The 68460-nt window shown below is 57.5% G+C and overlaps 3 protein-coding genes across 4 annotated transcripts in view; 1 reads left to right on the top strand and 2 right to left on the bottom strand.

Moving 5' to 3' along the window:
• The window catches only part of MIS12 (MIS12 kinetochore complex component), a 4512-nt gene extending 1800 nt beyond the window's left edge, over positions 1 to 2712 (top strand). For both annotated transcript variants that reach the window (XM_080826389.1, XM_080826390.1), the window contains exon 2: positions 921 to 2712. In XM_080826389.1, the coding sequence (XP_080682515.1) occupies positions 959 to 1579 (621 nt within the window). In that variant the 5' untranslated portion in view covers positions 921 to 958 and the 3' untranslated portion in view covers positions 1580 to 2712. The remainder of the gene's footprint in view (positions 1 to 920) is intronic.
• A 7302-nt stretch (positions 2713 to 10014) lies between these two features.
• Positions 10015 to 10524, bottom strand: LOC308356543 (uncharacterized protein; the record flags this gene model as incomplete). Its single annotated transcript, XM_080825601.1, has 1 exon — positions 10015 to 10524. The coding sequence occupies one exon, from the start codon at positions 10522 to 10524 to the stop codon at positions 10015 to 10017; it is 510 nt and encodes a 169-aa protein (XP_080681727.1).
• A 6517-nt stretch (positions 10525 to 17041) lies between these two features.
• Positions 17042 to 53879, bottom strand: NLRP1 (NLR family pyrin domain containing 1). The gene is made up of 19 exons (XM_080825600.1): positions 53774 to 53879; positions 53145 to 53464; positions 52425 to 52568; positions 49383 to 49586; positions 38565 to 40182; positions 38379 to 38430; positions 37289 to 37414; positions 35610 to 35830; positions 32928 to 33098; positions 32379 to 32549; positions 31091 to 31180; positions 29789 to 30039; positions 27269 to 27431; positions 25783 to 26006; positions 22184 to 22446; positions 21647 to 21772; positions 20453 to 20591; positions 19507 to 19551; positions 17042 to 19070 (listed from the first exon to the last, which is right to left on the bottom strand). The coding sequence occupies exons 2-19, from the start codon at positions 53419 to 53421 to the stop codon at positions 18742 to 18744; spliced, it is 4614 nt and encodes a 1537-aa protein (XP_080681726.1). The 5' UTR covers positions 53422 to 53464; positions 53774 to 53879; the 3' UTR covers positions 17042 to 18741.
• Positions 53880 to 68460: the final 14581 nt, after the last annotated feature.

Below are 68460 nucleotides of genomic sequence, written 5' to 3'. Positions count from 1 at the left end.
GCAGTTACTTGCCGATGTGAATTACCCGCAGGTCCCCCAGGAGGCGTTGCGGGAGGGTGTTCCGTACAGCATGGCGTTTGGTAGCAGGGTGCTGACAGCAAACCAGGTGTCGGTCACAGGGATGGGCATGCCTTCAGCTCAGTCGTGATCCCAGGGTCCTGGGACCAAGCCCCGCTTTGGGCTCTCCCTTTCTCTGCCGCTCTGCCTGCTTGTGTGCACATGCAGTCTCTCTCTCTCTGTGTCAAATAAATAAAATTTAAAAAAAAAAAAGCTACCTAAAACTTATCCAAGATGAATTAAGGTGGATTGAAAAGGCTCCTGTTGAAACACTGGAGAGGGTTCCTATGGGTGATGAAAGATGGGAGAGGAAGATAGGATGAATGAACTCTGCGCTGTATGTCCGTGGTCCTTGAGGAGCCTTGAGGAGGGAGACAGCGGCTGGTGACAGAGGCCCGTGGAAGCCATGTTCAAGGAGTTCGAACTCGATCCTGAAGGAGGGCACAGGGGAGTGGGAGGAAGTGAAGTCGGGAGCACGCGGAGAGGGGCTGGCGGAATAGCATGGAAGGCTGTGCTCAGGGGCACGTGGGGAGAGGGGCCGGGTGGCTGGAGGAGTGGAGGCGGAGGCCACTGTGTCTCGGGCATTGCCTAGGCCGTCCGTCTGAGTGTGAAAGTGGTCCAGGACGATAGCGGAGTTCAGGAGACGGAGCCCTGGGCCAGAGCCTGCGTTAATGAGAAGTGCAGGAAAGAGCCTCAGAGAGCTCGCGTCGTGTTGTGGACGAGGAGGGCGGGCAGCGGCGGGCTTCAGGACATGCTCGCTCCTTGGGTTGTATTTCCTGGCTTCCTGGCTCTCTGGTGGGATATGTCACTCTCATCAAATGATCTCTCACCGAAAAGGGTTTTTTTTCTTTTTACGTTGGCAGATTATTCATAGTCAAACAGGCCCGTGGAGGGAGCGAAGATGTCCGTGGACCCGATGGCCTACGAGGCCCAGTTCTTCGGCTTCACGCCGCAGACCTGCATGCTCAGAATCTACATCGCGTTTCAGGACTACCTGTTCGAAGTGATGCAGGCCGTCGAGCAGGTTATCCTGAAGAAGGTGGCCGACACGCCGGGCTGTGAGATCAGCCCCGTCCAGATTCGTAAATGCACGGAGAAGTTTCTTGGCTTCATGAAAGGCCGTTTCGATAACCTTTTTGGCAGAATGGAGCAGCTGTGTTTGCAGCTGGTCCTGCGCATCCCCCCGCACGTCCTGCTTCCGGAAGATAAGCCTCAGGAGATGCATCCTTGTACCGAGGAAGAATTCCAGCTTCTCCAGGAAGAAATCGAGCAGCTGCAAGAGAGGTATAAGACTGAAGTCGGCGCTAAGCAGGCCCTCCTTGCAGAATTAGAGGAACAAAAAGTCGTTCAGGCCAAACTTAAACAGACATTGGCTTTCTTTGATGAGCTTGACAACGCCGGCAGAGATCAGGGGACTAGTGACTTTAGGGAGAGCTTGGCGTTCCTGGTCCAGAACTCCAGAAAACTCCAGACCATCAGGGACACTGTGGAAAGGGAAAGCAAAAGAATGAAAATATCTTAATTTCTCAGGAGGCACAGGAGCTCATCCGAAAGCAGAACAGCAAGGGTTTCTATCCTGATACTCTCGTGAGCTGTCCGTGTTACGGGATTTCCTTTGTTTGCTCTTTGTCCTACCCCACACCTCCCTCTGACTTGGTCCACTCTGCTGAGGTCGCTGTCACCGTCGGGGACTAATCTCTGGAGCGTCTGTTCCCTGGAGACCTCTCGCCAGCGGGACGGAAGCCCTGGTCCAGTAGCAACTTGCTGGGCCCCTTGACTGGAGAGGCAGGGCTCTCCCTGGCTGGTCGGAGATGTGTGTAAAGCTGTTGGTTGGTCACGGGTCCTTTGTGACCTTGGTCCTTTCAACTTACTCTTTGCATACGATCACATGAGAAAAAGGGAAAGTTGGGGGCTTCGTTATGGACCAGCCACTGCCCTAGGACACATCACAGCCTGCCTGCCCTTGGCCGCGAGCGGGGCTTCCCCGGGGACGTCCGCTGCGGGAGAGAAGGAAGTTGAATGGCAGCCGTGATCTCTAGTAAAGAGCACAGAACTTCAGTTCGTTCCTTAGCTGGAGCCTCTCTGTGATGGGGAACAATCTGGCATCTGGGAGCCCAGCGGGGGACGGCCGTGGACGGAGAAGAGGCAGATCTCACCGGGGTAGGAGGGGAAGCCTGGAACAGAGCCAAGGGCAAAGCTGATGTGAACCGACCGCTAAGCATGTATTCATTTTGTTCATACTTCAGTGAGTTTTGGAATCTGCCCCTGTACCTAGTGTTTTTAACGTTATTTATTCATACTCCTAAGCACCAAATATTTAGTCCCCACAGTAGGGAGGTTTTAGCTGCCTTGCACTTAAATTTGGTGGAGTCTCGTGTTTTCTGCTGAAGTGAATCCATGTGACACCGCGTGCAATCAGTCCGTACGTCCCCCAGAGAAAGCGTGAACAGCGGTGCCCGCTCTTAGACTTTGCCCTCCGTGTCTTCCTAAAGAACGGGATTCAGACTTCTCCTTTATGCCGGAGAGTAACTCGGGACATTAATGTTTGCGATCAAATATTCATAGATTTAAGGTGCCTGTGTTTACCTGGAATGTGTTTATTATGAAAGACCCTTTTTTCCAATCCTGTACATGAAATACATGTGTTTTAAAGGCTTTGGTTTTCGGTTTTCTATTATTTTAAGTAAGCTCAGGGCCCAAGGTGGGGTTTGAACTCACGACCCCAAGACCAAGAGTCGCATGTTCTGTCGACTGAGCCGCCAGGCTGCCCATGTTTGTGGCTTATTTAAAATCTCCTTGTGTAGAAGGGTGCCTGGGTGGCTCAGTCGGCGAAGCGTGCAGCTCGATTTTGACTCACATGAGCTCACAGTCATGGGACCGAGCCCTGTGTTGGGCTCAGCGCTCCGTGTGAAGTTTGCCCGAAGATTCTCCCGCTCCTGTGTGCACCTGTGCACTCTCTCGATCTCAGGTAAAATAATTGATTAAAAAAATCAAGTATAGAGGGTTAAATGGTGATTTCCCCAAAGGAATGTCCAGGTCCTGATTCCTGGAACCTGTCATGATACTTCACTTGGAAAAAAGTCTTTCGCAGGAATAATTGAGGATCTAGAGATGGGGGAGCATCCTGAATTATCTGGATGGGCCCAAAATCCAGTGGCCAGTGTCTTCACTAGAGAAAGGCAGAGGGAGGTTGGAGACAGAAGAGGAGGGGGCAGGGTGACCGCAGAGGCAGGTGGGAGCACCTCCCCGGGGACTGACGGCCCTGTTTGGGACCTCTGGCCTCCAGGGCAGGGAGGAATGCATTTCCCTTCTCTCAACTCACGAGGTTTGTTACATGTTAACTCATAGACCTGATTAAGGGGCGCCTGGGGGGCTCAGTGGGTAAAGCCTCTGCCTTTGGCTCAGGTCATGATCTCAGGGTCCTGGGATCGAGCCCCACATCGGGCTCTCTGCTCCGCGGGGAGCCTGCTCCCCCCCCCCCCCTGCTTCTCTGCCGGCTTGTGACCTCTGCCTGTCAAATAAAAAAAATAAACTCTTAAAAAAAAATAGACCTGATGAAGCTAAGATGTTCGCATACTCGAACTCAGAAGGAGGTTGGTCCTTACTAAGGAAGCAACTGCTGACGCCCGGTTGGCCTCATAGCTGTAATAATATGGTTTGCCCGAATGCACTTAGAATCTGGACACAGTCTGGACAGGAGGGTGGAGTCCGCAGTGTTTAGAACTCAGGAGTTCAGTCGCTTAAGCGTGCAACTCCTGATTTCAGCTCAGGTCTCGATCTCAGGGTCGTGAGATCGAGCCTCGCATCAGGCTCCACACCTGGCTTAAGAAAACGCCCAAAAATCTCAGGAGTTCGTTTCACGTCGAGCGGGTACTTAGTAACCGGGCATGTTGGTACTGTTTTGTCGTAGTAGTGTCGTCAGCAGGAACAAATCAATCTACTTGGCCCCATTACCCTCTGATAATTAAACTCCTCCCTCAGAAATTCAGAAAAAAGGATAATAAGCCCCAGGTTACCCGCTGGGCTTCATGGTCCCGTTCCCATCCAGCCTCCCTCTCACTGAGTTTCTCACTCTCTCCTGCGTTAGAGCCTCTGACTTCGCAAAACCAACCTTCAGGTTCCCCAGATGCCTGGTCCCACACTTCCCCTGGTATTTATTCTCTCTCACTGTTGCGCCTGTCCCCCAGTGTGTTCCCCCGTCCTGCTGCCGCAGGGCCAGGCGGCCGGTGGGTTGAGAGTTGGGCACGGCGCCAACGCAAAGCAAAGAGCCAATATGACTGTGGTTAGAAGGTGGGGAAGGGGCAGTCGGGTATCCCCCAAACCGAGAGGGCCCTTTGAGATCAGAGAACAGGTCAGGCGACCCCATACGTTAACAGTTTTATTCAGGGGAACGCACTGCTGGAGGAGGGGTGGTCGACCCTCCCGCGGCTCAGTTACTCTCCACCAAGTCCGGCCCACCCGTCTGCAGGTTTTTGCGGAGCGAGGGGACCCGCAGAAGGCACTGCAGTTAGATCACAGGGTCCACAGGCACCTCAAAGACCTTGTAGCCACCTCCTTGTTGACCTCCTGCTAACCTTGAATGAGCTCTTGTGGCTCCGTCCATGTGGACGGGGAAGGACTCCGTTATCCCTAACAGAGTCCAGGGAGGCCAGAGGGAACCTCTCCTCGTCCTGCCCTTGGTGGGCGTTTCCAAGGTCTGTGGGTTATTCTCCGAGGGACCCGGAACACGTGGCCCGAAGAGAGGTCATCACTTGAACTGAACAAGAGGGAGGCGCAGCGATGGGGTCAGTATTGTCACCACTCCTACAACTCCCAACCTTCTAGAAATAGGACTATAGGGGACCTCTGTGGAGGAGGGTCTGCACTCAGTCGTCATGTGTGTAAGGGGGGTTAGGGGAAGGCTCCCCATGACGTCTGCGTGTGCTGAAGTTTGACTCGATCCTGACCCTACCTACCTGGCCATAACAGATTCACCAGGTCCGGGCGCAGTCCAGCACGGCTGCCCTGCTCTTCAGATGCCTGTCGCAAGTCCTGGTCACTAACCTGGGCTTCCGTCCACCTGGCTGTCCATCCCAGGTTCCCCTGGCCCCGTCCCTGGGGCTCCGTTATTTGCTGGAGGGGCACACAGGTCTCCCGAGTTTTGTGACCTGTGTGCCCCTTAGACCACCGGTTTACCTCAAAGGATACGCGATTCAACGGCCAGGTGAAGAGACACATGGGGAGGCCCCGAACGAAGGAGTTTTTGCCCCCACGGTTTTGGGCCCAGCATGGTGGTATGAGGAGGCTTTCCAAGTCCCTGCCTCTTGGAGGTTGCATTACATACCCTGTTGGCCGTTGGTGTTTGAAGTTGGGTCCCTACCTCACACCACGTACAAAAACACACCCTGAACGGATCAAAGATCTGAACGTAAGTGCTCACACTATAGAACTGGGAGAAAACCCAGGCTTAACTCTTCGTGACCTTGAATTAGGCAGTAACTTCTTAGATGCCCCAAACACAAAAAACAAAGGGAAAAAAATGGATAAAGGACATCATCAAGATTTAAAACACCCCTGGCATGTCGAAGACACCGTCCCAAAAGTTAAAAGGCAGACCGCAGAATGGGAGAACCATTTTGCAAATAATTCCTCATGATGGGCTTTATTCAGAATACATAAAGAACTCCCAGAATTCAAGACAAATGGCCCAGTTTTATGTTTTTGATTTTGGGAGGGACATGGTTTATTTAAGTAATCTCTACACCCAACATGGGCTCGAACTCATGACCCTGAGATCAAGAGTCTGACGCAGGCAGGTGCCCCCCAACTTTTTTTTTCTTTTGCATTTTTTCAAATGTCATGATTTAAAAAATGAGTAGAAGACCTGACTAGATGCTTCTTCGAAGGTAGACAGCTGGCAAGCACAGGAGAAGACGCTGGATGTCATTGCCGTCAGGAAAATGCAAATCAAAGCGACAAAGGGACTCCACTTCACACACACTGAGGTTATGACTTAAAAAAGGAAAAGATACATTTTGTCAACGCGGTAGAGAACGCGGAACCCCGCTGCGATTCCGGTGAGAATGTAAACGGCGCAGCCACTTTGGGAAACAGTCTCGCGGTTTCCTGAATGGCTGAACACCCAGTTGCCCTGTGAATCAGTAATGCCACTCCTAGAGGAATGAAAACCCGTGTCCGCACACACAACATTGTACGTGAACGTTCACAGCCGTCGCAGTAACCAAAAAGGGAAACAACCCAACTGAACACAAGGTATCCATCCGGATGCGTAAAATATGGTCTACCCGGACTACTCGGTCTACCCGTACAGGGAGTATCACTTAGCAATAGAAATGAGGCATCGCCACACGTTGCTAAGACGTCGTGCTACGTGAAAGGAGCCAGTCACAAAGGACCACATGCCGCAGGACCCCATTTACAGGGGATGTGCAGACCAGGCAAAGCCACAGAGACAGGAGGTCGATTAGGGTTTGCCTAGGGATAGGGGCGGGCGGCCATGGTTGGAGGGAGATGGGTAAGGGGTGAAGGGAGGGTTTCCTTTCAGGGTAACGACATATCCTAATATTGATTCTAAATGCATTAGATCTGTGGCATGTGAATTCTATCTCAACGATGCTCTAAGAACAATGAGACGACACACTCCAGAAACAATGCCTGGGGTCATCTCGTCCTTCACAGGTCTTGCGACCTTGGCCAGATCACTTCCCCCATGTCTGTTTCCTCATCTGCAAAATGGGGAAAATAAAAGAAACTCCTCACGGGGTCGAGAGCCTTCAGGCCAGGTAAGGCATCCACCCTGTCACACCGTAAGTTCCGTTATTAACGCAGCAGGCTCCATGGAGTTCAGGGTTCTAGCTGTCTTACTAATAATAACTATCTCCAGCGCTAGGTACCCAAGAAAAAATGAAACACTTAAAAAAACGGATCAATTTCTTCTCCCGATTACGGCTCAATTCCCACTGTGTCCCCCAACATAAACTTCCTACTGTCCCATGGTATCCGGAAACCACTGTTCGAGTCACTGCCTCCACGTGCCTACCCACCCCCGACGGCTCAGCGTGTCATAGGACAAGTTGCCCACAACAGTAGTCTCTCCCGCCGTCAGTTGTGATCTGTTGAGAGTCGCGTTACCGGATGTCTCGTGATTTTTGCCGGCCCACCCTCCGTGGTCGTGGTGACTTCAGTTTCCGTTGGGAAATCTTCTTTCCTAGCGCATCCTATCTCCACGGGGCTGCATGTCAAGTTAGCTCTTCCGCCTTCTGGCCAAAGGTGGGTGCGTGACCCCAGCCTGGTCAGGAGGACGCTCTCCAGATTTCATTCTTGAGCAACGTGGCCAAAGTTTCCCCCAAATGGACCCATTTGTTTATGACGATTGAACCCCAAAAAGATAGCCCATTCGTACTTGAGTGGAGAGGCTGGATATTCGAGACTATGGAACCTTCCATCGGAAGCCCAGAAGTTGGAGGACAGTTGAGAGCTCCATGGAGAGAAGCAGCAACCATGAAAGTAGGTAGGCAGTGCAGGGGATATGGGATATTTGAACTGTGTAAGAGGAAACTGGCCAGGTCAGGCATAAAGGGACGCGGAAAGTACACATGGATGGTGGGAGAATAGAATTTTAATATTGGTTAAAAAACATGGGCCAAGCTACCAACGGAGCCTAGTGGAATCAGGAATTTCAAGGAGATATGGGAAATTTCAGGTGCTTCAGGAATTTCAGGGTATGGAGAAAGGGAGGACTTATAGGGGGAGAATATGGGTGTATGGGAAGAAAGCAATTCAGTCCGGGGATGGGGACAGTTTAGTACGAAGGACAGCAGTGATGTGGAGAATGTTAGGGAAGCCTGGAGCACCTTATCGGAGAGGCAGTGGTAGTCCTAGTGTTGGGGGAGCCACACAGTGAATCCTGAATCCTGAAATAAGGGAGCCAAATGGGACTGGATATTCAGGAAAATACTGGAGCCTACATTCAGGCTGTAGAGGCAAAGGGAAGGGGAGAGTGGAGTTTGGGGTAGGACGTGGAGGTGTAGATTGAGGAACAGGGGACGCTTGTTCTGGGAATGGTGGGAGATCCTACTCTCCGGGCATGAGTGGAGGGGAGAGTACTGGGGGATCATATCCTGAGTCGTCCCTGAAGGACTGTCGACATTCTACTGACATTCTACGAGATGGGTGGACGGGAACAGTGGGGCTGCCTGGAGAACACAGAGCTCCCTACTGGGACTCAGGGGTTAGTCAATAATAAAGTCAGTAGGAGATCCAATATCTAAGACCGAAGGCAGGAAAACCAGTGAGAGGTACCTACTGCGGGTAACTTGGAGACTTAATTTTGGGGAACAGTGCCACCATTTTAGTAAACCGGGGGTGTAAGGCACAGGCTGACTGCGGCGAACGGTGGGCATCCTATTTGCAGCACTGAAGCGAAATGCAGAGAGACGACACTGAGCACTGCGGTGGTGTGGGTCACCGGAGCACAGGACTGGGAAGCGACAAGGCTCTGGTATTGGATTACGCTGAGCTTATAAAGACACCAGCTGGGTGAATGGGGGGGGGATTCTAGATCTTAGTTGGGGGACCATACTGGGGCAGAAGCATCTTGATAATGGGAGCAGAAGGGGACCCAATCTGAGGGGCGCTGGTGAAGTCACAGGGGACAGTCACAGACCCACAGGGAGGGAGCGGACCTGGACGCTGGCATGTCCCGGGAGCCCGATGCGGAGAATAGTCCATGTGGCTGTTTAGTGGAGGGAAAGGCTGGGAAGGCTGATGATGGGACACACCTGTTTGGGAGGGACAGGAGGGATGCTCTGAGGATTATGGAGTGAAACGCAGCAGACTGGGAAGCTCGGCAGGCCCACGGTTTGGCCCCAAATTAAGCGAGAACTCAGTATCCGGGAGACTGAAAAAGGGATTTATTTCCTCAGAGGTAAGACAGACATTTCCAGATCACACAGGAGAGCGCTGAGTTGAGGACTTTGACATTCATGAGCAAAAAAGGGATGGCGGGTAGGTGAGGAACTCGCAAGGTGGGCTTCCGTCTTAGGGCTTTTCTGGCTGAGATGACAACCCCCATCGTTTTCCGCGGGAATTCTGGCTAATGACGGATACCCCACACCCTGGTCTTGGGTCCCCTGGCTGCGGCAGCGCTCAGGGCCAGCTCTCTGCGCCAGAGACGCAGAGAGCGCCCTCCCGCGCACCCCAGCCAGGCCCCACTCCCAGTCTCATCCTGCGCGGCCCGCCAGCGAGGGGCCCGCGTCCTCGGCGGTCTGCAGCCGCGGGTCCCACACCATCCAGGATGCGACGACAGCGTGGCCTCCTGCCAGGACAAGCCCTCCGGCTGTGGGTCTCGCCAAGCCCGGGAGCGCGGCAGCAAAGCCTAAGGCAGGAAAAACGCACGGTGCGGGTCAGCTCACGCCCCGGGGACGCCGCGACGCGCCCCCCGGACGATCTCCACTCACCGTGTCCTGCGCTCCGGCGGCGTCCGCGGGGCGCTCAGGTCCTCCAGCTCGGGGGCGCCTGGCTGTGCTGGGGGGGGGGGGCGATGCAGCATCACAGGGCTCCGGCCCGGCCCGGGCCAGGGCGCGACCCTCCCTCGCCGCGGGGCCCTCTCCCGAAGCTCGTCCCTCGAGGAACCGAAGGTTGGGCTCGCTGCGCCCGCTCGCACCTCAGGAAGTGTGGGGTCCAGGGACATGATCCTAACCGTGAGCCGCACCCCGCTCCTCCAAGCGCCGGGGGATGACCGCCCGCTCCCCTGATCTCGGGGGCGGACGGATCCTCCTTCCACTACCGGCCGCTACTTGGGACGTGCCCCAGAAGAGCAGGACACAAAGGCAGTGACAACACAGGACAAAAGCAGCATCAGAAGCCAGACGAAGGGCGCGGCGCGTCTCCCGCACAGCCGCGCCGCGCCCCGGTCTCCCGGCCCGCCCCCCGCGCCCCGGCCCCGGCCCCGGCCGCTCAGGCCAGCTGCAGGTGGATGTAGGTGAAGACGCAGGAGGTGATGGAGAAGGCGATGGCCGCATAGATGAAGACGGAGAGGTGCGGGAAATGGTCGAGGTAGCAGCCCTCGTCCCGCACGGGCGCCTCCTCCTCGGGCGGGGGGCGCGCCGCGGCCTTGGGGGGCGGCCCGGAGCGGGCCCCCTGCGCCCTGCCGCCCGCGCGCCGACCGGCCCTCCTGCCCGCCGCAGCCACCGCCCGGGGCGCGCGGGCCGCGGGGGGCGCTTCCGGGGGCGGCTCGTCGAACAGGCCGCCGGCGTCGTCGGTGGGGTCCGAGCGCGGGGGCGCGGGGGCCCGGGGCTGGCGCGGGAAGAGCGGGGCCGCCATGGGCGAGGAGCTGGGGGTCGCGGGTCGGAGCGCGGCGGGCGGCGGCCGGGCTGCGCCGAGGCTCTGCCCGCGGAGGGGCGGGGACCGCTCGGCCGCGCGCCTCCCCCGGCTCCTCCCCGCGCCGCGGCCCCGGCCTGTTCCCATGGCAACGCGGGGCGGGGCGCGGGGCGCGGGCGGGGCGCGGGGCAGGGATGCGAGCCGCGGGCAGGGACCGGGGCGCGAGGCTGGGCCCGGCCAGGACCCCAGCTGCGCGCCGGCGATGTATTCGTCTTTTAAAATTTATTTATTTATTTATTTTAAAAAATTTTAATTAAAAAAATCTTTTTTCGTATTTGTCTTTTTTTATTCCCGTAGTTACCATTTTTTAATATTAATTATTTTTATTTGTATTTGTCTTTTTAAAAGAAATATTTTTTTAACGGATCTTTCTGTTTCTGTTTCTGTTTTTTTTTTTAATCTAAAATGCAATACATGAAAAAAACCAATAAATACATAATCCTTGTCGGAAACCTGAAAGTTAGAAAGCCCTGTAGGCAAAAACAGGAACAAAACAAGGCTCCCTCTGCTATCCCAGGGCCGAGATGGACGGAGCCTTTCCTTCCTTCTTCCTCCATCCCGGCCCCTCCCTGCGGGTGCATCTGTCCCTGCGGTGATCCTGGAGTCCTCGCCCCAAACCCAGCCCTGCCTGCGGGGGGCTCCAGTTTGAGTACGTGCGGGTACTTTCTACTCAGGCCCCTCCGGGCATCCCCCAGGCCCTTCCCTGCCTTCCACGGGCGCTGCCACAGGCTTCAGACACCAGGTTCCAAGGCCAGTGGGGTACCCCTGTGGAATGCGGGCGGAACAGCCACGAGGGCTTTTGGGGTCCTGGGAATGGGGGGGTATGCGGGCAGGCTCAGACTGTCATCACGGAGCTCCTGGCCTCCTGTAAGGGAAAGGCCGAGGGGAAAGCTGGCCCGGGGCGCAGGGGACATGTCCCAGGGAGTTCTCCCTCTCTCCACCCCGCGGTGTTGCCAGGGATCCCTCGCTGGGCCAGAGCCCACCACGGAGCCGCAGGGCCCAGATAGTATTTGTGGAATGAGTAAGGAAGAGGAGGGATGAATGGTGGTTGGCAGCAGCAGACTCGCATCTCAACCCCCTCCTCGCCACCGTCAGCTGCCGGAGCTTCTAGAAGGCAGGCCGGTGGAGAGGCTACAACCCTCCCACGCTCCTGCGGGAATGTGAGAGAGGTGGGACGGCGTTGGAAAAGCAGTGCGGCGGTTTCATAAAAATCTAAACACACACGAGCCAGTGTCAGGAATTCCACTGCCAGCGACTGCCCACGTGACAGGAAGACAGGTTTTCACGCGAAAACAGGGACTGTCCGGCAAGGTCCACGGCAGTGCTGCCGGTAACAGTGGCGACCCAGGAACAATGCGGATGCTCTTCAGGTGATAAGCGGGTGATCCGAGGTGGCTTAGCTGTGCCACGGGAGGGATACTTCACAATAAAGAGAAGAGAGCTGCATCGTGGATGAAATTCAGAAACATTTCAGTAAATGCAGAAAAGCCAGGTGCACAAGACCGCAGACTGTATGGTCCTGCTTGCAGGAAATACCCAGGACAGACACACTCACTTATAGAGCCGGAAAGCAGATAGGAGATCGCCCAGCTGGGAGAGCGGGGCAGGAGGTGGGGAACCGCGGAGGGGCTCTGGGCAGCTTTCCGGAGGCACACCAGCGCTGGTGGTGGTTGTGCAGCTCCTGAATTTTTCTAAAATTCATCGCTGTGTCCACGTAACGTGGGTGACTCTCGTGATAGGAGAGTCATCCTTCGGTAAGTCCCTGGTCTAAAAAAACCAACCTCCCTGAGTTTTCACTTCTCAGATACCAGCTGGGCAAAACAAGACAAAACCGAACGAAAAGCATGGGTTTTGTTTGCAGTTCTGTGGGTCAGGTTCTCCCAGTTTGACCTGATTCGACTGATCTCTACTGGATCTGGTCATTCGTCCGGCTGGTCCGGTGACTGAGCTCTCCAGCAGGCTTCCTTGAGCTCGTGCGCGTGGTGGTCTCGGGGTTCCGAGCACAGACCCAGGGAACCCTGCAGAGCACAAGGACCGTTCTGGTCTCTGCTTGTGCTGTGTTTGCTGTATGCGGCCTGGGGCTCTGGGGGACGGGGGGCAGGTGGCCAAGCACCTGTCTGGGGGATCCAGGACCCCGTGTGAGCTGAGGCTCTAGGCCTCCCTGCCCCCCCAACCCACCATTCCTCCCGTGTTCCACTGTCCCATGCACTTCACTCCCCAAACATAGTCAAAGACAGAATTACTAAGGCCTGCAAGACGGTGACAGCGGAGCACGGAGTCTCAGGTGGGAGGGGCCGTGTGCAAGTGACCCATGACGCTGGCCCCATACACACCTTGACTGGCCCTTTACCGTCCGCTGTGGGAGCCCACGTGCAGTTACTAACTTTCCACGCTGGGCTTTCTCACACTAGACAGGACTTTGAACTCTCAGCTGGCTGCTTCCCTCCACGGCCCAGTGAGGGGCAGGTAGCGGGGCCAGAGCCCAAATCTGTTCCCTTCATTGCCTGTGAAGAACCACGAGCGCCACGAACCCAAGGACCATGTCGGGGTGTGGGGCCCTGGCCCCAAACCCTGCTGCACGAACACTTCTGCCGGGTGACGGGTTATCTTGAATATCTCTGAGACCGGCCAGAGACGGCACCAGGGCCCGGCCTTTGTGCCCACGATCCCTCGCCCGGCCACTCTCAAAGATCCTCTCTTTCAGACCAGGACTTTCCGAGTACTTCCCTTTTCCTTTCTTTCTTTTTTTAAAAGCTTTTATTTATTTGAGAGAGACACAGAGAGAGCCCGAGTGGGAGAGGGGCAGAGGGAGAGGGAGAGGCAGAGCCCCCGCTGAGCAGGGAGCCCGATGCGGGGTTCGATCCTGGGACCCTGAGATCATGACCGGAGCCGAAGGCAGACGCTTAATGGACTGAGCCCCGCAGGCCCCCTCCAAGTACTTTCCTGTGCTTCCCGTCCACAGTGGACTGTCAACACAAACACACTCTCCAAGGCTTAGGGACGGTGAGAATCGCTCTGCAGCCAGTGGACTCACTCGTCCAAGAGCAGCGGACAGCAACTTGGAAGACGCACAGGATGTTCCCGAACTCAGACATGCCAGCGACAGTGGCTGTGTTGGTGTTCTGGGTGGGGTGAGGCCCTCAGACCCAGAACTAACTTCAGTGCTGGCTGTGTGACCTTGGGCCGGCCCTTTCTCCCCGGGGTGTCTCCCCAGTCACAAGTGAAGGAATGAACAGTACGCTGGCAGGTGAGGTCAGATGGGTCCATTTGAACGTTGCCGGCGCAGGGAGCACTGAGGGTCCCGCCTCGGAGGGGAGCCACTGAGCAGGACCTAGAACATCACGCGGACACTCATGTCCGTTCACAGCAGCCCCTCGCCTCTTACTACTGATGTAGAGCCAAGGATCCAAGATTAAAGAAAAGCTCCCTGTAGAAGGACGTCTCTTGCCGGATTGTTCATCTTGGCCACACATCGTTGGAAGCCAACTCAGGGTTAGATCGGGAGGATGGGGGGCTCAGTGAACGTGCCCACTGCATGGAACGCCGCGCGGTCTTCACACGGAAGGACTGAGACTCTTGGAGGGTCCTCGTGATGATTCCAGTCAACGTGGGACAGGCAGGACTTAAAACCACACGTGCTAGGATGTCAACGCCACGAGAACGTATTCCTGTAGAGAAAGGCCACAACTGGGAAGGTAAAGCTGGTCCTTTTCGTGCTGTCTGGATGGCGGGATCATGGGGTGATCGCTTTCTCCTTTTTCCAGGCTCCGTGTACCACTGTTATGTTATTTTTTTGAGCAGCCGAAGCAATTAACAGCTGAGAACCAGGGGCCACTCTCAGAGTCCACAGTGGCCTGTGGCCCATGTTCCCATCAGTGCCCACGCCCACGGAGGACCTCCCCCAGCTGTCTGGATGGCCCCTCGTTGCCTAGCAACCACGGGCTCAGCAGCCGTTGCTAGGAAACAGGGACAGAGCCAGGACTCCTGACGAATGTGTCTCTTCCCCTCAAGGACCCTTGAGTCATGCTCCCATCCGGCATTCCTCCTCCCCCGCTCTCTCTCCCAGTTCCCCACCATGCTGGGGCCCACCCGCCCCTGACAATCAGACAGCCCACCACAGTGCCGGGATCATGGGCTTGGGGGGCTCCCTCACTCCCCCGTTCCGAGATTAGGGCCTGGACTAGAGGAAGGGCACGGCTTTAAGCTCAAGTGTGTACTGCTCCCATCGTCGGGGTGGGTACCGCCTGCCTTCTAGAAGGGCCCTGAGGCAATGATTCAGAAAAGCCACCGAGCTCAGCCCAGGCCTTACCACCCCAGCAGCACCTTGGCCAATGGGAGCCTTAAATCCCAGACCCATGAATGAATTCTTTGACGTGGTTCACACGGGCCTCTCTAAGCAGCTCACTTGAAGGAGAGACAAAAGTCATCTCGGATGGATTCACCGGAACACAGCGATGCCGGAGACCCCCAGTTTTCCACCATTGCTGAGGACGACCCTTGGCACCCCACCCCTTCTCGCTCCCGGCACCTTCAACTTGCCCTCCCCTCACGTCTCTCCTAAGGAGGAAGCTACCTTCCTCCTCCACCTGATCCCCTGTGGGTGCCCCTTCGAAAGCGAGCCAGAAAGGCCGGACCGGGATGGGTGGACGGCAGACGTGAAACGCGGGCAGCCTCCTAGACGGCTCCGCCCCGGGACCAGGGATGGCTTCTTGTAAGTGGGAGTGCTGATGTGAGCGGGCGAACCTGCTTGTGCTCAGCTGGGGCCCGGTTCCCTGGTTCCCAGACACCCCCTGGCATGGGTCCTGGCCTCGTCAGCTTACCCTTTGCAGACCTACCCCCAAACCCAAAGAATCAGCAATGTTTCCAACGTCTATGATCTGCAGTGACAAATGATCACACATGTCTTCTGGGAACCAGGGAAGCTGGGGAGAGCCGGGTGAAGAGCTGACCCTCTCTTCCAGGTTGGGATGATGCAAGCCTGATTGTGAGTCAGACACCTCTAGGACAAAGGGTAATAAAGTGCTCCAAGGGTGGGATGCACTGTGTTTTCCAAAGATGACTGAGCCAAAGTCCACCCTGCCTGTGTGGGCCTGGTCGTCCTCAAATGTCACTACGGAGAGGTGGGGTCCGCTTGCCTCCCCTGGTACTGGGGCGTGTGTGTGTGTGTGTGTGTGTGTGTGTGTGTGTGTGTGTTTGCTCCCATCATTAGAACATGGTGTTGTGTGACTTCTAAGGCTACGTCATCAAAGGCTACAGCTCCTACTTCTCTCCAGCTAAGATCTGAGCTCCTCTTGACTTTTAGGGTCTCGAGCAAAATACATTTTGTCACCTTTTAAGCCATAATAGCTGGGAGAGCACGCAGCTAGAATCAAGGGAGAGCACGGTGGCCGGAGAAGCGAGGTAGGAGACGCAGTCGGAAAGGCTGGGCTACCGAGCCCAGGGCAGTTTGGCCGTGTGATCCTCCCAGCAGAGGACAAAGCCCTCCAGCACGGTCGAGCTACTTCTCTCTCTCGTAGACCAACAGAAGTTCTGTCTACTGATGCCCGGCGTGACTGCTGAGAACGCGTGTTAGTCACCGCTCTGTGGGCTCCGTGGGCTCCGCTGAGCCAGCTCAAAGCTATCATTGTGCCTGGGGCTCAAAACCGTCACATCCACAAAAAGAGGACAGAGCTCCCCTGCGTGGCCCACGACGTTCAAAGTCAAAGCTGCCCGGAGGTGGGATGGGCCGGCCCCGAGGCAGGGAATGTCTTTCGCGGGCAGCGTTCAAGGGTGGGACGACCCCGTACCGCAGTCCACGCCTCGGTTCCTGAAGTACACTCGACTTACAATCAACGGTACACACTTCGGGTGTAAATTTGGTGTTTTGCCCTGTGTCTATACCCACAAACCCACAGCAATTACGAGCATATGTACTGATGTGGGGAACAAAGGCAGAGGAACAATCGTTAAATTTCTCTACTCCCTCTGGCCCGTCGGCCGGTCCTTGAATCAGGCAGAGTGACCCTCCTCTAGGGACTTGTGGAGGCCAAGAAAAACAAGGCTGTTCCCACCTCGAGTCTAGCCCTGACATAAGCACGGCCATCTTGGCAAAGCAAAAGCTGGCACCTTGCACCCACTCTCCACCGGCTCCCCTCCCCTCGGTAACATGAGTGACAGTCCTCAGCCACCCCTGGCTGCCCTAAAAGAAAAACAAATAGTTAACTTGCAGAGATCACAATCCTGCAAGACAGGAGTCTCCCTCGGTTTACAAATGTCCTAGTGATTTACAACAAGGAAGCTATCTTAACGACAGCCCAATTTCAAGAAACAGATAACTCAGTTCCTCAAGCCCTAATGGCGCCCGCCCCACCATAAAACTGAAGGAGGCTGAGGCGGAAGAAAATGGAAATAAAGTTAAATTTCTTCTCCTCATTAGAGGGAAGAACGGCCTTGGCTTGACAATAACAAGGCCTCCAATCTCCTGACCGTCTTCTTTACCGTGGCAGCCCTTCTGAACACCCCCTTTGTCCTCACCGACCCAACTCATTTACCCCTGGTTCAAGGAAGGCTGAGCAAAGGTTTCGAAAACAACACGCTGTACCAAAGATCGATCAGGAATAGGATAGCTTAACGTTGTAATAAATCATGTCAGAAAAAACAGGAACAAAGGGCCAGCAGTCGTGGCCCAATCACCCACCGCCGAGTCCACCCCTGCTCTGCCTTTAAAAACTCTGACTGTAATCCGGTTCGGGGTCCAAGTCGCTACTCCGCTGTGTCGGGTATACTTGGGCCCAAGCTTAAGTGTGTCAAATAAACCCTCGTGTGACTGCATCGGTGTTGGCTCCTCGGTGGTCTCTCGGACGCGAAAACTTGGGCATAACAGGACTCAGCTGCCTTGATGTTGACGCTTGGCTAAGAGCAAAAGACCGTCCGAGCCTGATCCCCAGATCCTGTACGTCCCCTTCAACACACAAAAATTCCTTTGGAGACTTCCGAGATGCACGCTGCGGTCATCCCTCAAGCTGTGGCCACCGATACACGTCCGCCAGGTCTCAGGACTCGGGTTCGATTGGACGGTAATAAATGACCTTCTCCCATCAACAGCGGGTCCCCTCAGGGTCCTAGAAGCTCTGTTTCCAAAATACCTGGGAGGCTGACTCTACTGTAACCACCTCCCAACTTGAAAGCACACAGCGGGCCGCTCCTCCTGTCCCCAGCGCAGCTTTCTGTCCACGGGCCCTGTCCCTGTGCTTTGATAAAACCACCTTTTTGCACCAAACATGTCTCAAAAATCCTTTCTTGGCCGTCGTCGCTTCGAACCCTAACATCTTTCCTACACCAAGGGGGTGTGGGCCCAAGTGGACGGCAGGGAGAAGGGACCCCGGGAGAGGAGGGTGACGGGGGAGGGTACAATCAGCTTGTGCTTCCGAATCTTGGGCGGAACTATTTCTCCTGAGTTAGAACGGCATTGGTGTAAACTTCTTAATACGGAAGGGTTCTGTTCTACGGTTGCTGGCTCACTGGGACGGGGGGTGGCCTACCCACTTGGGGATTGTTAGGAAGGCAGCTGCCGTTTCCCGTGGATGGTACGGTGGCCCGGAAGGGAGTTAAGGGATGTATCTGGGGAGGATCCCTTTACCATCTGCCTATTAACACAGCCTGACTTCAGGCCCGCTGTGTGCCAGGCGCCGTGCTAGGCTCTGGGGATAAACTGACGAGCAGATCGGTCACGGCTCGGCTTCCCACGTGAGGGGGAGGCCAGCGATGAAGCCGGAGGGACAACGCCGTGTGTCGAGTGCCCTGCGTGCTGCGGGAGCACGGGGCAGGGGGCCTAGGACAGGGGAAAGTCAGGGAGTCTCTGCGTACAGGGGATGTCGAAGCTAGGATCCGCTCCGTTTCCCCGTGGGGGCGTCCTTCTTCACCCCTTCCCAGCTCTAGCGGCCCATCTGGATTTCAGAAACGACAAAGCGCCCTTCAGACTAACAGAAGAACCCAGCTCAGCAAGAACACGTGAAAAATAAATCTCTTTTTTTGCCCTTATTTCCAAGTCATCAAAACCCCCCAAGGTGTCCACTCCCACCATCTGTCTCCAGCCAGAGGGGCCGGCCCCCTGTCTCCCTGCTCCTCCTGGAATCTGGGAAGGGCTCTAGGCCTGGGCTGCAGTGGCCACCACACCAGGCTCCAGGGTTAGGCTTCTAGCAGATGCCCAGAGGCATCACGGGAGCCCCATGACCTTGGAGCGAGAGGGCGATCCATCAGACGGGCACTCATGTCCAGAGGAAGGGGCTGAGGTCCAGCGAGCTGTCCGCGGAGCCAGTGTCGGAGCTACTGGGCCGGTGGGGAGGTGCCCCGCTCTCTGTCACCACCCCACGTCTCCCAGAGCTCCATGACGAGGTAAGGGTGCGCCTCCTTCAGAGCTTGGTAGACCTGATCCTTGCAGGCCGGGTCCCAGGACCTGCTAAACCTGAACAGCTCCCGCATCTGGTTGGCGGCGGTGGCCTGGGCGCGCACCCGGTCGTACTGCTCCTCACTCAGCACCGGCCCCAGCAGCTTGTCAAGCACGGGGTCCACCGTGGTCACTCGAGCCACCAGCTGCTCCCGATGCCGGTCCAGAAAGTGCAGCGAGGCCGGGGCGCCGGGGGGCACGGGCGAGGCTGGCCACGGACACAGAAGAGTCCCCACGGAGGCTCCTACCCCTGACCCCCCTCCATGCCACCCTCCCCCGCTCTCTTCACTCGCTCCCTCCGCACCCCTGGCTCCTTCTTCCCCCACAAAGGCATTTGGCCACCGAAAGGGCACCTGCAGGTCCAGCATTATTCAGCTGGAGCTGGGGGGGGTGGGGCCACGGTGGGGCCCCATCCGAGGCCGTCCAGTGGGGAGAGATCCCCTTCTCCTTCTGTGGAGGAGCTTCCGGGACCCCTCCCGGGCAGGAGTAAGAGGACGGGGAGGGTCCCAGGACGCACGCCACCCTCCAAAGCCTGGTCCCTGTCGGGGATGCAGGGGTGGAGTCCCCTCCTCTCCCTCCCCTCCCCTCCGGGACAGCGCGCCCCAGACTGCCCTGGTGCCTAGTCTCCAGCAGCTGTTACTGACCTGCGGGGGCTGGGGGGGCCAGAGAAGACGCGAGCCGGAGGTCCCCTGCAGGGAAACAGAGACGGTCTGTGAGGGTCCTCGAAACCCCCGCCCACACTCTCATTCTTTGATTCTGACCAGCAGCTACGGACATGTTCTGGTCATACTCTGGAGCGAAGGCTGCAGGGGGCCTTAGAGCTCGTCCACCTGAGTCCCTTCCTCGTGCATGTGGGGAAACTGAGGCCATGCTCATAGTGAGAGAGAGAGACACGCACACCAGAATCCCCGAAAACACGGTTTAGTCCGGTCTTGGACTGAATGGATCCCAGGTCCCTCACTACATCACATGAACTATCTCAAATGTCCCTGCCTTGAGCGGGACTCCACCTCCTTGTCCTCGTTTGGCCTGGGGCGCACAGACCGAATCTGTCCGTCCTGGGTTTCAGTGTCAGAATCAGGAATTAAGAAGCACGACCGAGAAACTCTTAGCCTTGGAAGCAACGGGTGAGTTTCAGCAGGAAGGACACACAGACACCCACCCGTGGAGGTCCCGGGGCCCATCCAGACTCATCACCACCGACAGAGGGAGGTGACCGGGATGACAAAGAATTTAAAGACCGAGAGGGAAGAGGACACTGGGAGACACTGTAGCTATTAACGTGCTGAAGGTCACGCGGTGGGGAGACGACGCTCACGGAAGGACCCAGATGAGTCTGTTGGATGCGGCCCCGGTTGGCCCGATCCTTTCCACCCTGTAACTCTTCTGTTCTTGTTCATGAGAAACGTTTGCCAAAGGCCCTGTGACCAAAATCCACTAGTTCAAGGGCAGCGTGGCCCCCCATGGCCTGTGGGCGAGAGCCTGCGGCGGGCAGGGGGGGCAACCCGAGTTTGAATTCTGCTCATCCACGCACGCCGCACCCGGGGACCGACTGCTTCCCGCCTCTGAGCTCCCGGCCCTTGACCTTACCTGGTTTCACCAAGGCTTCCCACACCACGGCGCCACTTTCCTCTTTCAGTTGCAGCCTGAGACCCGACCCCAAGTCTCCAACGTAGAACTCAGAGTAGAGCTGGGGTTGTCCGGGGCTGCGGTAGCAGAGCTCCAGCTCCTGCCGGGAGAGGCAGTCGGCGGTGAGCGTGTCCTGGGGCGGCGGCCTCCACCCTTCCCGCCCCCGCGGCTCCGCTGCTCCCCTGCTGTCTGCGCTGATAATTCACCTGATAACTCACTGCCACCTTCAGTCACGGCTCTTTCCCTACTTTCCCCGCAAATCCTGAGTCCGGGGGTGGGGGCGGCACGTGGAGGAGTCAGGATGCGCCGGTGCATACGCAGTCGCACAGCCTAAACCAGACCTCTTCCTCTGCCGCCCCGATCGTGACCCCGAACCCGCGCCCCGCCGGCTGCTGGCCTGTCTTCTCAACGGGTCCTAAACGTGACCCACAGTCAGAACCCTCCGCTGGCTCCGCCGGCTCCCCCCACACCCAGTACAGGGCAGATCTGGGCGTCTTCCCTAATCCCTCCTCTCCCCACCACGCGCTGAGTCCTGCTGGCTCCGCGGCCAACACGAGCCACTAGAGCCGCAGAATCTGGGCGGCCGTGAAGACCAGACTCCGCGGACTCACATCCGGGGACCCAACGTCGTCCGTCTCCTGCCCAGATGGGGGCCGAGGGGAGCAAGAGGTGGCCAGGGCCCCGCAGCGGGGCTCGGGGTTCTCACGCACTGACCTGAGGCTGCCGTCCCCGCTGCCCAGTCCTTGGGGGGGACAAGCACGATCTCACGGAATGGCCCCTTCGGACAGGTCACCGTGCGACCACGAAACGCCAAACATGCCCCCTCGCAGAACGCGCCACTTGCTTTCCCAGTTACAGCTTCGTCCCCGCTGCGCGTGGCCCGCCTGGAGATGCGGGGTTCGCCGAGGCTCACGGCTCGGCCCTTGACTCTGGAGCGCGTGTCCGCTGTCCTCCGTGCTCCCCCAGATACTCCCCAGGCGCAAATCTTAGGACTCGCTCTTGATAAGCCTCGCCCAGCCTGATCACGCCCCTTCCTGCAACCGACCTCCTTCGCGGGGCTCTTGGAAGCCCTTTCCCTCGGTCAGCCCTGCCCGAGCCGCCCGCCCCGTGCCCCCGGCCCCGGAGGTTCCCCGGCATGACGGCCGGCCTGCTCACCTTGGGGATTGCTTCTAGTGTCTCCGAGCTGGACACAGAGTAGCGGGAGCCCAGGTAGAGCGAGGCCAGTGGGGGCGGCTTGCGGATCTGCAGGAACTGGAACGCCTTCTCTTCGTCATCGATGGCCTGCGGGGTGCACGGAGCGGCAGTCAGGGGAGCGGCTGGGCCTGCCGCCGGGCTCAGGGGTCGGTCCACGGAATTCCATCCACGGAATGCGTCTGAGCCTCCGGAGGCGGTGCTGCTGCGCGTCTGCGTAGGCGGGGGCCGCTCTGCCCCCCACGGCCTGCTGCCCCTGAGCGCCGCACGGGGCCTCTGCAAGGCCAGGTGGGACTTGGGGCACTGCTGGAGAGGAAGTGGGGGGAGGGGATGGAGGCAGTTTGGGCAGCGACGCCAGCAAGAGGGTCCCTAAGCTGACTCATGGAAGGTAGCCCGGGGCCCACACTATTCCCGCTCAGCCGTCGGAGGGGGACTCTCTGGCTGCACCCCACGTCTTCCCACAGCCCGCCCTGGCCCGGCCTTCCTGGCTCCCAGGGCCACCTTCCGAACACAGCAGTCGCTGGGGATCAGGTAGAGGTGGAAGACGGTCTCGTCCGGACGCGCGTGGTGGTAGAGCAGCACCATGCAGGTGACGGGGAGGAGACGCAGGGCAGCGTGGATGGTCCGCAGGAACACTCCGATGGGCGAGAAGCTGGGGTCCTCCAGGACCACGTGGTACAGCTCCACCCTGGTGGGTTTCTCCAGCAGCATCCCCGGCTCTTTAAAGTGGGCCACCTGGAGCAGGGAGGTGTCCACGCAGCCCCCTGCCAAAGCACAGCATCAAGACGCAAGGGTTTAGTGCCCTTGTGGGGTCGGGCTGGCCCGGGGCAGCGGGTTTCGGGGATGGGGGCTGAGTGGCCGGTCTGTGGGAGGAGGTCCGCCTGGACTGGGGCCTTTGGAGGCTGTGGGCCATCCTATCTCCACGGCAGGAGCACGGCAGGAATTCTCCGAGCCGGGCCCACTCCAGCCCCAGCCCCTGGTCCCGGTGCCGGAGGAGGCAGGGGTGAAGGCCGCAGGGGAGGCCGGCAGGGGCACCAGCAGCAGGAAGGGACGGCGGGGAGACGAGCCACTGGTGTGGCAGGTGCGTTTGTCCCGCGTGCCCTCTGTTTTGGGAAGGACCTCCTCTTCCACGGCCCCGAGGGCCTCGGCGGGGTGGAGCAGGGCCTCCCTCGCCAGAAGCCACCGCTCCCTGCAGCTGAGACACCCTCGTCGGCCCCAGACTTGCCCCCCTAGGTGCTCCTGAGGGGGCTGGATCTGGAGGCAGCGGAGTGCACGTGACGAGGCCGGGACTGTTCTAGCCGCCGGCTGCGGTGGAGAGCCCGGTGGCCGCCGCGCCGGTGGGAGGGTCCCGCGGGAGGGTCTCGTGCTGTGGGCCGAGGTCTCTCCCTGTCTTTCTTGCTGCCACCCGGGTGTCTTGGCTTCTCAGCACCCTCTGCTTGTCTTTTTCTGCTTCTTTTTTTTTTTTTTTTTTTTTAAAGATTTTATTTATTTATTTGACAGACAGATCACAAGCAGACAGAGAGGCAGGCAGAGAGAGAAGGGAGGAAGCAGGCTCCCCGCTGAGCAGAGAGCCCGATGCGGGGCTCGATCCCAGGACGCCGGGATCACGACCCGAGCCGAAGGCAGCGGCTTTAACCCACTGAGCCACCCAGGCGCCCTCTGCTTCTTTTTTAAAGACTCACTACCCTGTCTGTCGTTAAACCTATCAGCGACCCCGGAACCATCCTTCCCGCCGACGGGCGGTGTCTTTGTGCCGATGGGCTGCAGAGAGAAGGGGTGCAGCGGGGGAGGAGACCCGGGAGCGAGGAGCCGTCTCTGGCAGGCCTCCTGGAGCCGTTCAGAGCCACCATCGAGAGCAGGGGCTTCAGATGTTCGAGGCTCAGGGACTCATCTCCGAAGATGACCAGTAACCTCTGTCCTGTGACGGGAAAGACCCGGGCACTGCAGTCCTGAAGATCGCGGCCCAGCGCGAGGGGGCACAGATGGCAAATAGGACAAAACAGAGAGGGTCCCGAGCGCCATCGGCCTCCTTGTCCAGCCTTGGCCACTGCCGCCCCCGTAGTCCAGGACCCCGTAGTTGTTCTGTGGTCGGTCCCGCGGCTCTGCCCTCCCCGTGGAGCGTGTCGTTGGCACCTTCCAGGCTCAGGTGCACGGCCAAGGAGGAGGAGTAAAGTGACTGTCCTGGTCTAGGAGGGACATGTGAAGGCGGGGTGTGGAGCACTGTCCCGCAGGGCGGTCAGGGACGGGGGCTGCCGGGGTCTGAGTCCCGGCAAAGCACCACCGGCTCTGAGGGGCTGACCAGTTACATGGCCTCCCTGTGCACCACCAGCAGCAGCACAGGGCCCACGAGAGCGGAGGCCACGGTCTCTCATTGCTGGGCAGAGCCTGCTGTCCACTCTGTCCCTGACAGCCCCCAGGCCAGGGTCCCCCTCTGTGGAAGGGGGAGGGGGGTTGTCGTGGGTGCCTACGCCCCCTTCCCAGTTTCCCCATGTGGACGGGTCTCGGCACCCCAGAGCCTTCTTGTACCTGCCCTGTCCCTGCTTCACTCTGGAATCTTCCCCAGTGACCCTGTCTGTCCATCCAGGCGCCCCTGGGACCCCCGAGTACCCCCCTCCTTGCTCCTGGCCCCCATGCTGTCTTCCCACAGCGTCAGTGGTTCACGCCGAGCCAGTGTGGTCTTGACAAATGAGCCTCCCGGGTCCCCAGAACTGGCCACGTTTTGTTGGATTTACCCACACGTGTCTCCCACGTCCGTGGTGGGTCCCTGCTGCACCCCACCCCTTCCCACTGCGCCCAAGGTGCGTCGTCCTTTAGGATTTCCTCCCACCAGGATTTGCTTGCCAAAACCTCTCTCGGTTTTCATTTGCATTAAACATTTCCACCATTGTGCTCTTCTCTTGGAAAATGACTTTTCTGGGTTTGCAATTTCTCGATGGACATTTATCATGAGGAAACCTTGGAGACACGTCCAGAGCCGCGTTCAGAAAGCAGTGGTCAGCCTCGGGGCCCCACCTTGCTGGGCGTGTGTCTGTCCTTCCGGCCGCCACCGTGACTTTCCCTGAGGGTTCCCTTTTCCCCAGTCTCACTACGATGGGTCCAGATTTCTCCCTCTCTCTCTCCTGCTTTCAATTCTTTGGATTTTTTTCATCCTGAGAATGAAGTCCCATCTTTCGGCAACTGTTGAAATTTCTCGGCAAGTCTCTCTTGTTCGAGCTCCTTCTCCGTCCTGTCCGTCCTGTCCTTCTGGGTTCTCACTAGACGTGTGTTACACCTTCTGACGGTCTCTTCCACACCACTGGATCCTCACTCTTCTCAAGTTTTTAAGTATTTTCTGGAAGTTAGTCTGTTTCAGAACTTGGTAAGGAGGCCGTGCGTCTCACGCGTATTTTAAGGACTCCTTCAAGGCGTGTGCAACGTCGTGATTTTACATGCAGTGTCTGGTGGTTTCCGTGTCGGGTGTGTTTGTGGGGCTGATTCGGGGACCTGCCCTTTCCCCTGGCTCTCACCCGCGGCGCCTCGTTCACTGCCTGGGATGTTCCTGGCCGGGTGCTCGTGGTCGTTGGGACTTTAATGGGGGGAAGGCCCTCGGAGGGGAGAGAGGTCGGGGAAGCTACGTTGTTACCTTTCAGGACTCCGAGGCCTCCCTGGAAGCCCCTGTTCCGGGCTCCGGTTCCCAGAGGGCGTCTGGCGACACGGGGTCTCCCCTGCCTGAGGGGATAGTCATGCTCCCCCTCAGGCGCTCGTCCCTGGGAACCCCAACAGCCCCATTCGCTCCTTTGCCTTCACTTTGTACATAGCCCGGTCTCTTCAAAAACCGCCACTGAGCACGTGGCCCGTTTCCTGCTGGGACCGTGAGGGACCCGACCTGGGTAGGGAGCTCCGAGTAGATGCCATTCTCATTAGTTATCGAGGAGAACGCTCCTACGTACGGAAACTTTCGAGTGGTTCAGGCAAGAAGAATTATGAGTCTCGGAGACCAAATGCTTCAAACACAGCCACCAGGGTCACGGCGCATCCCCTCTGTCCCTCTGAGAAAGCCACACGCTCCTCCCCCAGGATGTTGCCCCCCAGGCCACCCCCCCATGCCCCGCCCCACTCACCTCGGAGGTCCACGAAGTGGGGGAGGTACACAGTCGCCACGGCCCCTGGCTTGACCTTGATGTCGAACAGAGGCCCGGCCACCATCCAGCTCTGTTCCCAGGCCATCTGGTGCAGAAACTTGTCTGAGGCACAGAATTCAATGTCGATGGTTGCGGGCTCTCTCACCACGAAACGGAGACCTGTGCTGGGCCAGCGGTAGGAGCCAGCCATGGGCAAGTGAACTCTGTGGAGAACAAGGAGAGGGGGGACACAGAATGACCCTATTCCATTTCACCAGACCCCGTGCAGGGCGCTGGGGATCCAGGGGAGTGGCACGGACGCAGACGTCGCAATTCCAAGGCCTGGGTCGGGAGTCCCAGCGCCTTTGTGCTCTGACGACCCTGGGCCTGTCTCTGAGCTTCTATGAACCGTGTCCTCTGTGGATGGGGATGACAGATGCGCCCATCCCAGAGGCGTGAGTGCTCAGGGACCCGGGGCACGCGGAGAGATGAGCGCACGCCTGGCGGCAGTGATGTTTCCATCCCGATGATGGCGATGAAATGGGAGAGCGTTCTCGTTTGTAAAGCCCTCTCTGCCGATGATTCGTGCCGGTCTACACCGTGACACGAACGACCCACGCCTGGGAATGAAAACAATGAGGCTGCAGGGGCCTCCAGCCACGTTCCCAAGGCTCCCCATGTGGTCAGCAGTGCGGCCGCGGGAGGGCGGGGTCTGCAGGGGCGAGGGCCGGGGAGCCATCTCTCAGCTGAGAGGCGGTGTGTGGCGCTGTGTCGTAGAGGAGCTAGCGATCGTGATGGCAGATGCCGTGGCTGCCCGTGGTGGGCATTAGTCTGCCGGGACACAGGGGCCCCCTGAACACGACCTGGGTCTGCGTGGACCCGAAGGACTCGCTGTAAACACGACACCTGCTGATGGCTGTCATGGTAACCGAAGAAAAGGTCTTTCTTCACCTTTTCTTTGAAATGCATCATGAAATACTTAGTGGTAGAGTCACCTGATAGTGTGGATTTATGGAACACTCCACCAGGGGCGCCTGGGGGCTCCGTCGGCAAAGCGCCCGCCTTTGGCTCAGGTTGTGGCCTCAGGGTCCTGGGCTCCCGGTGCAGCGGAGGGCCTGCTTCTCCCTCGGCTCCCACCCACCCTCCACTTGCGCTCGCTCTCCAAGAAACAAATAAGTAAATAAAATCCTTGAAAGGCTCTAACGACAGAAGATGGGAAAACGGAATAAATTTGGTGAGATGGCTGTCGGACCTGGGTGACGGGTAACGCAAGTACCTCGGACCCCATTTGGGCTCACGGTTGAGAATTTTCACAATGGAACCTCCTTTTCCATGATAAAAGCACGGACTGAGGATCTCAGCCTTGTCCGTGCCTGCGGGTTTGGAAGGGGAGGGGACCCCAGTGCCATGGGTGTGGCGGGCAGAAAGGTGTGAGGACGGTGACCTGGGAGGCCAGCCCCGGAGAGCAGGCCTCCCCCGCACTCACCGGTACAGGCTTCTGTCTTTGTCGACCACCTCGGTGGCCACAGGCCCCAGGGGACCCCAGAAGTCATCCTCAGTCCCCGGAGGCTCCACGTGCAGGTCCTCTGCAGGGGCAGGAGAAGGCAGACCAACCAGTCCCTCCTGGGCGACTTGAGGGGAGAGTCCCTCTGGAAACAGGCAGGACCGTGGTCAGCTCCAGGTTCTCCTGTCTGGCCGCCCCAGCCCCTCACGGAGAGACCGTGGCAGGGCCCCTCCCAAGGCTGGGCTGCCTGACCCACCACGGGGAGGGTCTGAAGCCTCTGTCCCTGCTCCTGTGGCTGCCCGCCTGCTTGCTGCCTGCGGAGGGCCAGCCCCTGCCCCAGCCCAGCCCAGCCCCTGCCCCAGCCCAGCCCAGCCCAGCCCCAGCTCCTGCCCAGCCCAGCCCAGCCCAGCCCCAGCTCCTGCCCAGCCCAGCCCAGCCCCAGCTCCTGCCCAGCCCAGCCCAGCCCCTGCCCCAGCCCAGCCCAGCCCAGCCCCTGCCCCAGCCCAGCCCAGCCCAGCCCCAGCCCCTGCCCAGCCCAGCCCAGCCCCAGCCCCTGCCCCAGCCCAGCCCAGCCCCTGCCCCAGCCCAGCCCAGCCCCAGCTCCTGCCCAGCCCAGCCCAGCCCAGCCCCAGCTCCTGCCCAACCCAGCCCAGCCCAGCCCCAGTTCCTGCCCAGCCCAGCCCAGCCCAGCCCCAGCTCCTGCCCAGCCCAGCCCAGCCCAGCCCCAGCTCCTGCCCAACCCAGCCCAGCCCAGCCCCAGTTCCTGCCCAAGCCCAGCCCAGCCCAGCCCAGCCCAGCCCCAGCTCCTGCCCAGCCCAGCCCAGCCCAGCCCTGCCCCAGCCCAGCCCAGCCCAGCCCAGCCCCAGCTCCTGCCCAGCCCAGCCCAGCCCAGCCCTGCCCCAGCCCAGCCCAGCCCAGCCCAGCCCCAGCTCCTGCCCAGCCCAGCCCAGCCCAGCTCCTGCCCCAGCCCAGCCCAGCCCAGCCCCAGCTCCTGCCCAGCCCAGCCCAGCCCTGCTGCCCCAGCCCAGCCCAGCCCAGCCCAGCCCCAGCTCCTGCCCAGCCCAGCCCAGCCCTGCCCCAGCCCAGCCCAGCCCCAGCTCCTGCCCAGCCCAGCCCAGCCCAGCCCCTGCCCCAGCCCAGTCCCAGCTCCTGCCCAGCCCAGCCCAGCCCAGCCCCAGCTCCTGCCCAGCCCAGCCCAGCCCTGCTGCCCCAGCCCAGCCCAGCCCAGCCCCAGCTCCTGCCCAGCCCAGCCCAGCCCAGCCCCTGCCCAGTCCCAGCTCCTGCCCAGCCCAGCCCAGCCCTGCTGCCCCAGCCCAGCCCAGCCCAGCCCCAGCTCCTGCCCAGCCCAGCCCAGCCCAGCCCCTGCCCCAGCCCAGCCCAGCCCCGGCTCCTGCCCAGCCCAGCCCAGCCCAGCCCCAGCTCCTGCCCAGCCCAGCCCAGCCCAGCCCAGCCCAGCCCAGCCCTGCCCCAGCCCAGCCCAGCCCAGCCCCTGCCCCAGCCCAGCCCCAGCTCCTGCCCAGCCCAGCCCAGCCCAGCCCCTACCCCAGCCCAGCCCAGCCCAGCCCCTGCCCCAGCCCAGCCCAGCCCAGCCCCAGCTCCTGCCCAGCCCAGCCCAGCCCAGCCCCTGCCCTAGCCCAGCCCAGCCCAGCCCCAGCTCCTGCCCAGCCCAGCCCAGCCCAGCCCCTGCCCCAGCCCAGCCCAGCCCAGCCCCTGCCCCAGCCCAGCCCAGCCCAGCCCAGCCCCAGCTCCTGCCCAGCCCAGCACAGCCCAGCCCTGCTGCCCCAGCCCAGCCCAGCCCCTACCCCAGCCCAGCCCAGCCCAGCCCAGCCCCTGCCCCAGCCCAGTCCCAGCTCCTGCCCAGCCCAGCCCAGCCCTGCTGCCCCAGCCCAGCCCAGCCCAGCCCCAGCTCCTGCCCAGCCCAGCCCAGCCCAGCCCCTGCCCCAGCCCAGTCCCAGCTCCTGCCCAGCCCAGCCCAGCCCAGCCCCTACCCCAGCCCAGCCCAGCCCAGCCCAGCCCCAGCTCCTGCCCAGCCCAGCCCAGCCCAGCCCCTGCCCCAGCCCAGCCCAGCCCCTGCCCCAGCCCAGCCCAGCCCAGCCCAGCCCCAGCTCCTGCCCAGCCCAGCCCAGCCCTGCTGCCCCAGCCCAGCCCAGCCCAGCCAAGCCCCAGCTCCTGCCCAGCCAAGGCCCTGCCCCAGCCCAGCCCAGCCCCTGCCCCAGCCCAGCCCCACCCACCCATCTGGCAATTGTCCTCCCCCCACCCCCATGCTACAGGGGGCAACTGAGCCGAACGTGGATCAACAGATGGACGGTGGGGACGGAGAGGTGACTTTCAGGCCCCAGCCCCCTAGGCTGGGACAGAGGGAGGCCAGAGTCCTGCCAGCTCTAGGACTGGAAGGCTTTCCATGGGGTAGGCTCTCCTGGGGGAAGCCCGCCCTGTCCCACTCCAGCGGCAGGGGCTCGAGCCACCCCTCCATGACACTGCCAGCCTGGACCCCTCTACTACCTGACTCTCGTCTGTCCTGCTGGAGTGAGGACGTGCCGCTCGCCTCTCCCCTGCTTGGGCCCTCGTCAGGCATCGTCTCGCGTGGGCCCTCGTCAGGCGTCGTCTCGCGTGGGCCCTCGTCAGGCGTCGTCTCGCGTGGGCCCTCGTCAGGCGTCGTCTCGCGTGGGCCCTCGTCAGGCGTCGTCTCGCGTGGGCCCTCGTCAGGCGTCGTCTCGCGTGGGCCCTCGTCAGGCATCGTCTCTCTCGGCTTCCTAGACAAAGAGGCCTTCATTCTCCCGGGATCTCAGAGGAAACTCGGCCGTCACCGTGACGTCCTCACTTACATTCTGCTTGTCCCAGTGAACATGGGCCGGAGTCCAGGCTTCTCCGGTAGCCCCTTCCTTGGGAATGACCCCACCTGCTCAGCCCTGCACGGCAGAGCTGGAACTGGGGTGTCATCCTGACCCCCCATGGCCCCTCTGAGGGCTGACAGGTCACTTGTCATTCTCCCCAAAACAGAATTTGCATTTCTAATGCGTCCCCAGGCGCTGCTGGTGCTGCTGGCACTCAGAAAGGGGCGCGGCTCCCCGCACCTGGCCGTGCTCTGTTCCTGGAAGGAGCCGAGCTCCGAGCCTTTCCTCTGCCCAGAATCCGTTCCCTTTTGGGCCCAGCAAACAGCTCCCATCGTTCAGGGCTCAGCCCCGCTCCTCAGGACAGGGTCAAACCAGCCCTGGAATGCGCTTCCAGTCCTCCTAGGGACGCCGACTTGGGCTGGGGGGTAACTGGCACGAAGCCCCCTTCCCTGCGGCGTGCGGGAGCCGTGGCGGGTCTGCAGGTAGCAGACCCCCAGCCTGGCACCCTTTCCCTCTGGACTGCGGGTGAGCATTGCAGACGCCAGCGGGGGCACCGGCCACAGTCAGGGCAGAAGTGCCCCAAATGGGGGAGCAGGGGGGCTGCAGAGCATCCCCCGCGGGGAAGACGGACTCTGCCCTGGGCTCGCCCCCCCCAACCCCCAGACCCCCAGCCCGCATTGGTCTGGTCCCAAGTTTCTCGCTCTTTGTCTTTGCCTCCCCCTCGCAGTCACTGTTCCTTGTTCCCGCCCCCACCCACGTTCCCGGAGCCTGGGTCCGGGTCACCTCCCTGGTCCTCCCCGGGATGGCTTTGAGCCCCACAGAGACTGGTTCTATTTGCATAAACAAACAGGCTTCTTCCCCACTCTGTCTGCGGAGGCCCCATCTCTCGCGCGGCCCCAAGGACTCAGCTCTGGCCTGGGCCAGCCCCGTGGGGCTCTGGGTCTCCCTCCCGTACTCCGGCTGCCCGTACCGTCTGCTGTGGACGAGCAGCTGCGGCTTCTCATTCTCCAGGGCTCGGAGCATCCGGGTCACCTTCTTACTCAGCCGGGTCTGGTCCAGCCTGCGAGCACACAGGATGCGATGTTGGTCACCCCGTCGGGGTCTCTGGGTGCTCACCTCTGACACAGGTGGGTCGTCTCTGCGTGCGTGAGCCACAGATAAGGCGGCAGGCGAGACGCCCTGCACCCTGTCCGGGGAGGCGTGCGCCCCACTCGTCCCTGCCGTCAGAGCCACTCTCCTCTGGGGGCTAGGCGCCGGCCCCGGGTCGTGAGGTGTCCGTGTCAGCTTTGGGAGGTCCCTGTGCACCCCGTGCATCCCCGGTGTCTGGCTCCCTAATGTCCGGTCCCCCACTCCCTCGGTCTGAGAGCCCAGGCTCTGTAGACCCCCTCCGAGGGCCAACTGGAGCTACCAGGGGCCAGGGCGTGTGGGTCTCTGAGTGATCCCCCCCCACGCTGCGCTGAGTGCCCCAGGGCCCAGCCGGGGGCCGCAGGGAGGGCTGTCGCCAGAAAGAGCCATGGGTTTGTTTTCAGGCTCTGGAGGAAGGAGGCAGAGAGAGCCCATTGGGGACAGGACTCAGGGCGCGAGGAAGGGCCACCAGTCCTGCCCTGTGCCCGTCCTGCCTGGGGGGCCGTTGCCCCTGCCTGGGCCTGGCTGGCTCCTGCCTCTCCTGGGGTCTCGGCCTCTGGGCCCCCCAGTCCCCTCCATCCTCCCGACCCTACAGACTCAGAAGACGAAGGTCTCTCCCTTCACGGCCCCCATGGAGCTCAAACATCCCCATTTGTGCCTTAGCACATGACTCGCGTCCCCTTGTTCCCGCTGGAGTGTGGCGTCGGGAGGGCAGGGCCCCGGTCCGCTTGCCCCCTCCTGCGGCCTCAGAGCCTGGCCGGGGCTGGGCCCACGGGAGCCCTGCGGGTCCCCTCACGGTCGCCCACCTCGTTCCTGATGATCACGCCGGCCCGTCCGATTCTCCGCCCAGACCGTCCGCTCTCTGACCCGCCTCGGACTCCCTGTGGCTCGCACGCAGACCCACTACACAGACGAGGACCCCAGGGTCTCCGAGGGAGACCTCCCCGCACCCTGCGGCCCGAGTTGGTGTCGGAGCCAGCGAGGAGCCCCTGCTGGCCTACCTTTACGGGTCCTTGTCCTTCCCCCATTCGCTGGCGCGGCCGCCCCCCCCCGCCCCCCCGCCCCCGCCTCGCCACCCTGCACGCCTCCCCCCCGCCCCCCCGCACCCTCCCGCGCCCCCCCGCAGGCCTTACCACAGGAGCGTGAGCTGGCAGGTCGGATGCCTGAGGCCTTCGCAGAGCAGCCGCACGCCGACGTCCTCCAGCTTGTTCCGCTGCAGGTCCAGCTCCGTCAGCCTGGGGTTGGCGATGAGCACGGAGGCCAGGGCCCGGCAGCAGCTGGACGTGAGGCCGCAGCCGGCCAGTCTGCGGGGGAGACGCGCCCCGGCCGCCGTCAGCATCCCAGGCCCCTGTCCTGGGGACACCGTGGGCTGGTTTCCCTTTCTGGCGCCTGTGGCCCTTAGGAGGGTCCGGGGCTTCCTGTTCTCCCGTGAGACTCCCCCGAGCCGCCGGCCCCCCGGCCACGCTCACCCCACTGATGGATCCACCCCGGGGCCCCTTGCACGGGGGTCTCGGCACCAACCGTGTGGACGGGCGCCCAGAGCCAGCTGACGCGGGAGCCCCGGGGGAGCGAGGGCCTTCCGTCTTGCTCTGTGTCCCCCAGCGCCCGTCTGCCCCACGGACCTGGGGCGGCTCCCGCCCCTCCCCCGTCCCACCGCACAGACGGCCAGTGAGGACAGTCACCGTAGCCTGCGGAGCCGGCAGCCCCGCTGTTTCAGCCCGATGCAGAGGTGCTTGACTCCTAGGTCTAGGAGCGGGTTGAAGCTCAGCTCCAGCTCGGTCAGGGTCCGTTTGGCGGCCAGCATGGAGGCAAGGCTTTTGCAGTCCTTAGACGTGAGGCCGCAGCGGGCCAACCTGTGGGAGACACGTGACACCCGCCACCATGCTTCGCCTCCCGGTGCTCGGCTCCCGCGCAGCCTGGCTCCCTCCCTTCCGTCCCCGAGGCGACCCGAGGCTCATCCCTCCTGCCCTCCCACCTCTGCTCTTCCCGGCACCCCGTCTTTCAGATCACCAGCTCCTTCTTGCCCAAGTGATGGGCTCCATTCAACTTGCCCGCCACGCAGAACGCGCCGGGACCCTTGACCCTGGCCCATGCAACCTTTTCCGGGGCCGTGCCAGTCTCCGGTCGTCCCTTGGGACTTTGCTGGAGCGTCCTAGATGGTCTTGGCTCCAGAGGCAATAAAGTCCTGAGCTCTCCCAGTGTTTCCAGCGAGGGGAACGCGTCCCATCGGCCTGACCTAGCCTTGGTGCTCTTGGGGGAACACGTCTTCTTTCTATGACATGACCCCAGGGAGCCCGCATGAGCCAGATTTGGGCTTTCCTGACCGAGGGGTCCTGCTGGTGCCAACTGTGTCCTCACTGGGTTCCCATCCTGGCTGTTCTGTTTCTGGCTGTGGAAACTGGGGCAAGACCGTTGACCTCTCTGAGCCTCAATTCTTATTGTCTGGGAACCAGAAACGGTTGTCACTGCTATGCTACGTGATTCTTTCCTGAAGACCCCAGAGGACATGGAGATTATGAAGTTCTATACCCACATGAGGGTTCCATGGAGGTTGGATGTCTTCCCCCCAGGGCGTGAGGTTGGGTTTCTGAGTCCCTTGCAGAAGCCTTTCTGCCAGACCCAGGCAACTCTCCTTGCAACGGTTTCGGGAGGGGACCCAGGAAGTCACACCCAAGGCTAGATTTGCCTTCTTACTCTGTTGGCCCCCCTTTCTCTCCAGCCCCCAGTCTCTGGCTTTTCTTCACCTCCCTTGGAATCTAGCTTAGATTCCACGATCCGTCACCAACGTCCTAAAGGTGACCTTCCATCACATCCTTCTGCTAACCCCAAACTCCACCATATTCCTGATCCCGAACGCACCCCCCCCCCGCCTGAGTCACAGGGCAGGTGTGGCCGTTGGGAACCAGGACTAGGAGCCTTGGTGATGCCCGGCAGGTGGAAACCCCCCACCGTACAAAGACCATTTCAGAACGGCGTCTTCCCCCAACCTCCACAGCCAACCCTCACACTCTCAGCAGACAACTCGACTCCTACCTCACAGAGGAGAACGGAGGCATGAGATGGAAACCCCGCAGCACCCCACAGTCCTACTGTGTGCCTCCGTGCCCACCTCCCTCGGTCCCGTCCCTGCCTGCCTTCCTGATACAGTGGAGGAGGCCGTCCCTCCTCTCCAAGGTCAGTCATTCTCTCTTCTTCCCCTCTCAGCTGCTTTCTCCATCTTGTTTCTTTCACCATCAGATTTCAAATTTAGGTTTTTCCTTTCTTCTTAAATGCAAGCAACTGGTCAACACACACACACACACACACACGCACACGCACACACACACCCCTTTAGCTGGTTCCCGTTTCCCTCTGCTTTAACTCGTTTCTCTTCTTTCCCACCCAAGTCTTGGTATGGTGGCCTCATTTTCTACCTGTCTCCCTCTGCTTCCTCCATTCCAGTCTGATGTTGGCCCTGACATGACAGAGGCTGTTCCTGCTAAGACCACCCGACCGCCCTAACGCTAATCCAATGGTGGACAGTTTTTAGCCCTTGCTTTACTTGGCTTCCCAGTAGCAGTGGCCCCTGCTGGCCGCACTGTCCTTGGAAACCTCCGCTCCTTTGGGCTCCATGGAGCACTCTTTCCTGGCGTTCCTCCCACCTCCCTGGCCACTCTTTCTCAGTCTGCTTTGTTGGCTTTTCTCTTCCTGAGCAGTAAACACTGGGGGGATTCCCCAACGCCTGACATGCAGTCTTGTCCTTGCAAATGAATTTTAGGATCAGCTTGACCACGTCTGTCAGAAACGCAGCTTTGATTTTGATAGGGATTGAACCGAATCTGTGCAGTAGTTTGGGAAGTGTCGCCATCATAACGATATTAATTTTCTGATCCATGAACATGGGATGCCTTTCCATTACTTAAATTATCATTTAATTTCTTTTAATCATGTTTGGTAGTTTTCGGTATATAAGCCTTGCTTTTCTTTTGCTAAATTTGCTCCTAAGTATTTCATTCTCTTTGATGCTATTGTAAGTGGACTTGTTTCCTTAATTTTGTTTTTGGGTTGCTCATTGCTAGCGTGCAGAAGTAGGACCGATTTTTACATGTTGACCTTCTATCTATCCTAAAATCTCAGGGAACGTGTTCTTTAGTTCTGATGGCTATTTCTGTGAATTCTTTATGATTTTCCATATGTAAGATTATGCCATCTCCAAAGAGAGATCATTTCACCTCTTCCTTCCTACCCTGGAAGCATTTGTTCATTTTCTTGCCTAACTGTCCTGGACAGACCCTCTGGCAGGATGTTGAACAGAAGTGCCCTCAACTTCCGTCTCAGATCTCCTGCCCACCCCTGTTTCCGAGCAGGACCCAGCTCAGACTCACCGCAGGGTCTCCAGACGGCAGCAAGGGAAACTCAGGGTCTCGCAGAGACTCTGTACCACGGTGTTGCTCAGGCAGTGTCCACTCAGGTCCAGCGCCTTCAGTTTTCCAGTGGTCTGGAGAGTGAAAAAGAGAACCTCCCACCAGGCATCTGTGACTGGGAACCCTCTGAGCCTGAGGGAGGGGGAGAGGGACAGGAGAGGCATGAGCTGTGTGGGCAGGGTCTGGGGTGCACAGCCCTGCAAAGCCCCGTGAGGCTCTGCCCCTTGGAGTGCCAAGCCCAGGATGGACCGAGCAGCTTCCCTGATGGCTCCTCTGTCCCCGCGCCCCTGGGCGGCATGCCCCTCCCGTGTGCTTCCTCGCTCGGCAACCCTTGGCACACCATCCTGACGTGTTCATTTTGTGAGTCTGTGTCTGTCCTAGTCTGGAGTTCCTCCAGGCCAGGGGTTTCTCATCTTTTTTTTATCTGCAGTGCCCAGCAGAGGTCCTGATGCAGAGGAAGAGCTGGGGGGGCCTTTCCTCCCTTCAATGCAGACACACCTGTGTTCCTTTGGCACAGATGTTCTGGAATCCCGGAGCCCAGAAAGGAAAGGAGCGGGGGAGGAGGGAGCTGGGGCCGGGAGAGGTGGTTTGAGGACGACACAGGAGGGGAATGGTATAGGTGACTGTGTGTACTGCTGTCTGGGTTGGCTTGCTTGGGACCCCCTCCCGTTCCAGGATGGAAAGAGTCCCCGGGAGCAAGCGTCAAAGGAGCGTGTCTCAGGACGGATGATGGGCTTCATCGGAGGGTGTTAGAGCTGACTCTACCCCACATAATTTCCTTCATTTAATATTTCTGTCCTCTTACACGCTTCAGCGATCTCACCTACGTCCGAGGCTTCAGCAGCTCAAACTGTGCCGGCGGGTTCCAGACAGGCATCTCCGCCTTCACACCCGGGAGCCCCTCGACTAATGCGTCTCAGTGTGCCCCCTACTCGGTCAGTCTTCCCCCCGGGTCTGCAGAGCCACACAGAGTTGAGGAGCAGGGGCCCCGAAGCCAGGTCCCCCAGCCTCGCTCAGCGTCCTCGGCTGCAAAAGGAAGGTGGCGGGAGACCCTCCTGCAGAGGGTTTTGTGAGGACTGAGAGACGATCAAAACCTTAGCTTCACAGCTGTAACAGGCCAGGAGGGTCGACGCTACAGACATGCCTCCCCCCAAACCATCATCTGAAATCTTAATTATTTAAATTCCTTTTATGCTTATTTCATTTTGTGGAATTTGAACCAAAACTTCGGAACTTTCTCTTTCAGCCAACATTCGGCGTCTGTCATCAGAGGGGCTCTCGGAAGGAGCAGACGCCTATCATTCAAAGCGCGCACGGCTTCATTACCAGCCGAACGCCTGGAGGCTGCCGGTTCCGACCACGTTGGGTCGTCGGGTCAGTCCTCTGCCTCTGGGAGGTTCCCCCAACCTCCCGCCAGTCTTCCATGTCTCCCCGGCCGCCCTGTGTGTTCAGAGCGGTCCCCTGCCTCTCCCTCTCTCTTGCCTTCCCGGGGCTCAGTGCCCTTCAAATCTGCTGCCCCACGGCAGCCAGAGCCTCTGACTTCCCAGGGGACTCTCTCCGTCCGCCACCGCGCCCGTTCCTTCCAGACCTCCCATCTACACCCACGCACAGGGAGAAACCGCCCGCGCGCCCGGGCATACGCAGACGGTCCAGCCCGCCGTGGCGCCTTCCCCGTGCCGCACCGCGTGGCCGTTCAGCCGTTCCCAGAGGCTGTGCTGGGCTCCCGCGTCGTGCGGGGCAGACGGCCTCGGTACGAAGACCACGGCCTGCGCGCCGACCGGCTCATTCGGTGGAGGCTGTGGCTCTTGATCTTGGGGTCGTGAGTTTGAGTCCCCATGTCGGAGGTAGAGATTATTTAAAAAATAAAGATAGAGACTCTGAAGTAGAAGGGACCGCATGGCTCAGCTCTGCCGGAGGAGAAAGGTGTGTAGAGGAAAGACTGCGGGGCAGACCCCGATTCTTACGACATCATCTCTGAGTGACAGAAGTCTGGCTCCTGCTGATTTCATCGGCCTGCCTACCAACGCACCCCAGCGCTCTGCAGTCAACATGAACTTTATCGTGAAAAGAAGAAAACGTAAAAAGATCAGAGAATAAAACCTCGCGTCCAACATTCTTCCTCTGAGACCCTTTCTTGATCCGTTCTACTCGTGTTCTCCCTCCCTTCCCCAGGCTCCTGCCCAGCCGTCCCCATGGGCACCGCTCTCCAGTCTAATTATGGGACGAGCATCCGTCTTCTCCCTCAGACTCTGAGTTCCTTGAGGGCAGAGTTGTGTGATCTCATAGCATAGAGCCTAGCGAGAAATCAGTTCTTATGTGATTACGGAATGAATCATCCCGGTGCTAAGTGATCCGTAGGGCGACCGTGCTGGGGGGACCCTGTTAGGGAAGTTCACGGTGCTGCCGGGTTGGAGGGTGGTTAGAACAAGCTCTCCCTCAGCTCAAACGCAGTGTTTCAGGCTGAGCAATAGTGCCTCATGGGCACAAACAAGGAAGCCAGTTTTTCAGGGAAAAACAGACTCTCCTGCAGGCACACACATTCTCAGGTGACGGGCGGGACGTTTCAGCACCAGTGGCATTGGCAACAGTCATCGGGGGGTTGCCCGATGCAGCTGAGGGAGTATTTCTCCAAAAGAGAGTGAGAAAGAGAGAGAGAGAGAGACAAGTGAGGCTAGCGTGGGGGCAGAAACGTGCCGGAAGAGAAGGTGGCAGGCGTCACAGACACAAGACCGGGAAACCACAGAGGGCCCCCCCAGAGGCAGGCAGGACGCTGCACGGGATCCTAAGGGGACAGGGAACCGGGGTCAGATTTGGCAGTTTGAAGTCACTGGTGACCTCATTCCTTTAGCCCCCGTCGCCAGGCTTAGGGGGATGGGACCCGCAGAGGGGCTGGCGGGAGGGGTGTGGGGTACTCACAGAGCCACATGGAGGGGGCGCCCCGTGGGTCCGTGCTGTCCATCCTCTTTCAGTCGAAGCTCCTTCACGGCACAGAATTTAATGCAGAACATGAACACCAGGAGGTCCAGGCCCGTGTGGATGCGCACGCTTGCCCCGTTGAAGAGGGCCATCGTGTGTGTCAGGATGTAATCGTTCTGAGTCTCGTACAAACAGCGCAGCATCGGCAGGGAGCACTGCTGCAGAACGGGGAGCTGGTTCCAGACCGCCTTCTCCACCCAGCGCAACAGTCTCCATCTCCTCTCCGCAGGCATCTTGCCCTGGAAGACGGCCTCCATCCCCCGCTGCGCCTGCTCGCTCAGAAGTCCCAGGACGAAACACGTGGTTGGTGCCCCAAACGGGTCAAGGCTCCCATACGCCTGTAGCAGGTCTTCCAGCCCTTGGACACTGTCGGGGGGATGGCGCTCCTTGTCCTCACTCCCCAGCACGCAGGACACGGCTGCAAAGAACTCTTGGAGGTACCGGTGAGCAAAGTCGTAGTCTGGGGAGGACGGATGCTTCCGAAGAATGCCCACCTCTAAGAGGGCAGAGACCGTGGCCTCCTCCAGCGCATGCTTCCTGAGATCCTCCCACACGAGCAAGCTCTCTCCCTGCCTGATGCCCTTGGCGGCCAGCGAGCAGAGGCCCCTCAGCTGAGTCCCAAGGGGTTGGGCCGGCAGAGCCTGGGCAAGGTAGTGCAGACAGAGGGCGGTGGCGGTCTGGGAGGGCAGATGGGGCGCCTCTCCCCGCTCCATCTGCTTCTTCAGGCAAGTGCAGACCAGCCAGGACACCAAGGGCACGAGACACATCATCAGCAGTGGTTGGTTTAACTCAACCGAGTGAAAGGCTCTGTCTGCTTTGCTTTCACTCTTGAAATATTTGTAGAAATATTCCTTCCGGCTGGACTCGGAGAACCCCAAGACCTTCACCCACCGTGGCTGCTCGACAGAGAGAATGAACCGTTGCAGAGCCGTGGTCCGCGCTGTGATCAGCAGAGATGCCCCGGGGAGGATGGTTTTCCCCAGCAACCCGCCCAGCAGCGTCTCCACCAGCTGCGGCTGGTCCCAGTATGGATACACCAACTTCTCCTTCCCCGAGACCCGTTTTAGCTCATCCAGACCATCGAGGATGAGCAGCAGCTGTCCGGGCTGAGACAGGATCTGCTCGCTGGGAGCCGTCGAGGCAGCCCAGTCCTTTGTGATGAGCTCCTTGAGACTCATCGTTTTGGACCAGGCCAGCTGTCTGCAGCTGAAGTAGAAGACATGTTGGAAACGGTCCCTGTAGAGCCGGCCTTCCTCCCAGACCCTCCTCACCTGCCTGGCCAACACCGACTTCCCGACTCCAGCAACTCCGTGCAGTACAACTGCTCGACCTTCCTCCTGAGCACCCAGGCCCGGGCCAAATAAGTCTTTGACCTCAATCAACCGACCTTGCTTCTCCGCCCTGCTGTGATGCCCCTCGCTCTGGGACTCCTGGCGTATGGGGTGAGATTGATGGAGAAGCAGCAGCTCTGTGAATTCTTCGTGCAAATCCTCGTTTCTCCATGACTTTGTGGGGCAGGGCCCCTTTCTCTCCCGGTGCTGGTGTCTTTCTCTGATTCCTACGCAAGAGAGGGAAAGACGGGACGTGAAGGCAGAGCATACATCTGGTCCTCTGTTCATTCATTCACTCGTCCACTCGACAGCCATTTTAGGCAGCCCCTCCAAGCCACGTACCGTGCTGACTGCCAAGGCCGGCACGTTCTTGCCACTGCTGTGGAAGGAGCGTGGGCTGCGGGCAGAAAATTCCCGCTTGCCTTGACTTGACCAAGTCATGCTCCCTGGTGACTTCATGCTGCAGATAGTCACCAAGGGCTTGGTCTGTGCCAGGTGCCGCTCTGGGGGCTGAGGGTAGAGAGCGAAGGAAGCACACAACACAACTGCTCTCATTAAGCCCATGGCCCGAGCCATTTGCCCCACTGGGCCTCGGTTTTCTCGCCTGTAAACTGGGGATCATGACATCTCCTTGTAGGAGGTCACAGAGGAGTGAAGGAGGTAACGTTGACCTCAGCACCCACCACGGAAGCACAGGCCAAGGGTGTCCTTCTGCCTGCACCTGTGGTAGTCCGTCTGAGGGCCGTGTCCAGGAGGAGCCCTGAACCAACGGCAGGTGGTGGTCCCCTGCCCCCAGGAGAGACAACTCCGGGTGCGTTCTACACCATCTCCCACAGGTTCCAGAAACATCAAATCTCAGTTTCTCACTGGGCAGGTTACATTGTCTTACGTTGTGTGTGTCGGCCTGAGGTGCCAAGGGAGGCATTCGTTCTTGGCACCATGTTCTCCAGAACATCCTCGTTCTCTTGGATCTGTTAGTGCTCCCACAGACCTAAATCCTGTATTTTTGGTTATACTCTAAAAATCCTCCCCCTGCCACCAGTACCTCCAACAACATGCTTTCGAACGGGGGTTAGCACACACTAGTCCAATCCAGTGGGCCACCTGTTGTAAGACCTATAACCTGAGAATGGTCATTGCATTTTTTAAACAGCTGAAAAAAATAAAAAGAAGAATATTTCACAGTATGTGAAAGTTATACAAAATTCAGAACTTAGTGTCCATAAATATAGCTTCACTGTCTCCCTGCCAGGCCTACTGGTTTGGGTATTGCTGATGTCTGCTTTCGGGCTACAGTGAAGAGTACAGTATTTGCCATATGGGCCATGTGGCCCACAAAGCCTAAAATATTCACTGTCTTCTCCTGTACACAGAAAATTTGCCTACTTTTACTCTCTATATATCAAACTACGTACCATGCAGATTTTGCACTTGCTATGAAACTGTTGTTGGGATATTATTTTATTCAAGTTTCCCCACTGAGGAAGTCCCTTAGAATATAGAATTGGGGGGAATTGACATTAGCAAGATGGGGAGTAGGAAATTCTAGTATTTGCCCCCCCCCCAACTAGATACTAGATAGCTTTTCATGAATGCAAATAGCTTCAGGAGAACTCAGGACTTCAATGAAGAACTTACAGCAACACGATGCCAAAACAAAAAACAAAAAACAAAAAAACCCCAAAACCCCAAAAACAAAACCCACAGAAAAAGGATTGCTGGGGAGATCAGCCTCGCATAGACATCTGGGGAAGCCTAGGAACAATGGAGAAGGGTGACGGCTGCAAGCATCAGCCATGCAACAGGGGCCACTGCGGTCCCCAGAGGTCTGCACTATGGAGGAACTAGCAGTCTTTGCTGCTGAAGACCTCAGTGGCCCTACTGTGGACTCCCAGCAGGTTTCACAGAAGAGGACCCTATCATTGCTGTTGGTGTGGACTCCAGTGGCCTGCTACAGAGTGGAAACCCACAGCTTCTGCCACTGGGGAAACCAACAGCCATCCCCACCGTGGACTCCTCAGTGAAGAGATGATCCTATGCCCCCTTCCTGAAAGTGCTGTTGCATTGCCCTGGGGTCAAGGTTGCCAGCCTCCCCAACTGTGTACATGCCCTGGACCCCAGAGCTCTGGATGCTCTGTGCATATCCATGCTTTAGACTCCAACTCTGTGGTTACTCTGGACACCTCTGCATCAGATACCAGTACACCACCATGAGGGTGCCTTCAAGCTGAAACCAGTGCCAAAAGGGATCCCCTTGGCCATGATATCCCCAAGGGCAGAATAAGAGAGCAGAAGGTCCCCAGCAGCCTTGGCCGCTGACCCCCGCCCAGCCTGTGCCCTCATATCCACCCACAGATGAACACCTTTGCAGACCAAAACCAGTCTATAAAGTCTGGAAGATGTGAATGTTCCATCCAATGCACAGATGTGAACACAAAGCTGCAAGAAACGTGAGATGATAAGGAAACAGGACACCCCAGAGGAACACCACACGTTTCCATCAATCAACCCTTCGCCACAAGATGGAGATCTGTGAAGTGCTAAAGAATTCAAAATAATTCTTTCAAGGAAGCTCAGAAGGCTACATGAAAACCCAGGTAGACAACTCAATGAAACCAGGAAAACAATACACAAACAAAGCAAGAAGTTCAACAGGGAGACAGAAATAATAAAAAAGAAACAAGTAGAAATTCTGGAGCTGAAGAATACAATGAATGAAATGAAAAAACATGCGATGGAGAGTATCAACAACACAGGCGATCAAGCAGAAGAAAGAACCTGTAAACTCTGAGGCAGGTCATTTGTGACCATCCAGTCAGAGGAGAAAAAAGAAAAATGCATAAAAAAGAGTGAAGAAAGCCAATGTGAATTATGGACACCATCAAGCAAAGTATTATTTGCATTATGGGAGGCCCAGAAGGAGAAGAGAAAGAGGAAGGGACAGAAAGCTTATTAAAGAAATAATGGCTAAAGATTTCCCACAGCTGGGGAAAAGATATGGACATCCAGGTACATGAAGCTCATAGCTCTCCACACAGATTAAACCCAAAGAGGATTTCACTTATATAAATTACAATAAAACTGTAAACAAACAAAGAAACAAACAACCCAAAGAGGGAGAATTTTGAAAGGAGCAAGGAAAAAGAAAAAAAAGAGTCATCATATGCAAAGGAACTCCCAAAAGGCTGTTAGCAGATTTCCCAGAAGTGACACTTTGCAGGCCAGGACTGAGTGGGAGGATATATTTATTCAAAGTGCTGAATAAACACTTTTTGCCAACCAAAAGTACTTGACCTAGCAAAACAGTTCTTCAGAAATGATAGTGAAATACTTTCCTAGATAAACAAAAGCTCATCACCACTAGGCCTGATTTGTAAGAAATGCTAAAGGGGGTTCTTCAAGCTGAAATGAAGGGATGCTAATTGGTAACATGAAAATACATGAAAGTGTAACTCACTGGGAAAGATAAGTGTAGAGTGAAATTCAGAATGCTCTTAATACTGTGATGGTGGTGGGGCACCTGGGTGGCTTAAAACCTCTGCCTTTGGCTCAGGTCATGATCTCAGGGTCCTGGGATCAAGCCCCGCATCGGGCTCTCTGCTCTGTATGGAGCCAGCTCCCCCCACCCGCCCCCGCCACCTGCCTCTGTCTGTCTACTTGTGATCTCTGTCAAATAAATAAACAAAATCTTAAAAAAAAAACAAACAAACCTGTGATGGTGGTGTGTAAAACACTGAATGCTAGTACAAAGGCTAGAAGACAAAAGTATTAAAAATAATGAGTTACAATAATTTGTTAATGAGTACACAGTGTAAAATGCAAATTGTGACATCAAAAACAAAATGTTGTATGTATATGGAAGGAAAAGGGTAGCATTTTTGTACGTGATCAAAATTATGTTGTTATCACCTTAAAGTAGAGTGCTACAGCTATCAGATGTTCTATGTAAGCCTCATGGTAGCCACAAAGCAAACACCTATAGTAGACACACAAAGGATAAAGAGAAAGGAATCAAAGCATGCCTCTATAAGAAATCATCAAATCACAAAGGAAAACACAAGAGAATAAGAAAAGAATAAAGGAAGAGCAAAGCAGGCAGAAAACAATAAACAAGACGGCAATACTAAGTCCTTAGCTGTAGAAATTACTTTAAATGTAAATGGATTAAATTCTCCCATCAAAAGACAGAATGTTTGAAAGGATTAAAAAAAAAAAAAAAGACCTCCCCCCCCCAACACCAAGACCCAACGACATGCTGTCTAAAAGAGTCTCATTTCAGCTTTCAGGACACACTTAAGCTAAAGTGAAGGGATGGAAAATGATATTCCAAGCAAATGAAAATCAAAAGAGAGAAGTAGCTATACTTCCTTTAGACAGAATAGACTTTAAGTCAAAACACATAATAAGAGAAAAAGAAGGTAATTAAATAGTAATGAAGGGGTGAATTCATCAGGATGTTGTAACACCCAGATTTGTCAAGCAAATATGAACAGATCAGTAGGCAGAAATAGACAGCAGCACGATAACAGCAGGGGACTTCCAATACCCCACTTCCAACAACGGAGAGGCGATCCAGACAGAACATCAGTAAGGAAATGCTGGACTTGAACCACATGTTAGACCAAACAGAACATTTGTGTTAGACATGCAGACCCTTCCATCCAACAGCATCAGGATTCATGTTCTCAAAAGCACAGAGAATGTTCTCTAGGACAGATCATGTAATAAACCTCAACAGGTCTGAGAAACTGAAACCGTGTGAAGTATTTTTTCTAACCACAATGATATGAAACTAGAACTTGCTAACATGAGGAACTGGGAAAATTTATAAATAAGTGGAAATTAAGCAACCCTCTCAAACCATCAATGGGTTAGAAGAACAAATTAAAATTAAAAAAAAAATCTTGAGACAAATGAAAGTCGAAACACAGCATACTAAAACATATCCCCGGGGGCAGAATAAGAGATCAGGAGATCTGCAGCAGAAGTTATTCTAAGAGGGAAGTTTACAGTGACACACGCCTACGTAAAGAAGAATGAAAGGTCTCAAACAAACAGCCCAACTTTACACTGTAAGGAACTAGAGAAAGGAAAGCAAACTAAGCCCAAAATTAGCAGAAGGAAGGGATACCAAAGACCAGAGCAGAAATAAATGAGAGGCTAGGAAAGCAAAAATCAAACCAAACTAAAAGCTGATTTTTTAAAAAAGATAAACAAAACTGACAAACATTTAGTTTGACTAAGAAAAAAAGAGAGAGAGAGAGAGAGAAGACTCAAATAAATAAAATCAATTATTAAGAAATTGAGGAGACAAAGAGTCACGAGGCTGCTTTGAGTAATCAGATGCCAACAAACTGGGCAACCTAGAAGAAATGGATAAATCCCTAGAGACATGGAACTTATGACCGGACTTTTAACTAGAAAGGGGATTGAATCAGTAATTAAGAATTTCCCAACAAAGAGCACCCAGAACCTGATGTCTCCCTTGATAAATTCTACAAAATATGTAAAGAATTAAAGCTAATCCTTCTCATACTCTTCCAAAGGAAGAGTAGGTAGCCACTTCCCACATCACATTATGAGGCCAGTTTTGCCCTGATAACAAGGTCAGGCAAGAACGCTACAAAAAGGGAAAACTACAGTCCAACATCCCTGATGAACATACATGCAAAAATCCTCAACAAAATGCCAGCATATCAAATTCAACAGCACAAGGATCATATACCATGACCAAGTGGGATTTATGTCTGGGTTGCAAAGACGGATCAACACAGGCAAATCAATAAATGCGATATACCACATTAATAGAATCAAGTATAAGATTATATGATCATCTCAGTAGATACAGAAAAAAACAGTTATCAAAATTCAACTTTTTCTTTCAAGATAAAAACTTCCAACAAATTGGGTATAGAAGGAACATACTCAGCATGACAGGCCATATATGAGAAGCTCATCACACTCAAGGACAAAAGGCTAAACCTTTTCCTCCGAGATCAAGAACAAGACAAGGATGCCCAATCCCTCTTTCTTTCTTTCTTTCTTTCTTTCTTTCTTTCTTTCTTTCTTTCTTTCTTTCTTTCTTTCTTTTCTTTCTTTCTTTCTTTCTCCTTTCCTCCCTTTCTCTCTTTCTTTCAGGACTTATTTATTTTGGGGAGGGAGAGGCAGAGAGAGAATCTCAAGCAGACTCCTTGCTGAGCATAGAGCCTGACATGGGGCTTGATCTCACAACCCTGAGATCTTGACCTGAGCTGAAATTAAAAGTCAGATGCTTGACCGACAGAGCCACCCAGGTGCCTCCTTACCACTTCTTTTTAACGTGTTACCGGAAGTCCCAGTCAGAGCAATTAGGCAAGCAAAAAAATAAAAGGGATCCAAATCATTAAGAAAGAAGTAAATGTTTCTGTATGCAGGTGGCATGATCTTACAGATAGAAACCCTAAAAGATTCCACCAAAACCTGCTAGAATTGATAAAAGAATTCAGTAAACTTTCAGGATACAAAACAAACGTAGAAACTTCAATTGCCTTTCGATACACTAACAACGAGCTACCTGAAAGAGACATTTGTCTTGCATCAAACCCAATAAAATACTCAGGGATAAATTTAGCCACAGAGGTGAAAAGCCTGTACATAGAAAACTATAACATACTGATAAATTGAAGAAGACACAAATGAATGGAAAGATGTTCTGTGTTCCTGGATTACAGGAATTAATACTGTAAAAATGTTCACATGAGCAATCTACAGATTCAGTTCAAAACCCTATCAAAATTCCAATGGCATTTTTCATGCACATGAAAAAATGGAATCCTAAACTTCTTATGAAATCACAAAAACCTTATAGCCAAAGCGATCTTGAGAAAAAAGAACAAAGCTGGAGGCATCACACTTCCTGATTTCAAACATTATTACAAAGCTGTCGTAATCAAAACAGTATGGTACTGGCGTAAAAACAGACACAGAGATCAATACAATACAACAGAACTGAAAGCCCAGAAATAAACCTGAGCATATATGGTCAGTGATACTTGACAAGGGAGCTGAGATACTCAATGAGGAGAAGATCGTCTCTTCAGTGAATGATGTTGGGAAACTGGACGTCTGTGTGCAAGAGAATGAAACCGGACTCCCATCTTACAACACCCACAGAAATTAACACTGAATGGATTAAAAACTTAAACGTAAGATCTGAAGGCATAAAACTCTTGAAGAAAATTTGAGGGGAAAGGTCCTTGACATTGATCTTGACAATCATTTTTTTGATATGACACCAAAAGAAACAAAAGCAAAAATATGAAAGTGGGACTACATCAAACTAGAATGCTTCTGTGCAGCAAACAAAATGATCGATAAAATGAAAAGGCAACCTATGGAAAGGGGGGACACATTTGTAAAGCATACATCAGGTAAGGGGTTAATATAAAACATATATAAAGAACTCATACAACTCAACAGTAAAACAAAAACAAACACAAACAATGAGCAAAGGACCCAAATAGACATTTTTTTTTTTTCTAAAGAGGATGTGCGAATGAACACCACTAATCATTAGGGAAATGCACATCCGGTAGCACCTGACATCTGTCTGGAAACTATTATCAGCCAGACAGGCTGTAACAGGTTGGTGAGGATGTAGAGAAGAGGGACTCCTGCACACTGTCGATGGCAATGTAAGTTGGTACAGCCACTGCGGAAAACAGTATAGAGCTTCCTCAAAAAATTAAAAATAGGATTGCCATATGATCCAGGAATTCCACATCTGGGTATTTATTCAAAGGAAACAAAGATCGGTATCTTGAAGAGACACCTGCCTCCCCATGTCCGCTGCAGCATTATTCACAGCAGCCAAGACATGGAAACAGCCCAGGTGTCCTCTGGCTGATGAGTGGATAAAGAAAACGTGGCACATATATACAGTGGACTATAATTCAGCCATAAAAAAGGGAAATTCTGCCTTCTGTGACAACACGGATGAGCTTGGGGGGTATCATGCTAAGTGCCATAAGCCAGAGAGAGAAAGACAGATATAGAGTACCACTCAGATGTGCAACGTAAAACGAAGAACAAAAAACAAAAACCCGAAAGTTAAGCACATAGAAGCAGAGAGCGGAATGTTGGTGGCTAGGGGCTGGGGGTGTGGGAAATGGGGAGACATTTGTCGATGGGTACAAGTTGCAGTTATAAGATGACTAAGTTCTGAGGGTCTACTGTACAGCATGGTGACTGTAGTTAAGACTAGTGTGGTTCATACTGGAAATTTGTGGATAGACTAGATCTCAAGGATTCTACACACACACACACACACACACACACACACACACACACATATGGGAGGTGATGCATGTGTCCATTAACTTGATCACTCATGGTGATCACATCACAATGCATAGATTTATCAAACTGTCACTTTGCACACTTTAAATCCGATTCTATTTGCCAGATATACTCTAATAAAGCTGGAGAAAATAAAGAATTTAGAATCAGGAAAAAAATGTGTTTCTTTTGATTTGATCTTTTCTACTGAGTAAGCGGCATTGTGTAACCCTATTATATTTCCCTTTTCGCCTTGGTTGCTAGGATGCTCAAAATCAATAATTAATTATTTGCAAGTAATTTGTCCTCATGGCTTTCATGCTTGCTTCATTTTAAGGTTATTGCATTTGTATGTTTCTGTCAAATGTTCTCTAATCCTTCCTTCTTTCTTTCTTTCTCCCCTCCCTCCCTCCTTTCTTCCTTCCCTTCTGAATAGAAGGCAGCGTAACTTATCAGGTCAGTCAATACATTCTCAGCCTGGGCCACACACATTTCAGGACCCTGAATCCCACAAGTTCACTCCTACCTGGGTGCAGAAAGAATCCTTTCCCCTTAACAGCTCTCAGATTCCAATAGCGCATCTCTGAGCATTAGGGTCCGTTCTAAAGGTATGTCTTGGCAGCGGCTAAGACCCTGGGTGGCATGAGGACCCTGTGAGCCTGACTGTCCCTGTTACCCACACGGCAGAGAGCGCATGATGTGGGGCTTAAAGGTGTGGGTTCTGGCATCAGGGAGACCACAGAGGCTGAAATCCATCCCTGGCTCCAGGAACCTGCAGTCTTCCCTCTCTGAGTCCTGTGTCTCTCATCTCCGTGATGGGCGACAAGGGTCTCGGCCCCATGGAGGGAGGGGCTGTGACATTTGAGCAGCCATGCCCCACGCTGGGCACAGAGCCTGATGTGTTTCCTGCACTGGGTAAAGCATCTACATTGTAATTTCCAAGGGCCGCCTAGAAACGGTGGCTTAGCCCGATGGAGGGACGCCAGCCAGCAGGGTTTTCCGGAGAGGGGTTTCGGATGCGCTTGAGATCATCTGCGCTCAGCCTGCCTGCCTGGCCAGACCCGTGCCTCAGCCCCACCTGTCCGCTGCAGGAGCTCTGCAGGGGCCTCACCTTTGCTGTGCTCTCCAGACGTTTCAAACAGGGGCCACCCAGCACTGAGAACCTCCTGCTTTCTGGGCTTGTGGCTGGACCGTGGTGGGGGCACCCAGTCCTCCAGGACTACCGTGGACGTGGGAGCACCGGGTGACTCCTGGAGTGGCGACTTTTGGTCTGGGGAGCTTGGAAGGTGTTGGTAGATGGGGAAGATAAAGTCTCCTGGGGGGAAAGACAGGAAGGAAATTGCCAAATACTGAGCATCCCTTTTTTGTTAATTTTGTTTTTTTTAAATTTTTTATTTTTTAAAAGATTTTATTTATTTATTTGACAGAGAGAGATCACAAGTAGGCAGAGAGGCAGGCAGAGAGAGAGGGGGAAGCAGGCTCGATCCCAGGACCCTGAGACCATGACCTGAGCCGAAGGCAGAGGTTTTAACCCACTGAGCCACCCAGGTGCCCCCTGAGCATCCCTTTATGTCAAGACTCTCTGTTCTGAGCTCTCGCTACAGTCCTTTGGGATGGGTGTTGCTAATCTCAGATTTAAAACCATAAAGATTGGGGCGCCTGGGGGGCTCAGTGGGTTAAAGCCTCTGCCTTTGGCTCGGGTCATGATCTCAGGGTCCTGGGATCGAGCCCCACATCGGGGAGCCTGCTTCCTCCTCTCGCTCTGCCTGTCTCTCTGCCTACCTGTGATCTCTGTCTGTCAAATAAATAAATAAAATCTTTTTTTTTTTTAAATTATGTTTTTATTTGAGAGGGAGAGCATGAGAGAGAGAGAGAGAGAGAGAGAGAGAGAGCGTAAGCTGGGGGAGGGGCAGAGAGCGAGAGAGAGGAGCAGACTCTCCGCTGAGCAGGGAGCCCGATAGTGGGGCTCGATCCCAGAACCCTGGGATCATGACCCGAGCTGAAGGCGGACACTTAACCAACTGAGCTACCCAGGTGCCCCTAAATAAATAAAATCTTAAAAAAAAAATAAAACCACAAAGATTAAAAAGAACCCACCTTACCCTTTCAAGGTCGTCTACTCTTTCCCCATTCCTCCAACCATAGTCAACCACGAACCTACTTTCTACCTCTCTAGATTTGCCCATCCCAGACATCCCATATAAATTGAATTCCGTGCTGTATGGTCATTTTTACTGGCTTCTTTGACTTATCAAGCATTATTACTATTAAGCATTATTATTTGAGCATCATCCGTGGTGTGGTTAATACTAGTACTTCCTTTTTTCATGGGAACGTAACTTCTGTGTATGTGGAAACTGTATTTTACTGGTCCGTTAGAGGATACACGTTTGGGTTGTTGATGGTTTTTGCCTTTGCTGAGTAACGGTACAATGAAAATTCACAGACATGTTTTTGTGTGAAGGTGTTTTCGTTTCTCTCGGGAGTGGGTAGGGTGTTTGTTTTTTTTAGAGAATGTGGGTAAGGTGTTCTTTCAGAGGGTGATGAAAATCTTCTAACATTGATGGCAGCAACCACTGAGTTGGACGCTCTAAATGGGTGAGTTCTGTCTCAATAAAACTATTGCCAAAAAGAACCCTAAGGATAGAGACATGGCTTTATCCTCTTAGTAGCTGGCCTGGAACTTCCTTCCGGCATTAGGTAGAGAGACGCTGAGAAGCCACTTGGTGGGGTCAGGAGTCTCATTTCTAGGACAAGTAGTTAGCAGGCAGCATCTAAACACAGGGCCAGCAAGTTGGGACAGGGCGGCCGGTCATCAGGGGAGAAACAGTGGAACCAGGTGCTGCATGGGGGGGGCCGGGAGACGGATGCTGGTGGGGGCACCAGAAGGCCTTTGTGGGGGGACATGGGACCGGTCTAACCCCCCCAACACCATTCGTCAGTAGAGTTGCACTGAGGAGCGTGAAGGCTCAGAGGGGGAAGTGGAAACACGGTGGGGATGAAGTGACTTGCTTCGGTCACACAGAAAGCAGGTGTCAGGGGAAAGGAGGGCATTGGAGCTCGAGCTCAGGAGAGGAGAGGGATGCTGGGCACCAGGGAGAGGGAAAGCAGAGGCACGGCGAGATCAGCAATGGGGCCTTCCACAGAGCGGCAGCAGGAACGGCTGGTTCCGGGTTCCAGCCCTGGGTCTGCCTGCAAGTGCTGTGTGAACGTGGACCAGCGCTTCCACACTGGGCGGAGGGGCCTCTCAGAGCCCGGACGAGAAGGGGAAGAGGCAGGGTGTGGTTACGATCTAAAGCCTGGGCAGGAGTTCCCGGACGGGGCTTTCGGGTGAGCGTGACTCTGATTCCGGCTCAGGTCGTGATCTCAGGGTTGTTTGCTTGAGCCTGGTGCTGGGCTCCTTGCTCAGTGCAGAGCCTGCTCGAGATTCTTCCCCTCTGCTCCTACCCCTCTGCCCCCTTCTTAAAATAAATAAATCTTTTTTTTTTTTAAAGCTTTTATTTATTTGACAGAGATCACAAGTAGGCAGAGAGGCGGGCAGAAAGAGAGAGAGGGAAGCAGGCTCCCCGCCGAGCAGAGAGCCCAATGTGGGGCTCGATCCCAGGACCCTGAGATCATGACTTGAGCCGAAGGCAGCGGCTTAACCCACTGAGCCACCCAGGCGCCCCAAAATAAATAAATCTTAAAAAGAAAAAAAAGATCTTTGGCCTGGGTGACTCAGGATGGTGGAAGTTGAAATACGAGATGTCAGGAGAGGGGACTACGGGGGGCTGAGGAATGAGCCTGGCCTCCTCTTGGGCTCATCTGGAGAGCAGGGTCCACCTTGGAACCTTCTAGACCACCCTGGCCTCGAGGATCTTCAGTCCTCAAGACAACCCGCTAGGCTCTGCCTGGGGAAGGGCCGTGTTGCCCATGATGCTCCGGCCCGGTAATGCGCGGCCCGCCCCGCCTGGGTCTCCCGTCCCCATCTCTCGCTTGGAATGGGCTATCACCTCAGTGCTGGAACCTTCCGGAAGATCACTTCCAGGCCGCCAGCCTCCGCCACCCAGCCTGGCTCCCCCATCCTGCTGCCTTCCCCTTTCCTCCACCCAGAGCCCCGTGCAGCCTCAGGCTCATCTGGGAGGACCCGTAGGCGGTCCCGGGCCAGGCTTACGGATCATCACAGGGTGTCTGGATCTGCGCCGCTGCCGCCTCGAACTCTTGGTCGGTGGGTCCTGGACGAACGACAGCACCTCGGTGGAGGTGGGCCCGCTGGGGGACTGCATGCTGGGTGAGCTCGGCAACGAGGAACCCTGGGCTGCGGGAGGCAGACAGAGGTGGGGGCTTGTCGCCGGACGGGCCAGGACTTGGGGACCGAGGCTCTGGACATGGAGCCGCTCGGCTGTCTCCACCGGGAGAGGCCCGGAGAGACCAGGGACCCCGTGAGCCGCGGAGACCGGATTTCTGGGGCACTCACGGGATGTCATGCTCTGTGCTCAATGTTTCCCGAGGGTCACCCGTGGTTGCTTTCACAGTCCCAACAGGCAGAGGCGGGATGGGGCTTGCGGGGCTGACACCTGCGCCTGGGCTCCGGCTCTGGGGTCTACGCCGCCAGCACAGCGGAGCGTGCGCACCTGGGAGCGCGCACACGGGGAGCGCAGCTGGGAGGGCGCCAAGCCCCTGCGTGGGCCTCCCCTCCCCCCACCACCTCCGGATGTCAGCGCCTCCCCCCAGGCGCCCTGGGGACCCCGTGCTGTGGGGGCCTAGAAACGCCCTTGGCGAGGAGAAGGGTCCCGCGTCGCTGCCCAGAGGAAGGCCTGGAGGGGGCTCCAGGGTGGGGGTCCCCTGGGGGCCGGGGGCCAGGCCCGTGGACAGAGGGGGATTCTGCGCTCACCTGACATCAAGTCCGCTTCCGCCCGGGCCTGGGCGCAGAGCCGGCTCAGGCCCATCTGCTCCCAGGCGTGGAGGGCCAGGTCCCAGGCCTGCTGCTCCCCGTACCGAGCTACGAGTTTCGAGGCCACCTCCAGGCCCCCTGCCTGCCGCCCATGAGCCGGGGTGAGCTGGGGCCCGCCGAGCGGCTTCTCGGGCAGCCGAAGCTGGAACTCCTTCAGCTCCTCCGTCCCCAACATGCCCAGGTACCGGGCCAGCTGCCACTGGACTCCGCTGGCCATCTCTGCCCTGTGGACGCCCTTCGGGGTGTCCGCAGGGGTGGACCTGGGGAGTGCAGGGGGGCGTCAGGCAGAGGGAGGACGGCGGCATCCTTCCTCTTTGTCCCTCCGCTGTCCCCCGCTGCGACCATTCCTCCGTACCTGGCAGACTCCTACGTAGCACTCAGAACCCCGTTGTGTGAACCCCAGAGCCTCTGCGGAGAGCGAGGGGGTGGGGGTGGGGGGAGAGGGAGGGAAGTCCCCAGGAAGAAGGAGCTCCGTGCTCGGTGGGGGCGCTGGAGTGGGGTGCGGCCGGCCAGCAGAGTGGACGGATGTGCCAGAGACACTCACCCTCTCTGCTCCTGGCGGTCCTCACCTGACTGAGCTCAGAGCCAAGTGCTCCCAGGCCCCCGCAGGCCCCTCTCGGCCGTGGGACACGGTCCACAGAGAAGAGCTAGAGGAAGAACCGAAGCCACAACACCCCGCAGACGAAACCAGGCTGGGTGTGCCTGGGACCGGGGAGGGGCCACTTCCTCAGGCGGTTCTGGGCCCAGACAGGCCGCCCTGGGGTGGGGCGGGGCCCAGACCCACGTGGCACCCAGTGGCTCTCCGGCCTGCAGCCAGGATGTGGATTCTTGGAGTGGGTGGGGCGGTGAGTCACCAGGAAAACCCCTTCCCAAGCCACTCCGGCCGGGCCAGGGAGCCTGCCCCCAGCCTCCCCCGGGTGGCCAGCCTGCCTGAGCCCCACGGCCCGTCCTGCTAGCCACGAGGGCACCCAGGTGGGCGTTTCAGCCCGGGTCCAACTGCTTGCTGGCGCTCAGCTAGGAGACATTGCCGCCAGAAAGCAAAAAGGTCCCTGCCCCACGGCCAGAGCCGGGACTCTGGGGAGACAGGCACAGACTTTCTTCCTCTTGTCAACTGGCAGAAATTAGGGTCTCTCCGTGGAGGGGAGGCCATGAGCAGCAGGTCCCTGTTACCCGACAGACCCCGTGGTTTGACCCAGCGACCGCCCTTCAGCACACCGCCACCTCCGGTGCTTCCTTCCTCCCAGCCTCGGTTTGCTCCTGTCAGGGGATCGGAGCCCTCCACGAGGGACCCCAGGGCCCTGGACGGTGGGAGGTAAGCCGGGGTTAGCGCAGGCTCCGAGGGTTTAAGGCTCAGCCCCACAAGACTGCCCCCCCTCTGGCTGTCACCCGCCCCTCTGCCCAATTCGACGACAAATTCAGCGGTACCCCCCCACCCCGACCCCTTTTCAGGTTTATTTGTGATTATTTGCTAGGGGCTGTGTGCCGGGAACTGGGGACAGAACCCAAATATTTACCTTTTAATACAACACATCTCTTTCCCCCAAACCCCATGTCCAGAACCTGACTCCTCACTGTGCCCACGGGTCCTGCCCTGGAGCAGCCCCCCTCGTCTTATACCCGGACCATTGCAGTAGCCTCCCAACCGCCCTCCAAGCTCTGATGTTGTCCCTTGGCTGTCTGTCTCCTGTCTGTCTGGCAGGCAGAATTACCCTCTTAAAACATCTACCAGGCCAGGTCACATTTCTGCTCAAAACCTTGCAATACTCCCCATTTCTCTTGGAGTAAAAGCCAAAGTCCCACCAGTGCCCCATATGATCTGACACCTGACGCCTCTCTGACTTTCTCTCCTACCTCCGTCCCCGCTGGTCTCCTTTCTGTTCCTTGAACACACGAAGAATGCTCTGACCCCAGGGCCTTTGCACAGGTGCCCCCATCCTCTTGGGATGATTGCCCCGGATAGCAGAAGGCTTGATCCCTCACCCCCTGTAGAGCTGCCCTCCTCCCTCCCTGAGACCCCGACCTGCTTTCTGCTTCTGCATCATCTGGCCTCAGAGGTGTACTTGTTGGCTTCGGGTTACCCTCACCTGCCAGTAGGACGTTAGCTCCCTGGACTCGGGGCACTGAGACCACTTTGCTCACCAGGAGCACCTGTGCCTCCAACAGTAAGCTCTGTCCACACCTAACTGCAGGCTTCCTCGTCCGTCCGAACGGCGCTCACCGTGGCCACTGGATGGCACTGGCGGCCTTTCTGTGCCTGGAAACCAGGTCCTTCCCCCGGGGCCGGAAGACCCGAAGGTGAGCTCCCTCTGGGTCTGGTTCTGGTGCTTTGGGGCTTTGCTCTCGGTGCCTTTAGGAGCACATTAACCATATTTCATCTCATTTCATTTCATTTATTTTTATTGTATTAAATAACATGACTGGTGTCCTTCCGACTAGTCCCATCACCCCCAGGTCCAGGATTCCCCAGGCCCCTCCCCGTGTCTGAGGCGGGACTGTATGGCCCAAGACCCCCAGGAAGAGAGCAGGCTTCCCCCATGCCCCCCCAGCCCCCAGCGCAGGCCCAGCGTCCACTCCTTCCTGAATCCCCCGTGGGGCACGTGGTCCGTCCTGCGGACCCAGCGGGGGATCCCGGCTGTGAGCCGCGTTGTGATTTATGTGCTCGGTCCGCTGGGGTGAGGGTTCAGCTAGTTTTCCTCTGCATCCTGCTGGGATCGAACGAACGCCGTTGCGCATACGGGCGTCCTCCAGCCTCTGAGCTCCTCCAAGAAGAGAAGCTTCTGGATTGAAGAGAACACACATCTGAAATTTTGGTCCAGAAACGTGTGTTTCCTGGGAACGCCCTTGGGCTTCCCTTTGGAGCACCTGGTCGTGTGACGTTGTGCGTCTTGGGTTTGTCCCGGGGCAAGTTTTCAAGTCACACATTTGGCCCGTGTCTTAGAAATGCCGCACATACCCTTGACGTCTAGTTTGCTCTTACGTCTCACCCCTGCCCTCACTGTCACTGTGCCTGCTTCACACGGCGACGTCACGGAGTTTTAATTTTACTTGACGTCTTCACGTGGGTGCGCGTGTGCCCACCAGTCCTTCTGGAATGAGACGGGCCATGAGGACGGGCCATGGTGGAGCTGGTGTTTCTGGAGGGGGTCCTGGGGGTGCGAGGGCCGGGTGGGGGCATCTATCTAATGGGACCTGCTTTAGGTAGAGGTTTGCTGAGCCACTTGGTTTATCTTCCCAATATTTTTCTGAGCTGGGTGGGGGGCGGTTCCTCATTCTCATTTTGCAGCTGAGACCAGAGCCTCCGAAGCCCCGTGTGTCCCCCACTGTGCTTCCCGCCACCTCTGGGGGCCACACGTGTGTCCTCTGGTAACTAGCCATGCCTGCCTCCAACAGATTTATTACCCTCCTGTCTGTCTGGCAGGCAGAATTACCCCGTAAAACATCAACAAGCCCAGCTCACATCTCCGCTCAACACCTTGCAATAGTCCCCATGTCTCTCAGCGTAAAAGCTGAAGTCCCACCAGTGCCTCATATGATCTGACGCCTGATGCCTCTCTTTCTCTCCTACCTCTGTCCCCACTGGTCTCCTGTTCCTTGAACATGCGAAGAATGCTCTGACCCCAGGGCCTTTGCACAGGCGCTCCCATCCTCTTGGGATGATTGCCCCCGATAGCACAAGGCTTGATTCCTCACCCCCTGTAGAGCTGCTCTTCTCCCTCCCTGAGACCCCGACCTGCTTTCTGTGTCTGCACCGTTGGGTTTCTGCTTCTGCAAGGCACCTTCCTGAGCGGGGACACACTGGCTGCTCGCTCTGGGCCTCACGCCGGGGGAGGCCTGAGCCTTCCTGAGGCGCCCCTGAGTCCCTTGCGCTAAGTCAATGCCCCTCTCCCTCTCCGCCCCTACAAGTGGAGCTTTGAGCTGGAACATACAGAGGTGAGGCGGTGACCTGTGAGTGTCTCCGGCCCTGCCGCTGTCCATCAGAGCAGGGGCGCTCCAGCAGCAGCGGGATCTGGGATTAGCTCTGGGTTTGGACTTCCACCCAGTCCGAGGTGTTGAGTGCGGCAGTAGTTCCGGGAGGTGAGCAGCCTGTGAGAACAGGCCAAATCCTCCGCCGTCTGGGGCTCAGCCTGGAGAATTAATGAGGCCCCTCGCGGCAGCCCCGCTAAGCCTCCTTACAACAGCACAAATCCCTGTGCCAACTGGTCATGAGACTCCATCGCTCAGGCTGTCTTCCTGCCAACATCTTCTTCTTCGGCCACCAGGTGGTGACAGATCAGGAGACTAAGACCACGGGCTTCTCCGAGCTGCCTGGGAGGGCTCTGGGATCACGAGGGGGCCCTTCTGGGAGCCCAGAGCTGGCCCCGGGGATGACTGCGCTGCGAGGACGAGGTCTGTCCTCTCCTGATTCCTGTCTCGGTCCCGGCGCGCGGAGGAAGGAGCTGCCCACTCTCAAGTGTCTCCTGGGCCCCCATGCCGGCCCCTTGGGGTCAGACCACAGGACAGGGCCCCCCGCCCCGTGGATCCTGCACATGAGCCGGGTCGGCCCTCTCAAGGAGGCGTGGCCCCGTGCCTTCAGGCCAAGGCCCTCTGACCCAGTCTTCCTGGCACAGCTGCTGGACACAGCCCGCGGGGAGCACCCACCCCTGTCCTCCCGTCTTGCCTCTCTGCTTCCCCGGCTGTCAGTGCGCCCAGGGCAGGGTTTCCGTCTCTCCCCCCCACAGCCCTGGCCCAGCCCCTGCCGCAGAGAGGTGGTGGCAAGGGCCAGAAGCTCACTCTCTGTCCGTTGAACAAAGGGATGAACGAACGGTAGGGCAAGGAGCCGGCCTCCCGGAGCCGCCTCGGTTCCCCACTGACGCGTAGCCGCCTTCAGCCACAATTGGACGTTTGCCTTCTCGCTTTCTTCCCGGGCTTTTGCCGCAGAACCTGCTGCTAGCACGTGTTTGCTGACTTATGTCCTCCTTTGAGAGCATGACTGTGCCCCTGGTGACCCCCTGGGGGGCCCTGCTGGGTCAGGGCTGCCTGGAACCGAATGGGTTAAATGTGCAGAGTTCGTCTGCCTCCGTGAAGTTTTGAATTCCCCCTCACCTCCCGTGCCGGCAGTCACTGTGGGTGGAGAAGCCCGCAGAAGCCAGCTGGGCGCTCGTGGGGGCTCGAGGCAAGAGCTGGGGGCCAGGGGACGTGCTTCGCCGGCCCCTGGGGCTCGTGGTGGCCCACACGGTTTCAGGCACGGAGGAGGCAGTCCGTCCAAGAGGCCTCATTTCCAGTTGTGCACGACTGTGCAGAGGATGTGGGAAATGCAGATGTGGTTCTCAGCCCCGGATGGCTCAGTGAAGGCTCCCTGTGGAGCAGGAGGGGAGGGACCCCTCTGTGCTTACGTCTGCACTGATGAGGGGTGCCCACCTCCGTTCTCCCTTCCACCGACTGGGCCTGTCGTGGGATACCAGGTGAAGACAGCGAGGGAGGAGGCTTGGATGCGGAGCAAAAGGTATGTCTGAGGGAGCAAACCTTAGACCCAAGAGGGCGGTTTGGCAGACGGGTCCTGGAGAAAGTTCAGATGCCACCTCCTCCAGGAAGCCTTCTCTGATCTGTTGCTTTTTTTTTTTTTTTTAAGATTTCATTTATTTATTTGACACACAGAGAGAGATCACAAGCAGGCAGAGAGGCAGGTGGAGAGAGAGGAGGAAGCAGGCTCCCTGCTGAGCAGAGAGCCCGATGCGGGGCTCGATCCCAGGACCCTGGGACCGTGACCTGAGCCAAAGGCAGAGGCTTCACCCACTGAGCCTCCCAGGCGCCCTGTTTCTTATTTGTCTCCCCGTTCCCCTGCTCTCCTGCCCTGCAGAGTGCTGGCGTGTGCTGGTGCATAGGAAATACAGGGTTGCAGAGTTAATTGAACAGACACAGAGACTGCTTCGGGGGGGTGGGGACGGACGCTAGAAGGACGGAGGCAGAGAAAGGTCACACAGAGGCTCTGAAACTCTAAGGAGAGTGGAGCAGAGTGAGGGTCGGTGTGTCCTTTGGTCCCTGAACCGGCCAGTGTCACTCACCCTTCTCCGGTAAGCCTGTCCCCTGGCCCTTTGCCGCTGGTCTCTGTCTGGCAGGAGACTAGAGGGCAACAGCCAAGGGAGAGTGAGGGAAAGAGGCCTGGGGACTACTTGTTGGGAGAAGAGGGAGCCGTGGGGGATGGGGGCACTGAAGGCCTGGAGGGAGGAGGACGGTGGGGCCTGCGGTGGGAGCTGCAGTGGGCGGGCGGTCCTGAGGGGCGACAGGACGGGCTGCAGAGGTCTGGGGGTGGTGGAGACGTCCCAAGAGGCTGGATCTGCTCCAGGACTCTGGGGGGACCGTCCTCCTGAGGGCGGCGGGGTGCTGAGAGAGGAACGTGGCAGAGTCAGACGGACAGCTTGGGAGAACGGCCCTGTCCGCCAAGGGGAGGCGGGACGGCAGGGCTCAGGCGGCGGCCGGCCCTGGCGATGGTTCCTCCGACAATCCGCACACTCCGGCTGAGGAACTGGGTGGAGGGACGGGCCTTGCTCCTGACCGGGGTGTTGGGGGCTCCCTGGGCCTCCCCCTGGCTGGCAGACGGGGGCCCCTGGGAGCTGTGTTGGGCACAGAAGGGGGAGGAGGTCCGGGCTGGCTCTGAGCGGTGCGTTTGCCCTGGGCCGAGGGCTCTGTCCCCCACAGCAATGGTGGCCGTGGCTCGGGGACCCCGTGGGCCATCGGGCTGCAGGCGGAGGCCGCCGCCGCGCTGGGGATGTGTGGGGCGTCTGGGAACGCACGTGAGGGCGTCGTCTGGATACAGCTAAGTTCCTTTGTTAACTGAACGAGTCTGGCTGCTTTCCTGGGACTCCTAGTGCCATCCGGTGCCCCTGCGGCTCCCTCTGAAGGGTGACGTCGAAGCTGGGGTGTGGCGAAGGCACAGGGGGACAGAGCTCGCAGGGCCAGGGGCAGCTCCGAGCCTCAGGCAGAGTCTCAATGACCTTCCCAGAGGGGACCCTCGGTGCTCGGAGGGCGGCCTGCAGGGTGGGGCCTGGGGTGCAGCGGTGGGAATCTGAGGCGTTATCTGGGTATCCTTATCTGGGGGACTAACACTCATGCCATGCTAAGGTCGAGGCAGAGACGGCAAAGGGCCCCAAATACTTCCCAGCTCATCCGCCTGCGGCTCACGGAGGCGACCTCTGGTCTGGGTCTTCTTTTCTCTTTTAATTTATTTATTTGACAGAGAGAGAAAGAGCGCGAGCAGGGGGAGCGGCAGAGGGAGAAGCAGGCTCCCCGCTGAGCAGAGAGCCCGATGCGGGACTCGATCCCAGGACCCCGGGATCATGACCGGAGCCGAAGGCAGAGGCTTTACCGACTGAGCTCCCCAGGCGACCCCTGGTCTGGGTTTCTGAAGTCCGACCCCACAGTCTCTGCCCTTTCCACACCCCCGGGTTTGCATTCCACTGTCCTGGAGGTCCCCAGACACACTGAGAGGGAGCCTTGAGGCAAACCGCGTCTTCCAAGCATGGGCGAGACTCGGAACAGCAGCTGCGGAGACCAGGGCACCGGGCGCGCTGGGAACAGACGGACCTCGTCCGGCTCCTCTTGTTTCTGGCCACAAGAGAGGGCGCGGAGTCCGGGGAAGTCACTGGGCTTCTGAGTCCCTAACAGCGTTGTGAAAGCCCCCGCTTGGAATCGAGTTTGGACCCGAGAGCTGGATGTGGACCCCACGGGATGGGAAGACCTTCCCCGACGAGGTCAGCCAAGAGACCCCCGTAATCATGGGATGCCAGGTCCCCCGGCGCATGGGGGAGCACGGGACAGAGCTGTGGCCTCCGACCCCGGCCCCTAAGTGAGCCCTCAGTGAGGACGCCAAGGCTCCATCGGAGGGAAATGGGGGCACAGAGAGGTCCAGTTCCTTGGCAGAGCCACCCAGTGGGGCGGGACTCAGACCGTCTCCTGCTGGCGGTGGTCCCTCCCCGGCATGGCCCCTTGTGGACAAGGAAGGTGGGTGTCGGGGGACCCACGAGGAGTCGGTTTGAGCACAGCCCAGCCTGAGGACAGTGTCTGCGGTTCCCTCCACCCCTCCTGGCTCCCGTCCCAGGGAAGGATTCCACATGGCTGGGTGCTTTTATAAAATTTTTATTTTTCAATTACAAGCTCATTGTAACAAACCCAAATAACATGAACGTGGGCGACATGGGTGGAGAAAGGCCCCTCCTCCTCCTCCTGAGCTAGACCTTCTTGCTTGGGACACTCGGAGTGGTGGCTGCGGACGGCAGCTTGGGGACCGGCGTCCACGCTCCATCCGGGCTCCGGCCCTCTAACCTTACAGCCCTGGACGGTCGCCAAACTCCGTGCCTCAGTTTCCTCTTCTGACACACGGGACGATGGTGCTCGCCTTGTGAGCTTGCTATAGGAGGAAATATTTGGGTACGTGCCCAACAAGGGATACGTACTCAGCAAATCATTAGCTGGGTTTTATTACATGTGGCTTCTAAAATAAAAAACGAGTATTAACACTATACACATTGTGGCCAACTTCCCTTTTCAATTTACAGTATGTTGGAGACATCTTTCCAAGTCTGCCCATATGGCACTTTTGAAAAAACGGTTGTGTAAAACTTTATTTGTAGGGAAGCGCGGTAATTGATGCCTTCCGATACGGACAGACGTTTACATTATTTCCAAAAGGCACGTTGCAACATTGTGCTTTTTCGCTCTGGAGGTCTGATAGCTGGATTTCAGGGTGTGTGTAAATATATATGTGAAATCTGATTATATATTTACGCATTTGCCGAAATACGGGGCCTGTTATATTCTTACCGACAGCGTAACCGGAAAGCCCGCTCGCCCCACCTTCCCTGACACTCGCGTTATTGGCCTTCTAAGTGCAGAGGAAAGAAACGTCCAGCTAACGTTGTGTATGACGACGGCGTCTCTACAAAGGTAAGTCCCCACGTCACACCACTGATAGGCACAAAGAACGTGAGAGAGACTGACGGCCCAGACGAAGAGGGCGAGAGGCGCCCAGCCCCCTCGTGCACGATCTGAGCCAAAGACAAGTGCGTCCAGGAGCCTTGCGGAGCCTTCTCTGGTCCCACGACACCTGCTCGCTACTGACCCCGTGTTAGAGGCGAGAAACCCAGGCTGGACACTGGAGGCTGCTCCGATCCGGGGGCCCCGCTGCTGCCACAAAAGGGGCTCTGCACTCACGAAGAGTCTGCATTTGAAGAAACCAGTGAGGCCTCACGGGAGGGGAAACCCAGCTGCGTGGGCTCGGGTCCTGTGGGTGCACCGGGCTAGCTTCCCGCGTGGCGGGGGCAGGGCTCCCATCCAGGAGGCCGAGGGGCCCTTCTGTGCCTCTCTGCCGCTCAGGGTGTGGCTCGGGGAGCGGGCGGCCGGGGGCTCCTCTCCGGTTGGGCCGCGTGGGCATCCTGGGGGCTCGTCCCCGATCGCCCACGGGGCGCCTGTCACTTGCGTATCCCCGGTGCTCCTGCTGGCTGGCTCCTTGTTTTATTTCTTTATAAAGGGGAATCAGAGCCTTTTGTGTTCGAATGCTGAGTCCATAAATCAGTGCTCCTGGAGTGAGAAGACGTGTGCGGGGTCCTGAAGATGAGGCTTTGAGTTATTTACCCAAAACGGACGCTACCTGGAGCCTCGGGCACACTCGGCCAGAGGACAAAACTGGGCAGCTTCTCCACATGTTTTGGGGTCCCGATAACCACATATTTGGTCATCGGTGGCCCCTGCCCGCCTTTCCAGCCCCCGTGGGCCCCAAGCGGCAGCCGCACCCCTGTGCTCCCGTGTTCCCGGACTCTCATGCTCTACACAGGCTGCTGTGTTTGGGGCTCCCTTCCACGGATCCACCCTGAAAAGTCCTACTTGTCCACTACGAGCCAGCCTGAATGGCCCCTTCTTTCAGAAACATTCCCCTCCCTCCCGGGTGGGGTTGGTCGCGGCCTCTGCGGGTCTGGCTGGGTACAGAACTCGTCAAGAGCAGAGTTCGTCCTGTCTGCGTACGCAGCTGGAGCCAACGTCGGGCGCATAGTCCGGGTTCGTCTGCGGTGGGTGAGGGAGAGGTCTGAGGCCAGGGCAGGCCCTCCCAGGCTCAGATGAAGACACCGGGGGCAGCTGTTTCCCGCCGCAGGTAACGCCCGCCCGAGCGGAATGGCAAACGCACTGTGCGATTGTTCCTATCTGGAAGGATCTCGGAAGGTCGGCGGATCTCCTGAGAAGAGCAAGATGACGGCGAGTGTGGATAAATTTGAAATGTTACCGACACACGGGCCAGTGGGTCAGTGTGTCCCTGTGGCCGGGGCGAGGGACAGGGACGATTCACGGGTCGCTAAGGTGTTAAGGTGGTTCTCGTCCCCCCAGCGGAGGCGGAGCTCACAGCCTTGTCTGGAAAGGGGCGCAATTGTGCAGAACTGTGTCCCCTCATTCTCTGGGCTCATAAGGACACCTGGAACGTTGCAGATGCTCGACAGGTGTTTGTTGAATTACAAGTGACACTCGTGGGACTCTCCACGAGTCACACTTTGCCTCCAGGTTCTCGTTAACTCTTCAAGCCTGAACTCGGGTGTCGGCCACTCTGCAGCACGTTGTCTGGTGGGTGCTTCTCCGGGGCTCTTACGACGCGCTGGTCTGGAGGGGAGGACTCTCTGTGTCGCGCTGACGTTGTTTGCTTACGGTGTGGCTCCTGCTAGAGCGGGAGTTCGGTCGCAACGGGATCCGGGGGAGACAAGTTGCTGATCGACCGGAGCTCTCTGTGAGCACCCGTGGTGAGTGACAGGGAATGGTGTTCAGTTCTGGCAAAGCTCAGGGGTCTGCAATGAGACGAGGGTCAGCGGGCAACGAGACGAGGGTCAGGGTCTGGGAGCTGGGGTTGGAGGGTTGCAGTGTAGAGGCCTGGTCCCAAGAGCGCAGGGAACCGAGGACATTCTCCGGCTCAGTCCCCCTGCCTGGCCTCCCGGGCATATCCGCTCCGTCTGCCGTTTCCGTGATGGGCAACTTTCTTCACGTGGCAGGACACTGTGGAGTCTCACTTCTGATCGCTCTAAACACCAAAGAGACTGACTCCCTGTCATGCGACTCAAAGCATTCTCAGGGGAGAGATGCACTGGCTTGGGAGGGAGGCGCTCACCCCTTGACCAGGGTCCTCGACTGGCCGTTGGGTGGGACGGGAGGAGCGCCCTCGGAGCGCAGAAGCTTGGGTCGGACGCACGGTCGTTAGGGGGACGTCCGTTCCTCGCCCTGGGGGAGGAGATGCACCAGTGAGGGTGCCTTTTGGCTGTAGGGTCGGCACAGCCGGGCTCAGAGAGCTTGAACAGTAGAGACCAGCTCACAGAGCGTGAGGTCCGGCGGCGTGCAGGGCCGCTCTGCAGCGGGGCCAGCGTCCGATTTTCCGTGCTCTCCTCTTGCTTTGTCTTTGTCTGGCTTTCAGGCCGCTTCGCTTACTAAGGCAGAAAAGAAGAAGCAGTTTCTGGCTTCATGTCTGCCCGTTGGACGCCCCAGAGGAAGCGACGGCTCCTGGCAAGTGATTCGTAAGGACGGGGGCTCACGACTGCCCGTCACCCAGCCCGGGGCGAGGACCTTGGGACGGGGCTGGCGGAGTCCAACTCCTCAGAGCCCTCCTGCGCTCGCAAGTGCTATAGGGAGACGGTGGTGCCGTTGTGGCAAAGCCCGAAAACATCATCGTCGTTTACTTCCCGTGGGTTTCGTGGGTCCGCTGTGCAGGCTGTGCTCGCAGGGGGGCCCTGGTCAGCCGCCGGGCCAGCTGGGGATGAGCGGGTTCTGATGTCTTTGCTGCGGTGGCTGGGGTGACAGGGGACCCTCCCTTCCCACGGGCAGGGCGGGGCTGGCTGCCCGGCTGTCCCAGGTCCCGAGAGCAGAAAGAGAAGACGGGCGCCAGCAGACACAACACTTCCAAGTGTCTTCCCCCCGTCGCCTGTGCTGTGGTCCCAGGGGTCAGAGTGAGTCGCATGGGCAGCCGGGGAAGGAAAGTCGGCGGAGCCTTCCCACGCCTGTGGGAAGCAGCGAACAAATTTGCAGCCGTCAGTGCGACCGGTGAGCACAGCGAGGAGATGGGAGGCAGGGAACGGGGCATTTCCACGGGGCCGTGCAAGAGACGGCGCTTCCCGAGGTGGTGCCGGATGTGGGACACTTTGATTTCATTACAACAGGGGCTGACGAGGGCAGGTTGGAGGAGAGGCTCTGTCGGGAGAGCGGAAGGGCTAACGGAGCCTGTCGGGCCGGAGATAGGGGTTTGCACTGAGGACAGCAAATGAGGGAAACCTCACATCTGAGTGACCTTTAATCAGTGCCGGGCTCTGGACCAGGTGTGTTGCATCGTCTCACTTAATCCTTAGAGTTGTAGGTGGTTACACAGGCTCAGAGAGGCCCAGCAACTTGCCCACAGTCACACAGTAAGTAAGCGTGGGTGTGAGCTCTGGCCTGAAGGCGCCCGGGATTTGGTGGAGGCAGGGCCACAGGGAAGGAGAAGGGGGACGGGGTAAGGGGCTGTGACATGCAGGGATTTGTACCGTCAGCTGCCCTCGGCCTGGGGCCCCGGTGAAGATGCTTCTCACCTGCGGAGTTCTGCGCTCCGGCACCGGCAGGGGGAGGACGCCGCCCTGGGAGGGGCCGCACCCATGTGCCCTCAGGACTTGGCCGTGGGGAAGTCCAAGAGCGCCGTCCCTGCAGGAGGGGCCCCGGGGGAGGCGTCCACCTCCCCGTCCTAGGAGCACAGCGGCTGCGAATGTGGACGAACCAGGTCGTGTCCGCGGGTGTCCGGTGCTTCCCTGCTTCTCGCGCCAACGCCGAGGCCCCCGGGCGCGGCCAGCCGGGCGGGCAGGAGCTGAGCTGCCCGGAATCCGACATTTCCCGCACACACCTTTGTCTCCCCACAGTCATCAATAACGACCCGCATCCCCGTGGCATCTGCTAACGATTTATTATTACACGGGTGGTGCGACGTTTTCATACACACCACATTTCTCATCCTGGGCTGAGTTAATTACCGCCGACTCGCAAGCAAGCGCGTTTCCGCCCGCAGCCACCGCAGACAAGGGTGCAGAGCCCTCCCTCCACCCGGAGCAGGAACATGCCACCTTCCTCCGCTCCTGCACACGCCCCTCATCCATCACCGTCGCTCTGAATGGGTTGCGCGCGCGCGTGCGCACACACACACACACATGGATGGAAAAGCCTCGGAAACTTCGGGCCCAGCAGTTTCTCCCTGCTGGAAACGGGTCCCAAAACGTCTGGGTCCTTCTTGACAATCGTGTGCTGGGGTTTCCCAGCACATCAGACATCAGACTGAGCACGCGTCCTCGGGGGCCCTTCCCACCTCCTGGGTTTATCCGCTGTACCCGATGCCGCGGGGCAGGGGCAGGGCTGCGTGGATTACGGCTCTCCAAATTGGTGCCTTTCCCCTCATTTTAAGGGAATACAGTAATCATAGGCAACAGCTCATGTTTATAGGGTCCTACTACGGGCCGGACACGGCTCTGACTCACGCACTTTGTAAAACACGGCATTCTCACAGCCATTCGGGAATGCTGACTACTGGTGTTCCCGTTTTGCAGATGCGGAAACCGAGGCACATGTGGTTTAGTGGCCTGTGGCTTGCCCCACGTGGCGTGGCCGGAAGGGGCTGTAGCTGGGGCTCAGATCCAGGGGCGTCTGGGCTTCTGCCCGCTCAGCTGTGCAGCCTTCCACACGCGGCACTGCGGGGAGCGATTCTGAGCTCAAGTGCAGGCCTGGCGGGGGCGCCCTCGAGGGTCCGCCGCAGGCCCCGGGTGGGGCGATAGCCGCTCCCGCACCTGGCTTTCTGGTCCCACCAGAGGTGAACGCTTCAGACAAGGACTCCTGGAGAGGTTAAGGGATTTTCTAAGGCCTCACGGTGAGAGGCTGACGGAGGCATGGCCCGTGCACAGTAACCATCACCGTGGTGGGAGCTGGCGTGGTCGCTCCGGACACTGAGAACTCACGACTCCCTGTGGCAGACGGCGCTATGGTCCGGCCAGTGCTTCCCTGCTGCTCCGTCCCCAGCCCAGACGGGAGTGAGGGGGACCACCTGCCTGTTGCTGCACGGCCCCACGGTCTTGTGTTTGTTCCGCAGCAGAAGCTCGCTGGTGCACCGAGGCCCCGAGCTCCTCCAGCAGAAACCCGAGGCGTGTGCGTCGGCCTCGAGCCTGGGTGCGCGCGGCAAGGCCGGCGTTCAGTGGCCCGGTGAAGCCGCACTCACGTTCCGCAGTGGGGAGACACGCGGTACAAAAGTGCACTCAGAGCACCTGTCCCGTTGGGGGAAGAGATTTTGAGACAAACTCCGTAACAGGTTGGCCAGTTCTCAAGCAGAGTTTCAAGCCCAGAAGTCGCCAGGTTGGAAAACCGAAGGCTTCCTCACCAACGGAAGGTGTGGCCGTTATGACGCAGCCTCGGGGAGAAGACCAAGTTCAAGGCTTCCCACGTGAGATTTTGTGGGCGGCTTCCCAGCGATAGCTGACTGGTGGTTGGGCGTTCGACTGATTACCTGCCTTGCACCATCCCGCTGAAACCTTGCGACAGTCCCATAATATAAGTCTCCCATAAAATGTAGCTTTGTGGGGCCCCTGGGTGGCTCTGTGGGTTAAGCCTCTGCCTTCGGCTCAGGTCGGGATCTCAGGGTCCTGGGATCGAGCCCCGCGTCGGGCTCTCTGCTCAGCGGGGAGCCTGCTTCCCCCCTCTCTCTACCTGCCTCTCTGCCTACTTGTGATCTCTGTCAAATAAATAAATAAAATTTTAAAAAAATGTAGCTCTGTCATTGTTCAGGTCAGGCCGACCAACAGACCAGGAGATGATTACTGTTGAAAAGATAGTCTGTTGCTCAGGGTTCTGGAGAGGAGGGGCCGTGCCCTGCCACGCAGGGCCACCGGAGAAGCATGGGGTCGGGGGGATGTGGACAAGATCCGTCGCTGGGCTCTCCATGGGGAGGAAAGGTGAGGCAGAGCGGTCAGGTCTGGGACTGGCGAGTTCGAATACTTTCTGCCGCCTCTGGGGTCCAGGGGCAGGGGAGGCTTAGCCCTGGGTGTGGGAGCCTTACAGAGCCAGTGGCTGCGTGCACGGGCCCTGGGGGGTGGTCCATTTGCACATGGAAACCTCTGTTGCAGGCAAGTGCTTATCTGTCCCTGGGAGCGGGTAGGTTGTGGGAGGCCCCAGGTGTCAAACATTGGAGTAAAAAGACATGTTTTTAATGCAGAAGGTTGTCCTCATTCGCATTTTCCGGATGACAAAACCATGGCTG

This window comes from Martes martes (genome assembly GCF_963455335.1).
Source record: "Martes martes genome assembly, chromosome: 16".
Classification (NCBI taxonomy): domain Eukaryota; kingdom Metazoa; phylum Chordata; class Mammalia; order Carnivora; family Mustelidae; genus Martes; species Martes martes.
This window is presented reverse-complemented; position numbering and strand designations above follow the sequence as displayed.

Coding starts and splice junctions, on each gene's coding strand:
- NLRP1 (XM_080825600.1), bottom strand. CDS start 53,421: ATGGCCAGCGGAGTCCAGTGGCAGCTGGCCCGGTACCTGGGCATGTTG. Junction 22,447..25,782: donor CCACTTCGTGGACCTCCGAG/GTGAGTGGGGCG, acceptor GTGCTTTGGCAG/GGGGCTGCGTGGACACCTCC. Junction 19,071..19,506: donor GGCCCCCCCAGCCCCCGCAG/GTCAGTAACAGC, acceptor GTCCGTGGCCAG/CCTCGCCCGTGCCCCCCGGC.